The sequence below is a fragment of the Quercus suber genome, unplaced genomic scaffold (genome assembly GCF_002906115.3).
Source record: "Quercus suber isolate HL8 unplaced genomic scaffold, Cork oak 2.0 scaffold_140, whole genome shotgun sequence".
NCBI classification, from domain to species: domain Eukaryota; kingdom Viridiplantae; phylum Streptophyta; class Magnoliopsida; order Fagales; family Fagaceae; genus Quercus; species Quercus suber.
The window spans coordinates 248,761-311,177 of record NW_027069601.1 but is presented as its reverse complement, the minus strand read 5'-3'; the positions used below and the strand labels follow the sequence as shown (position 1 = coordinate 311,177).

Sequence of the window (62,417 nt, the reverse complement as noted above, 5' to 3'; positions counted from 1 at the left end):
AGTGTCCAAGTACAGAGTCACACAACACATCCTCACAATTGGCATCCCATGTTGTCAACTCCGCAGCCATCTTAAAGAACAACACACATCTCATACACAACCATATCACAAGTACAATAAAGATATCCCAGTATATTTAGAGGAACAAAGATTGAGCACATGGTAGCGTGTATGATACGTTTACAAATTTTTTTAAACTAAAAATGCATAGGCATCGAACTAAGGAGAATTCTAATGAAGTATTATGATCATTGATCAGTGGACATAGGTTCTAGTTTCTGAATTAAATGTGGCAAATTGTCTTATGTCAAATTATGCTGATTACAAGAATGTAATAAAAATGTTTCCTTTCTATTTTTTTTTTCCTAAATTAGGACATAGGTTTTTATTTTTATTTGTAATAGATAAAGGTTAGGATTTGAATCTAGGACATAGGTTTTACGAATTCAACAACAATCTCTAATTAACCATCAATAAATCCCCACTTGGCTTACAGGTTGGGCCGTATAGAAAAGAAAAACTTCTTTAGGGCCAAAAATTGTGTGGTTAACGTGAAGACTAGAATCACCACCTTTTAATCTATGGATGGGATCAGCAATAGCTGTCTACAACTATTTTATACGGACATATAAGTCTTCGTCTTGTCCCTTATATGTTTCTTGAGGTGGCTAAAGCAAATCTCTATGACGCACTTAATGAGGAAGGATCACCGATTACTTCAAAAGCAGAACAAACATCTCAATTTGAACAAATTTGACTTTATTGATCACCAGTTCAACTTTTAAAAGATAAATTTGGAGATAAAATCATGGGCCCACTCCAGCACAATGGTTGTGACAAGTCACAAGTGACATATGTCTCTATGTGGTTTGGCATGTCCACTTGGGCAGGGGCATAGGTATGCAGCCAAGCGACTTATGTTTTTTAATATCCTAAAATTTTCTTCTTTTTTTTCAAACTAATAAGTGTAATTACTTGGCCAAAAAAAACTGAAAGTATAATAATAAGAATTGGTTTTTAGTTGAACGGTTAAATATTGATTACACAAAATAGTTAATTAGATATGCAGTTATGAATATGTTACAAGATAGTTAAGTATTAGCTCTAACAAGAATTTTCTCTTTACCATGAGTTGCTACCTCCTGTGAAACTCAATTCATTCATACGATTTTTAAACACTGCTATTAACTATAATTTGTGAAAGTACATGCTATCATTAGTAATTATAAAGGGTTATGTTATGTTGAAAAAACATTATCCAATAACAAAATGGTCAACAATTTTGAAACATCCAGAAAAGGAAATGTGAATCTATATATATCTAAAAGCTGAAGCGTAGCATTTATTGTTGCTACGCTCCAATTGAGCCACATCATCGCCATATCACAAAGGTTTTATTTTCCTTTTTTTTTTTTTTTTGGGTTTCCACTTCATATATTCTCTTTAATCAATCCCATTCTCTCTCTCAACTCATCATCTTCCCATCAAACAAACGGCTAATGTTTATACTATTAGTGAATTTCTTATTGAATCCAAATTCCCTTAAATTCAGCAATCAGTCATTCTCTCTCTTTGACTTATCATCTCCTTATCAAAAAAACGGCTTCTTTCCCCCCATCAAAACATTCAATTGCCTCCCTTTGGATTTAAAACCCACTGATTTAATTTTCTTATATATAGGTTTTGAATTGCTTACTTTCCCTTCCATCAATCACCGAATTACAACTAGAATTAGAAGGTCTATTTGAGGTCAGTTTTTCTTTCTCTTCCCTTGAACTTCTTTCTTTTTTGCGGCAATTTTTTTATGATTTGTGTTGGATTTTCTTTTCTAGGGTTGTAAATACCATGTTTCTTTTTTCTTTTTTCCAATTTTCAATTGATAGTCTATCTCTTTGGATTCATGTTTACAATTTTTCCTTAGATTATTATGTTTTACCCATTAAAATTGTTAGTGTCCAAAAGAATTGGAATGCTTTTTATTGATTTGGTACATGATTATTTGCCTCCCATTTGTTTATTTTATTTTTTGAATAGCTTTGTAATTTTTAAATTAAATACTACATAAATTCTTGCTACTTTTCTTTTAATCTCATCTAAATCTATGCTAATTTTTAACGTCTTAGGATAACTTGGAATAGGAAACAAAATATTATGATTGATAGGTATGGACCAAATGTTGTTCCTCTTTTTCTTTGTATTTGGGATTATAACTTAGTTTAATATGGTTATTTTCATTAATTTTTTGACATATTACAATGTAAAGGTTTGCATTGGATTTTCTTTTCCAGGGTTGTAAATACCATTTTTTTTTTCAATTGATATTCTATTTCTTTGTATTCATATTTACAATTTTTTTTACATAATTTTGTTTTACCCATTAAAATTGTTTGTGTTTAAAGAATTAGAATGCGTTTTATTGATTTAGTACATGATCATTTGCCTCTCATTTATTTATTTTATTTTCTGAAGAGCTTTGTAATTTTTTAAATTAAATACCACATAAATCCTTGCTAATTTTCTTTTAATCTCATCTAAATTGATGCTAATTTATAACTTCTTAGGACACCTTGGAAGAGGAAACAAAATTTTATGATCGATAGGTATTGACCGTACAGTGTTCCTCTTTTTCTTTGTATTTGGGTACCATTTATCTTCAAAAAAAAAAAATTCTTACAATTTATAACTATTGCATCCATTTTATAATTGTGGACATGCATGCAATATTGCTTTATGTTTCCATGGTAATACTAATGTCCATTACTTTAAAATTAAAAAAATTCTCTCAATTGAAGCATATACCTCGACGTGATCTCATTCTTATGAAATCCTGCAACTTAATTCAAATCATGCTAACCAATATATATATAAATAGAATGATTTTGTATAGTCCAACATGAATTAAATCATATTACCTTAGTAATTAGCTTAATTAAGCTTATCTAATTCTTAAAAAAAAAAACCTTAAACTTATATCTTATATCTTATTGTTCGATTTGGCTATGATATGTTGCACTTTAATTCATCATACTCCTTAAATATTCAAAAATATAATAGAAATAATATAAGAAATAAAATAGATAAATACAACAGGAAATCAACTAGGCATTTCTTTTGTACTACAAATTTCACTATTATAATTCTTAAATAATATGTACTTAAATATTCACTATTAGATCTTTTAGAAATACAATCAATTTTTTTTTGCCTTCCTATATATTTCTTTGATCTAATTGAAAAAAAAAAAAATCCATAAAATTCTCATTTATGAAGGAAATAATTTTCTCTGATAAAAATTTTTGGGAAAAAAATAATGAATATAGAAAGTTTTAAATTTTTCATAAACCTATATGGTTTCCCAAAAGTCCTCTATTCAGACTTACTATTATGTTACTACATTGGATTTGATGAGTTCTTTTAAAAAGAAAATATTATACATATATATATATATATAACATTAACTATGCAACTTACCAGTTATAAATACATTTTCAATTACCAAAACATACAAAGTCTCTTCCTCTTTCCCAACCTTTCCCCTCCCTCAACACTTATGTATCGTATATACATTTTTCCCTTCCACTACACACATGCGGGCACACACACACACCCACATTTTATATTTATATTTGTTCTCTTTTAATCTCTCTTAAAACCAATAAGTATAGTATTTGTGATGGAATTTTTTTTTAATTATCACTACATATTTGTGATATCTTTTAATCTCTCTTTTATTATCACTAAAAATTAGAAATTGTGTTTGGCTTCATTTTGCTAGGTCCTTTTTCATGATCATTGGTTTATATGTTGTGAGTTGGGTTAAAGTTGCAGAACTGGGAGAGATCAAACAAGATACAGTTGCACCATGAATATTTTAGAAAGCAAGAGTATTATTATACAAAAACAAATATGGACATCTATAAACAATTATACCGTGATTACGTTTGCTTTCCCCTACCCCTTTTATGCTATTTATTGATTGATTAAGATCAACTACACATTTTTATTTTTTGCAGAAACGATCAACTACACATTTAGCTTCCTTAGTTGTTCACATTTTTTAAATTGTATGGAAAGGAATAATAGAAATCAATATATGTTTTGGGGAGAAATTTTTTTGTAATAGTTGATTCTCATACATGAGTTTAGTGATTATCAAAATAGAAACTATTATAATTTTGTTTAATAGTTCTTATGTGATAAAATGGAAACAAAGTTTGGATAAATTGCTCAGTAATTTCTCCAAAAATGAAAAATAATGTTAGCTTTCATATGAAACCAACAAGATTCATTTTCATGTTCTAATAAAAATTATACATTCTCCAGTTTTTAATTGTGTTGTGTTTTGATACATATCTCACACTATTCTAACGTATTACAAAATATTTTGTTATAAATAATAATTGAAAGTAAAATGCAACATGTTTCTTTGCTAAAAAAAACAATACACACACACACATATCTCACACTATTCTAACGTATTACAAAATATTTTGTTATATATAATAATTGAAAGTAAAATGCAACATGTTTTTCACACACACACACACACACTCACAATCAAGATAAAGACTTCTTTACTTACATAAAATTTATTATATATATTACAATGTAATCACATTATTGTGAGATGAGTTTGGGACTATTACTTATAAATCTCAACTATTATTCTCATTCTTTACTTAACAAAAAATAATATGACATCAAAATTATCCCGCACATTGCGCGGGTCTGCGACTAGTATATATAAATTTGGTGTACGAGAAGTTTCGCAAAAGAGTGATAAATGAGGGGTTGACTAGACATAATTGAGTTTGTGTTTTGGAACACGCCATTTTCTCAGTATCAAAAACAGAGGATGAAAGAAAGACACATGTAATCAAAATGTGTTCAAAAAATACACAAAGATTCTAGAGGAATTTCAATTAGTAGTTCTTATAATGTAAATGGAGCTTTTATAAGTTTTCAGAAAACATAAGAACAAGATACATCACAACACTCAAGGTTTTCCATTTTTATTCTTTTTCTCCAGTTCCCTATAAACAGGAAAGATTGCTTAAGACAGTTTCAAGAAAAAAGATGAGCAAAATATGTTCCAAACCCAGAGTCAGAATAAATGTCATTCATCAGTAAATTCAAATAAAAGCAAATCTCTTTCTCTTTATTTCATAGGACACACGGCAACAGGAAACAACAAACTCAAAACTAAAATGTGACTCAAAATTGACAATTAGATATCATTTAAAAATATTTTAGGAGCAACACAGTGGTAGTTTTTCTATTCATTTTGCTACTATGGTCCCTCAGGTATACAACCACCGAGTCATGTATTTAGAAGCTGCTTGTAATGTTTTATCTTTGGTCTGGTGACACACGGCCATACATGTACCTGATTATAGTTTCTTACATCAAATAAAGTTCTATCTATTACCTCAAAAAAAAAAAAAAAAAAAAGGTAATTACCTAAAAAAATAATATTATCTCCGACAAAAAAAAAGACCACCTTATGTCTTTGACTAAATTATCCATTTATGACTTCTATAAGTTATCATACTTGTTTTATAATTTTTCTCATCCTGTTTTCCTAGGTTCTAACTTTTACCAAGGACTATTAATTTTAACAAACCCCATAAACAAATGCGTTAACTACTGTAAACAAAGAGAGACTCATAGCTAAGTGATGTGTAATTAACTTAGTAGTACAATTTGTTCTCTTTTATTAAGAGAATTATTTTTCAAATTCACTCTTCATTATTATTACAATTGTATTATTTAAAAAAAAAAACATTGTCCTTACAATAAATTTCGCATGTGTTAACTTGAGTAGTTAATTACTTTTTTTTTTTTTTTTTTTATAAAAATATATAGTGAAGGTGGGGAAGGTGGGGTTAAGTATCTAATTTCTTCAATAATAATAACTTGCCACACCTATGATACACATTCATTCACAATAGAACCTATCATGTGTGGCAATAATTTCTCTTATAGGACAGACTCTAAGTCGGAGTCCTATTTCTCTTCTTATCATATAAAGACTAAAAGAAAGTGAAGACACGAAGCAACAGAAATGCGACTTATAAACTGGTCCAGGCCTCAATCTACAATATTTCTAAACACAAATAAACTGGTCCAGGCCTCAAGTTCTGTATCTCTACTCTCTACTACCAGAAACTTAAATGGAGGGAACTTTGATAACAAATTCCAGAAAAATCGCACCATTTATCACACATTTCTTAGTTCCATAAATTATTCAAAACAAAAAAAAAACACCCCATAACCACGGGTTTCAATTTTCCCAAATCAGATGCTTACCTAAACATCAAACAAAGAAAAAAAAGAAAAAACAAAAATAGACAAGCACAAGACAAGTTCACCACGGGTTGAAAACCCATACCCACAGGTTTCAATAGATCACATCAGATGCCCAAACATCAAAAAAAGAACAAAAATCAGAGAACCAAACAACACCACGGGTTGAAAACCCAGGATTCCACAGGATGATACAAGTTAAATCAGATGCAAAAACCTAAATGTCAAACAAAGAAAAAAAAGGAAAAAAATCAACAGAGAAGCAAACTCCTTGAATCGATGTAAGAGATGCGAAATCCCTTGCTATTACCAACAAATCAGATGTATAAATAGCTTAATTGTAAAGAATACCTTCGGATTTCACTGGAAAAAGCTGAGAAAGAGCTCGGTGGTTGGCTCGTCAAGCACTGCGTTACCGTGACACGGCGGCGCGGGTTGGCTGAGCTCGGATCCATGAAATGGTGTGTGAGGAGGTGAGGGCAGTGAGAGCTTCTCAATGGTGGTACTGGAATGGAGAGGAGAGAAATTTTAGATGAGAGACCAAAGTTGTTTTCTGAAGAGTGAAGAGAGAAGTGTGAGGTGAAAGGGCTGAAGAGAAAGCCGTTGAGGACAGTATCAAAAGGCACACCCCACGTGAATGCCTCAGATGGTGGGACCGGATATGTAATGTGAATTACAACTTTGCCATTGAAAAACAGAAAATCGAAAACTGAAAACTGAAAACAGCCTAAAGTTGTTTTCAGTTTTCACAACTCATAACTCAAAAAGTAGAGAATTGAGTATTGAAAACAAAGTTATGAAAACAAAAAAAATTGTGCAGGCAAACGAGTATTTTGTTATGGGTCCCACCATTTTTGAGAATTGAGTTATGAAAACAGAGAATTGAGTCATGAAAACTAGTGAACCAAACAGCCTCTAAACCTCTCGGCTACTGTGAATGATTCCTTAGCTTGGGCTTTTACTAATTATGGTAATTTTTCCTCAAAGATGGCATTTGATCAAATGCTTTGAAGTTTTAACCCTCTTACTTTCTCAGCTTATTGGGATATGTCATGTAATATTCATCAGCTTTGCACAGAAATGCTGAAAGATAAATATTGCATGACATAATATTACATGACATATCCCAATCCGACTAAATTTTTGAATAAACACTTTGATAAAAAATCTAGTTTATAACATAAATATTACACTACTTACAAAATCCCACCAGTTTTTTTAACCCTTAAACAAATGAAAAGGTTTAGATACACAAAATTTTACACAAGTTGACATGGCAAATTATTAGTTGTAGATAAAATTGTAATGTTAATGATGGGTTTAGATGAAAACCAATACAAGTTTACCAACTCAACTGGTGTAAATAATATATCTAGCATTACTCTAAACAAATACAATAACTAGGTACAACAGAGAAGTCAAAATAACCGAGTTTCTTTTAGCACTTTGAAACTACATTTATGTTTATGCACTTGGCTCCTTAGCTACTAAGTACTAATAATAGTGGAATCTTTTATTCGTGTTACATAAAAGGAACAACAAGATCACTAGGTCACAAATGGGCAAGTATTATGCTTACTGATAATGAAGACCGTTCAGACAATAACTTGTGGCTGTTAATATGAACTCGAACAAGTCTCAATCTCACGGCAAACACTAGCTTCCATTGGACTTTCTGAAAGGCGCTGGAAATAAAGAGGTATTTGAGGTATGCCCAATTGCATCAATCCTTCAAGAATTTTAACTACATTTCCCATGGTTGGTCTATCCCTTGGATCATCTTGAATGCACCAACAAGCAACTTTACAAGCTCTAGTTAGCTCTTCCATATTAGCATTGCCCTCTAACTTGAAATCTAGCAATGTTAGAAGGTCTTCCCCCTTGTTTATTGCCATTGCAACACGAGCTGGAAAGTAGTTACATATCTCTTCATCTAGCATGTTTATATTTCTCCTACCAGATATTATCTCGAAAAGCAACTTCCCATAACTGAAAACATCAACTTTTGGAGTGATAGCTTCACCTGAGATCCATTCTGGTGCCAAATAACCTCTGGTTCCCCTCATGGTGGTTAAAACCCGACTGAAGTTCCGACCTATTACCTTTGCAAGCCCAAAATCAGCCACTTTCGGGTCATACTCAGCATCCAACAATATGTTCTCAGGCTTGATGTCACAATGTATGATACAGTCTATACAATTCTCATGAAGGTATGCCAACCCTCTAGCAATCCCAATTGCAATATGATATCTTGTATTCCAATCCAAAATTTTAGAAACCTTCTGGAACAAATGAGATTCTAAAGAACCTTTTGGCATATAATCATAGACGAGAAATCTTTTTGAAGCTTCTACACAGAATCCACATAGGCGAAGAAGATTGACATGCTGGATTGCTCCAAGTGTTCTCACTTCTGCACGAAATTGTTTCTCTCCTTGCTCTACACTTCTTATTTTCTTCACTGCTATGGTTGTTGAATTCGGCAAAGTCCCTTTAAAAACAGTACCAAAACCGCCCTCCCCAAGTTTTTGGGAGAAGTTCATTGTTGCTTTTTTTAAATCTCGATACTTGAACAACATCAAAGAAAATTCTGACTCCTCGAGTGCACCATCAGCGGAAGGTTTCCACAATATAATTGCCAAAACAATGCTAAGGAGAAGAATGAGCATTGCAGAAACTCCAAGAATCCAAGCAACCTTTTTCGACATCTTGGTTCTACTTCCAACCAACTCAATTCGCTCAGATGCTGAAATGCGAACATACAAATCTTCACCAGTCTCAGTAGCGGATGAAATTTGTAAATTCATCAGTTGTTTCTTGTACAGAAAACATTCATCATAACAGGAGTAAGCAATGCAGTCACAATCCCTTAAGCATGCTAATTTACATGCCTCAATGTCTTGGACCGTTCCATTAATCTTTGTTGCAACCCCAAAGAGATTTCCGAGGTGCATGTTGGGCACTGTAAGGAACTTATCGATTCCTCCATTTGAGCATCCTAAAGGAGTTCTCCTAATACACCCTCCTGAGTAGTCTCCTATGCTCCAATTTCCTGGCCACCTTGGTTCAAATCCTTTTGGGCAATCACAAGGAGGTACCTTAAGCTGAGTACAGATGCCATAATTGCCACAAAAACCATGAATCTCACAATGTCGTGAAGCTTCTGTCCAAACCAAATTCCATATCTGCGAATAACTGCTCCATATATAGAGATTGAGATCCCCGGTAACGTCCAAAACAAATCTAGCGGATATAGGATAGTCAGAAGAATATGTAAAATAGCCTTCGGACTCATTGAAAACATAGGTGTAGTGTGTGCTTAGCCAGTATCGGTCGTTCCATATATTTATGAATGACACGTTGCTGATAAGCAGCTTAAGCCAAGGAGAATTGCTTATATAGTATAGTACTAATCCACTTTCTTCTAATTCAGCTGAGAAGTGGCCACTACCTGGATTTTCTGAACTTGTCCATGACCTTAGAATATTGCTTTTATTGGTAAGTCTATTGTACCCAATCTTGGCCCCTGGAAGCAACGTATTGGTTTGCTCCTCAAAACTCTGCCACAATACATTATCTAATTTATCCCTTAAGATAAAATTCCCATTATCGAGCAGCACTGCTACAGTATAATTAGGCATGCCAGAGTTTGTGCATTTGCAAAAAGGAATTCCTTTTTCTGTTATCAACAAATTGCCATCCTCAGAAATTTCTAGTGCTTTAGAGGACGGGTCAGAGACTGGGCAGTCTCTATTTGCCACCCAAACCACTGTTAACTCTGCTATAGTTTTATACCATATGCCTACATAATGCTTGTGAGACTTACCAGGTGTGAAGAAACCCAGTTCGAAAAATCCGCTTTTAGAAGTAAGGGTCTGTTTCCATGCCAGAGGCTGACCTCGGTACATGGTATCAGATGCAGTGGAGAGATGAGCTTTGAGTGACAAGATGAGAAGTAGAGCAAAATGAGACCATGCCTTCTTGCTTGTAGTATAGATTTCCTGCTTCTGGCTTCTTTGTGCCATACTACGATTGTTCATCTTACTAGCTAATTTATCAAGTGAGTCTTCCATTCTCTCTCTCTCTCTCTCTCTCTAACTAATTTTATTTGAGTTGCTGTTTTTCTGTTTGAAATGTTTCAATTGAACCGAAGTACTACTTGCAATTAAAGATCCAAAACAGTCTCAAAGCACGCCCCTTTTGACTCTATTTATTCAAAGATACGAAATTTCCATGTGCGTATGTATTGGCAGCTAAAACTTCTACAATTATGGTCTTGAACATGAATTTCTTTTTTTTCTTTTTCTTTTTTTTTTTCTTTTCAAATTTTGCTGACTGAAGGATATGATAGAAGAAAGCAAAGGGAAGAATTGAAATCTTTGGGCACCATCTTCCTCCAGAACCACCCAAATCGGTAGATGAGGTTGGACCCCAGGAAAACATGAAGACTTTAGACACCCTTACGGGTCAAAGAAGTAACACATGCACAAACGAAAAAATATCATTGATCACAAATAATAAACCCGAAGAAATTATCAATTAGACCAGAAACACAAGCTTTGCCACTCAAAAGTTTAATAGCTTTACCCATAAACCAGATGAATTTCAGATTATGTTAGTGTATCAATATCATATAGGACCCAAAATGAGGAAATTCACTTAAAAGATAGGATGATCCTTATAGATGAAAAAATGAGTAAAAATCGCTTGAGATCTTTGATCATGTTTAATGGAAAGTAATTAAGGCACCAATCAATCAATATTATTATATATATATATATATAGATATCAATATATATATAAAAGTAGAGACCTCGTGCAGAAATGCATGAGGTCCTGCCATGTGGCATTCTAAGCTTCCATTTAGTCTTTTTAACCTTTTTTACATTAAATTTTTTAACTGTAACCCAATCATTTATAATAACTTATTTTTACTGTTACATATATGACCTAAGGTTGACAATGACCAAACAATTGTAATCTTCTAAAAAAAAAATAACTACTTTGTCAAAGTAGATGAAAAGCCCAAGCCCATAAATATTGACCACGGCTGCCCAAAAGATTGTGTCAACCTCTAAAAAAAAAAAAAAAAAAAAAAAAAAAAAAACACTGTTAGCATTTACGTTGTGTAGTGTTACGTAGGACTCTATTCTCTGTCATCTCTTCAAAAGCTTAGCTGTTGTTTCCTCTTCTTCTACAAGATTTAGTCATTTCAAATTGCCAACCTCTCTGTCTTTCTCATAATTAACATGGCTGTTCTTACATTTATGTTTTCATCTATTATAAGTGAAATGAACCTAAGGGTCATTGCCATAATTTATTTAAATTCAATTACTATCTCTCTCTCTCACGTCTTCCCTCATAATTAACATGGTTGTTCTTACGTTTCTGTTTTCATCTATCATAAGTGAAACGAACCTAAGCGTCATTGCCATAATATATTTAAATTCAATTACTATCTCTCTCTTACGTCTTCTCTTCATCAACGTTAAACCCGTCAATGACACTATGCCCAAAAAAAGGAGAAAGAAAGATGATTGCTATACTCAGGAAGAAAGAGAGAAAGAACTTCAAGGCTAAATAAGACATTCACAGATACAAAAGGAGCAAACTTCAAAGGCCAGACCTAACTTACTTTTAATTGAAGGTTAATCATTCTTCTTCTTTTTAATACGAATATAGTGTCTCTATATTTATGCAATTTTTTTAATCCCTTCGTTTGTTTATTTTATTTGAAAGATCAACTTTATGAACATAAAAAGTTGTTGCATGTAATGTGTTTAATTAAATTTCTCTAAGAAAGGGTGATTTGTAATCCTTTGATTCAACTTCTTAGAGTGCTACAGTCTTCTATATATGTGGTAATTTGTAAAAAAAAATTTATTTAACCAAAATTGTAGTAAGTTTCATGTATAGGTTTTTAGATTTGCTATAACACTTACTTTATTCTAGACTGAGTAGTGATGACCCTTTCTACATTTGATGTTACAAAAGGAAAGACTGCGTCTTAATTTGTTGAGAGCCAGGATGTTTCTTTTTATGTTTGCAAGCACTAAAAGTATCTTCTCAAATCAATCTCATAGGGTCAGCTTTTTGGGGTTATGCCACTATAATCTTACATCTCATTTCACATTCGTTGTTAATTTCATGTTTCTCTTCAATAGTTTGTTTATTGATTTGTTGTTACCGTCGGCCTCCAACTACAAGGAAACTTTATTTCTTCTGCCGTCGCACCGCCAGAGCCATTATTGGGTAGGTTCATTTGTTAATGTTTCTTTATTTATTTCTAGGTTTGTAGGTGGAAAGGTGAAGCCTTTAAGGCAACCCAAAGTCGAAGAAGAATGGGTACAGTTAGGTCTATTTTTCCCTTTATTGAAATCTCTTTCAATTTGTGTTTCAAAGTTTGTAGTTTTAATGGATTGGTACTTTGGGTATCTATCTACTGATTACAATAACTTCATTTCTTTTGAATGTAAACTTTTTGCCTTTATTTAATATTTCAACTCTATCATGTTATGTATCAATTATTTACACTTTTACAGAATCCTCATACGTACGGTCAATATTTTAATTTTTATTTTCATTGTAGTTTTTATTTTTGCATCTATATTCTACCACAATTGGTTCTCTCTTTTATGTAGAAAGATGTGGCGGGTGAAGTTGAGGGCAAAGGCAAAGGAAATGAAGACCTAGACAATTCATTGCAAAATAGGTATGTTCCTAAATTCTTGGTAGTCAATAATTCATACTGTATTATAATGAAACTTGAGTTCTTTTAGTAAAAATAGTATCAACAGTTTGGTAATTGACTTAAAAATTGGCATTCATGATTTATGTTAGAAAAGCATTAGATTTAATAGATGACTTGGTCAATTAGGGATCACACCAAAGCTCTAAGTGTTGCTACTCACACTAGGTGAATATTGAACATTATTCAAATTCTTTATTTATCTTTGTGTGTGTGTTACATTGGTGTTTCAACATTTGATAGCAGTACTATATGCTTACAACAAAGTTATTTTTTGTGTTTGATTTACTTAGAAGATATGTAACTATAAACCTCTATTATCATTATTATTATTATTATTATTATTATTATTATTATTATTATTTTGATGAACTATAAACCTCTATCATAAAAGTTCAGTGGTTTGTCATGCACATTAGAATGTCTAATTATCAAGAATTTGGTAGAGTGGAAAGAGCTAATCACCATCCAGTTTGCATTGCTCTATCCTAGAAGGATTTCAATTTGGTTATATACATGTTGCTTTAGAGAATATAAGTTGCAATTAAATTTTTGATGAATGGTTGTGATCTGTATGATCACTTACTTTAATAATGATAGCTTGATTGTGGATGCAAGCTAATGATAAATTGGTATTGCATGCTTTCTTGACATTTGGTTTTAATCAATGCTAATTTCTATATTCATTAATTCTTGAGCATATTATTTACAACCTAATCTTTGAATGGTGTATCTTGAATACTTGGACTACTATGTTCTAGGTGTTTAGTGATCTTTATATGATTTAAGGTTCTAATGTTGCATATATTTTACTCTTTTTACAATGTCAGCATAGCTTTACCATGGTTGCTTTTTTTATTCAAATTACCATCTAACCTTTTTAGTATGTCTATATTTTTTTAAAAAATTGCTGAATCAGCGAGGGTTCTTCTTGGATTATTATTATTAATTGATGGGTCGATTATTCTCTTTCTTGGATGTTTTGTTTTAATTGCTGTGGCCCCATCCCTTCTCTGCAACAGTGACATCAAAAATAAAACTGAAACGCCACCCCCAAAGAAACAAAACCAATCATTCTACCATTTGGAGAGGAATGTAAAAACAAAAACGTCTCATGCAGGGGAAGACAAGTGACATCTCAGGCTAACACCACCAACAAACTGACTTCTGTCACCACTGTACTTCTAGAATTGTCACTAGGTGATTTTTTTTTTTTTTTTTTTTATAAAATTGCTTTCTTTGTATTTTGATTTTTTATAATTAAATAACAAAAACTTGCAATAGCTATTGTTTATGTTTACATATTTGTTTGGTTTTGATTGAGGCATTTGGGCTAAATATGAAAAACAAAATTTCGCAATAAAGCTCTTTATTACATCACAAAATAAATATCAATAATATGGAATGAATTACCATGCTTTTATCAACTTTTATAAAGCTCTTTATTACATCATAAAACAAATATCAATAATATGGAATGTTACTATGCTTTTATCAACTTTTATTATACAATATTACTCTAAAGTTGATTCTTTTTTGCTGATTACTTCATCAAAATAATTATAATGAATATGTGTTTGCAATTTATAATTATTTCTTTTTATGATAAACTCAGTACTAACAAAGTTATATAACAAATTTGTTATAATATATGTACAATATTCTTCATAAAAAATTGCATTAACTATTACAACATTATCCGTGCATCGCACGGGCAACTTACTAGTATATATAAAAACAAAGACCTCATGCGAGAGAGCATGAGATTTTGCCAAGTGGCACTTTCTTTGAAAAGATAATTGACTTTTTTTTTTTTTTGAAATAAAATACATCATTCTTAATTTATTACACTTATTAGATGCCACATCAGTTATTTACTAAACTCAATAGATTTTAATTAGTAATAAATAAGACTAATGGATAAGATAGAGGGATGTTAATCATCAAAAATTCATTGTTTTTTATGATAAAAGTTGTTACAAAATGTCTCTCTCAGAGACCTCATGCGAGAGTGCATGAGGTCCTGTCAAGTGGCACTCTAATTTTGCATTTACCCTTTTTTTATCTCTTTCATTAAGGTTTTTTTTTTTTTTATGGGTCATGCTAACAAGTGTCCTAAGGACACTCTTTAATAATCTATTTTAGGAAAATTTTGATACCACTTTTATGGGAAATGAAAAAAGCTGTCAAAATATTAATTACTTTTTTTTTCATTTCCCATAAAAACTTTCTTTAAATAGATTATTAATCAGTGCCCTAAGGGCACTCGTTAATATTTCCCTTTTTTTATTGTTACCCAAAAGTTCACATTATCTTATTTTACTGTTATCTCATTAATATCTCATTAATTGCCTAAGTTTACACCACACCTTTCACTATCCTTCATATCTTTTAGCATACCTACTGTTTTAGTTTTTTTTTTTTTTAAGTGAGGGCTAATAGTAACAACTGACGAGATAAGACTCTAAAGAGAGATAGAGAGACACAAAAATGTTATGAATTGTTAAATAAAATGCACTATTTCACTATATATTACCAAAATAAAAGACCTGAAACTAACAAAACATTTGAAAGAAAGAGAAAGAGGAATTTGAGGGGTCATGTAACACCCCGACCTAACTTTATGGTTAAACTATGAGTTTGAGTGGTTAAGTATTATTATTATTTTAAGCTACTTTCTTTCTATAATTAATAAAAGAGTATTTAATAAATATATTATTTTGGTTGACACATGTTATCCTCTTTAACCCAAAGACCAACCCTTGGCCGGCCATGCAACAAACAATCTTCATCTCAATTCTTCTTTGACTTTTCAAGACCACTAGAAAACCCAAGAAACTCTCTTGTTCTCTTTTCCCACGGGTCCACACATTGAAAGAAAGAAAAGACAAGACTCCATCTCATCCCTTCTTTGACTTTTCAATGCAACTAGAATTTCCAAGAAACTCTCTTCCTCTCTATTCCCACGGGTCCTAGAAAAATCTGAAATTCTCAACTCACTTTTCTCTCTTTTCTCGTAAGGAAAGAGCTAGGAAGCTCTCTTGAGTCTTCTCTCAAATCCACGGGTTCACACACCAAAAGAAAGTTAAAACTCCATCTCATTTCTTCTTCATATTCTCTCAAAGAAACAAGAATGAAAAGAAAGAGGGAAGCTTTTGTATAAAGTTTTAGTTGGTTCTTGTTTATACCGGGATTAGGCTTGATATTAACATGCTGGTCATGGTCACAAATCCGAGTATCGGATTTGGGGCTTGACAGGTCACCACCTCCGTTATACTAACCTCCCACCACCATCAAGACATCGAAACCGCTAAGGGTAATCTTTTTTTCTTTTTAAATTAGGGGCTTAAATATGATTTAGGTTAGGTAATTTGGTTAGCTAGTTTTTGTTTTTGGTATATAAGTAGAGAAAATATTTAACGCGCAATTTAAAGTCATATTCTACAATAGTTTAATTTTAAACCATCTATAAGACATGCATACATACTTGCCCACTCATGTCTTAATGTCGCATTATCGATGAGTTGAAGATAGTCAGAAAGTTGGGTATACTTTTATTTCATAGTATGAAATATGTGAACACAACACAAATTAATTTATTTCATGGTCACATTACTCTTTTGCATTTATTTTTGGTTTTATGATTTAAAAAATAATAATTTTATCTTAAGAAGGCTACAAATATGCAATAAAGCTACTAAACCAATTTTTAATATCTCAAAATGTATATGTTTCTTTACTCTAATTTAGTTTACTTTTTCTTTATAATTTATGTACAATATTATTCAAAACTATTTTACATAAAATATCATAAAATTATCTGTGCGAGCAACTTACTAGTTTTTTTTTTTTTTTTAAGTGAGTTTATTCAAGTAAAATAAGAGAAATACCAAAAATAACATTAATACACGTAGTAAAAAGTGAAATGTCAATTAAGGAACTAACTGCAGGTGTGACTTTTGATAGAATAAAAGGATGGAATCGATTATATATAGATTACAAAATCATTTTCAACTAATTAGCAAAAGAAGACTTGTTACAGAATTCACTATATAGTGCCAACTGTAAAATTGGGGGCATGGACAGCCACAAATCAGCAATAGATATTCCCAATCAACCATAACAAATGCAAGTAGTGTAGTCTTAGGAACAAGTTTCAGACATGAGCCTAATATTTTCGTTGAAAACGTCAAAGATCAACCACACCTATAATTTTTATAAGGAGATCTTTGTCATGGTTATATATGGGTAAAAACATAAAAATCGACCAAGGGAAGAACGAGATCATAAGAAGAGTTGCTAAAAGAAAACATTTTTAGCACAGGGTATACATACATACATGCTCATACCCTTCATCTTACTAAAATCCCCTGCAATTGGGGTCACAATAAATACACATGATATAAGTCATATAGTGTCTTTGAATTAAAATTTAAAAGCACCATCAGCAAGCAAATTCAAAGCCTCAGGTTTCCTCTACTGTCCTAGGAACTCCGTTTGTAGTACTCTCTCACAGGAGGCAAGATGACTAATAATAAGGGTGAGGGATTTTTGGACAGATGCTGATCATGACCAAATTAACCTGGGTGGAATGGCAACCAGAAGTAAGAAAGATTTGGTACGGTTGCTAAGAGTGCAAATCCATAAACAAGTTCTGCTTCCGAGCATGTTCTGGAATAAGTTTATTGATGATATCAGGTGGTATGCCTGAGAGCTCTGCCAATCTATATATATCTAAAAGCTGAAGCATAGCATTTATTGTTGCTATGCTCCAATTGAGCCACATCATCGCCATATCACAAAGTTTTTATTTTCCTTTTTTTTTTTTTTTTTGGGTTTCCACTTCATATATTCTCTTTAATCAATCCCATCCTCTCTCTCAACTCATCATCTTCCCATCAAACAAACGGCTAATGTTTATACTATTAGTGAATTTCTTATTGAATCCAAATTCCCTTAAATTCAGCAATCAGTCATTCTCTCTCTTTGACTTATCATCTCCTTATCAAAAAAACGGCTTCTTTCCCCCCATCAAAACATTCAATTGCCTCCCTTTGGATTTAAAACCCACTGATTTAATTTTTTTATATATAGGTTTTGAATTGCTTACTTTCCCTTCCATCAATCACCGAATTACAACTAGAATTAGAAGGTCTATTTGAGGTCAGTTTTTCTTTCTCTTCCCTTGAACTTCTTTCTTTTTTGCGGCAATTTTTTTATGATTTGTGTTGGATTTTCTTTTCTAGGGTTGTAAATACCATGTTTCTTTTTTCTTTTTTCCAATTTTCAATTGATAGTCTATCTCTTTGGATTCATGTTTACAATTTTTCCTTAGATTATTATGTTTTACCCATTAAAATTGTTTGTGTTTAAAGAATTGGAATGCGTTTTATTGATTTAGTAGATGATCATTTGCCTCTCATTTGTTTATTTTATTTTCTGAAGAGCTTTGTAATTTTTAAATTAAAAAACACATAAATCCTTGCTAATTTTCTTTTAATCTCATCTAAATCGATGCTAATTTATAACTTCTTAGGACACTTTGGAAGAGGAAACAAAATTTTATGATTGATAGGTATTGACCGTATGGTGTTCCTCTTTTTCTTTGTATTTGGGTACCATTTATCTTCTCAAAAACAAATTCTTACAATTTATAACTATTGCATCCATTTTATAATTGTGGACATGCATGCAATTTGCTTTATGTTTCCATGGTAATACTAATGTCCATTACTTTAAAATTAAAAAATTCTCTCAATTGAAGCATATACCTCAACGTGATCTCATTCTTATGAAATCTTGCAACTTAATTCAAATCATGCTAACCAATATATATATATATATATATAAATAGAATGATAATGTATGTCCAACATGAATTAAATCATATTACCTTAGTAATTAGCTTAATTAAGCTTATCTAATTCTTAGGAAAAAAAACCTTAAACTTATATCTTATATCTTATTGTTCGATTTGGCTATGATATGTTGCACTTTAATTCATCATACTCCTTAAATATTCAAAAATATAATAGAAATAATATAATAAATAAAATAGATAAATACAACAGGAAATCAACTAGGCATTTCTTTTGTACTACAAATTTCACTATTATAGTTCTTAAATAATATGTACTTAAATATTCACTATTAGATCTTTAGAAATACAATCAATTTTTTTTGCCTTCCTATATATTTCTTTGATCTAATTGAAAAAAAAAATCCATAAAATTCTCATTTATGAAGGAAATAATTTTCTCTGATAAAATTTTTGGGAAAAAAATAATGAATATAGAAAGTTTTAAATTTTTCATAAACCTATATGGTTGCCCAAAAGTCCTCTATTCAGACTTACTATTATGTTACTACATTGGATTTGATGAGTTCTTTTAAAAAGAAAATATTATATATATATATATATATAAATTAACTATGCAACTTACCAGTTATAAATACATTTTCAATTACCAAAACATACAAAGTCTCTTCCTCTTTCCCAACCTTTCCCCTCCCTCAACATTATGTATTGTATATACATTTTTCCCTTCCACTACACACATGCGGGCACACACACACACACACCCACATTTTATATTTATATTTGTTCTCTTTTAATCTCTCTTAAAACCAATAAGTATAGTATTTGTGATGGAATTTTTTTTTAATTATCACTACATATTTGTGATATCTTTTAATCTCTCTTTTATTATCACTAAAAATTAGAAATTGTGTTTGGCTTCATTTTGCTAGGTCCTTTTTCATGATCATTGGTTTATATGTTGTGAGTTGGGTTAAAGTTGCAGAACTGAGAGAGATCAAACAAGATACAGTTGCACCATGAATATTTTAGAAAGCAAGAGTATTATCATACAAAAACAAATATGGACATCTATAAACAATTATACCGTGATTACGTTTGCTTTCCCTACCCCTTTTATGCTATTTATTGATTGATTAAGATCAACTACACATTTTTATTTTTTGCAGAAACGATCAACAACACATTTAGCTTCCTTAGTTGTTCACATTTTTTAAATTGTATGGAAAGGAATAATAGAAATCAATATATGTTTTGGGGAGAAATTTTTTTGTAATAGTTGATTCTCATACATGAGTTTAGTGATTATCAAAATAGAAACTATTATAATTTTGTTTAATAGTTCTTATGTGATAAAATGGAAACAAAGTTTGGATAAATTGCTCAGTAATTTCTCCAAAAATGCAAAATAATGTTAGCTTTCATATGAAACCAACAAGATTCATTTTCATGTTCTAATAAAAATTATACATTCTCCAGTTTTTAATTGTGTTGTGTTTTGATACATATCTCACACTATTCTAACGTATTACAAAATATTTTGTTATATATAATAATTGAAAGTAAAATGCAACATGTTTCTTTGCTAAAAAAAACAATACACACACACATATCTCACACTATTCTAACGTATTACAAAATATTTTGTTATATATAATAATTGAAAGTAAAATGCAACATGTTTTTCACACACACACACACACTCACAATCAAGATAAAGACTTCTTTACTTACATAAAATTTATTATATATATTACAATGTAATCACATTATTGTGAGATGAGTTTGGGACTATTACTTATAAATCTCAACTATTATTCTCATTCTTTACTTAACAAAAAATAATATGACATCAAAATTATCCCGCACATTGCGCGGATCTGCGACTAGTAAGAATAAAAGAAAACATTAGTAAGCATTAGAAGCCGGGGCAAAACCAAACCAAAATAATTTCAACAGGTTCAAGAATGCACAAATGAGTACATTGTCTGTAACCAATGACAATTTCTCAATTCATTTTCTTTTGTCTAATCAGGTACAATATTTCATACCATTAAGTAGGAGAAGTAGAAAAATAAATCTCAATATTTTTTTTTTCTTCTTAATCTTCATTTTCTTTGGGATAAGTTGCAGGCTAGTTAATACCGTACCGTACCGTTCGGTACGGCCGGTATTTCTCTTACCGAACACTCAACCGGTACAGAAACATGCTTGTATCGTACCGTTTTAAATACCGGGCAGTACCGGACTATACCGGCTGTACCGGTGAAAATCAAACATTCCGGCCGAAAATTGAAATTCGGACGGTACAAAAAAAATCTATACTAATCACCTGCATTGTCATCCTCCGGTCACTAACCCGGCGCCGATCACCCACTGCCAGTTGCTGCTGCCACCGCTTCTTCTTCACCTTTGTCCCAGCATAAAAGCCGCTTCTTCTTCACCTTGTCCCAGCATAAATGTTCTCTCTTCTCTGTATACTTTTCTTGTTTTGTCCGCCTCTGATAGTCTAATAAATGTGAACGAATGACGTTTAAATGGGATAAAAGTAAAAACCGAAGTTAACTTTTCAAATTTTGTCTTTTTGACATCACACGGCTTGGTACTTTTATTATTATTATATTATCATTTTATTAAAAAGATAAAAACATTAATGAGATGTAGCAAACTGGTCAGTAGTAGTAATTAGATCTTCATACATTTTAAAAAATTATTAAGTTTTGTTAATAAATTATATAAAATTTGACTAATAAATATATAAATAATATATATAGCGGTAAATAATAAAAACATTAATGAGATGTAGCAAACTGGTCAGTAGTAGTAATTAGATCTTCATACATTTTAAAAAATTATTAAGTTTTGTTAATAAATTATATAAAATTTGACTAATAAATATATAAATAATATATATAGCGGTAAATTCGAAACGGTACACCGGTATTGACTGGTATCCGAAATATATCATACTGCTAACCAAACCGGTACAGCCTCCGGTACGGTATTGACTTCCTTGATAAGTAGTGTAGCTAGCTTCACTTTTATATTCTTTTTGGATAAGTAAAGATGAAATTCAGCTTCACTTTTATATTTATGTAACTGTTTTCAACATAGATAACATAAATGACATTTGATGAAGAAAAAAAGTTATAAATTGTAAGAGACCCCCTTTCGAAAATAAGAAGCTCACGCTATTAACATGATTGAGAAACATGCTTGGTATGAAAATAATGATGATGTTGATGAAAGATATCACCAAAAAAAAGAGTATATATGCTTCTAAATTCTAATTGTATAACCTATCAAACTTCCATGACTAGGTTTTTATCCCGGCTACAAGGGCAGACATATTACAACATCAAAAATTCTAAACTTTTACTACAATATAAATAAATCTGCGAAGGGAAAAGGATTAGTAAATGCAAGATCAGAAAGCACAATACTCATAAGATATGTTCATGCTGCTTCAAGGTTACTGAATTGCCCCACCTAAAGCTTTTCTCATCTAGGTTTGACAATACTACAACACAATCAAGCCACTACTTTCTTTTTCATTCTTTCTTCTTCTACTTCTTTTTTTATTATTATTTTAAAAAATATTCATAATAACAACAATGAACTTCAAAGAATTAACAACATGAAGGACAAAGTAAAATTTTCAAAGAAAAAGTAGGAACACCATGATGGTATGATACGCTTATTTTATTCACTATTTACCTGGGGCTTTAAAATTAAAGAGAGGAGGAAGAGGGCGGCCATTAGGAAGGTGAGTGTTTGGGTCCCTCAGCTCATCAAAGAAAGGATGAATTGGGAGAGTATACAGTGGAAATTAACTTACAGCAGTGCATCGCAAATTGGGAGAGTACTGAAAAAACCTACAAACGAGGTCCACTGCTTCTGGGGTAAACGTTTTTGGAAGACCTGTTTAATGAAAATACTATCAGAGAACAAATTTAAATGAAGAAGATCAAAAAAAAGGGCCGGGGGAGGGGGGGGGCGTGGGGCGGGGGGCGCGCGCAAATAATTTGCATGGGCTAATATGAGCATGCAAAGACACTACTAAAGTGATCATAAATTCTTCTGGGGAATAACATGAAAGATTCCTAGGCTGCTAGAATAGCTAGCACAAGCCTTGCCCTAAGCAGAAGTTATTCATGGTTTAAAGTTATTTCATGACCCATAACATATACCAACTGCTTCTCTCCCCATGCCAATGGCCAAGCCCCATTGTAACACCTCTCAAGACTTCTTGACAGTCTCAAACCATTGGTCTATATTCGCGTTTCCTTTCATTTTTTTTCTAAAATTACTCAGTGAACCTAAAAACCAGCAAAGCATGCACATCAACAACTCAGGAGAGTCAAAACCGCTACCTCTTTGGTTCCTGAGCCAGAGTCTTGCTCAAAAGTTCTACCTTTATATTTTTTTCCTTCACAGTTACTATATAAATAGGATCTTGGTCATGTTAGATGTCCTCAACTTGCCAAACAATGTCCAGTCCGAGGGATGTCTGATGTTAACACTGTCACTAAAGCATCCTCCAAAAACTGTGAAACTTAGACAGCCCACACGAAAAGGCACTGAAGAACAAAGACAATTGAAGACAATATAAAATGATACAAGCAAGGAAAAGGACACACCTTGCATGTGCCATGGATGAGGCTTTATCTGTGGGAACTTAAATTCAGTATAATTTGGATTCATGCACTTTATCTCCTCCCTGGTTGGAGTTCCCAAAACCTGGAAAAAGTTTTAAATATATGAAACACTTACTTAGACTTATGTTAACCACTAAAGTATATTTTTTAGTTTTACAATGACGAAAGATCTTGTACTCGTTTCCTATTTCACTTCTAAAAACACAAGGTGTTAGAAACTGAAAGAATATGGACAGACACCAAATATGAGCATGTCCCTCTATTTGCCTCAAATTGTAACATCTAGGAGTTATGGAGTAATGGTGTTAGATCATTACACTACCCCACTAAGTCTACTATCCCACTCAATATTAATGGAGTGGTGTGTATATAAACACCAAGAATGGTACCCATTGAATAGTGAACGACTTCTGTATTTCTCACAGTGTTTACAGTGTGTTGTGAGACTCTTAGGTTGTGGGTTATGTTTGCATCACTCTAATAGTGTGCAATATCGTCAGAGAAACATTTTTGGTTCGTGGATTACACAAATTGGAATTCAAAACGTGTTTAGATAGTTGGTCTGCGTGGAGGCTGGCTCTAGACAGCGTAGAACAATTTCAAAGCTCCTGTGTGATCATCGGTTTAGGCCAAGAAAGGTATGCCGAAAAACCGATTACTTATATTCTGCTGCTAGTTTTTATTTCTTACACAAGGTGAAAAGTTTTTAGCTAAGAGCATCCGCATCAGATGTGGCAAAAATTATGCCATTTTGCCACACTAAAACCCTACTTTATTATTTTACCACATTATTTTACAATATTCCATTTATCAGATGTTTTATATTACAATTCTATACATTAAAATAATATTTCCTACACATTAAAATAATATAAACAACACAATAAAATAATATATCTAACCCAATAAATAACAACCACAACACTGCTGCCGCCGCCGTCGCCACCACCACCATGGCAGCCACAATCCATCGGAACAAATCAGAACAACAACAACAAACCAGAAACCCATCAGAACTCCCTGATCAACCAAATAGAACAACAATTACATCGGAACAAACAACAAATCAGAAATCAACAAACAAACTCAAGCCGCCGACCCAACCAACCCATCAACAAACAAACAAACAAACTCAAGCAACCAACCTCGACCCACAATGCCGCCAACCTAAAATCTTGACCCACAACCCATAGCCAACCAAAACCAAATCGGACGCCCCACCACCTCAACCACAAACCCCGACAAACCCACCGCCTCCACACCCTCACCCACACCCACTTCCAAACCCAAAACCTTCATAATCCAAGTCAACCCAGACTCCAAACCCACCATCTTCATCGTCGTCATCGTCATAGCCTAGCCCATCCGAACCCACCCACCTCCGTCGGAACCAAACCCATCAAAACACAACCAAAAAAAAAAAAAAAACAGAAAAGCCATTGCTAGAAAGAAATCGGCGTCGGCGTCGGCGTTGGCATTGGCATTGGCATTGGCGTGGGCGTGGAAGAGCAGTGATGAGGATTGGGGTGAGAGAGAGAGGAGAGGATTGAGGTGAGAGAGGTGAGAATGACAGAGAGATGAGAGAGAGAGGAATAAAAAAAGAAAAAAAAAATTTGCCACACGCGTTCCGTACCGTGACAAATTTGTCACGGTACTATTCAATGTTGCAAAAAATATGGGATATGGCACATCTGATAAATGGGGTTAGAGCATCTGCATCAGATGTGGCAAAAATTATGCCATTTTGTCACACTAAAACCCTACTTTATTATTTTACCACATTATTTTACAACATTCCATTTATCAGATGTTTTATACTACAATTCTATACATTAAAATAATATTTCCTAGACATTAAAATAATATAAACAACACAATAAAATAATATATTTAACCCAATAAATAACAACCACAACAACCACAACACTGCTGCCGCCGCCGCCGTGGCAGCCACAATCCTTCAGTACAAATCAGAACAACAACAACAAACCAGAAACTCATTGGAACTCCCTGATCAACCAAATAGAACAACAACTGCATCGGAACAAACAACAAATCGGAAATCAACAAACAAACTCAAGCCGCCGACCCAACCAACCCATCAACCACAAACCCATCAACCCAAATCGGAAGCCCCACCACCACCACCACCTCAACCACAAACCCCGACAAACCCACCGCCTCCACACCCTCACCCACACCCACTTCCAAACCCAAACCTTCATAATCCAAGTCAACCCAGACTCCAAACCCACCATTTTCATCGCCTTCATCGTCATAGCCTAGCCCATCCGAACCCACCCACCTCCGTCGGAATCGAACCCATCAAAACACAGCCAAAAAAAATAAATAAATAAAGAAAAACCATTGCTAGAGAGAAATCGGCGTCAGCGTCAGCGCGGAAGTGATCGTCGGCGTTGGCGTTGGCGTGGGCGTGGAAGAGCAGTGATGAGGATTGGGGTGAGAGAGAGAGGAGAGGATTGAGGTGAGACAGGTGAGGATGACGGAGAGATGAGAGAGAGAGAGGAATAAAAAAAGAAAAAAAAATTTGCCACACGCGTTCCGTACCGTGGCAAATTTGTCACGGTACTGTTCAATGTTGCAAAAAATATAGGATATGGCACATCTAATAAATGGGGTTAAATGGTGCTTGGTGTGCCAAATGTGCCAAATATTTAACATTTGGCACATATGACACAGCTGATAAAGATGCTCTTAAATGGTGCTTGGTGTGCCAAATGTGCCAAATATTTAACATTTGGCACATAGCACAGCTGATAAAGATGCTCTAATACAATTGAGTTGATGTCAGTGGCCAAAATCCGAACCCCAATATATGAATAGTAAAAAGGATATTCACAAAGACAAATGAAAAATAATAAAGTAACCTCACCTTAATGATCTCAACTAGTTGGTCAACCCCACTTTCACCAGGAAACAAAGGCTGAAAGATAAGTTGGATTATAAGTGTTAATGGCAGTACACAGGACGGTAAAAACAGGGATAAGTCTGTATAATTTCAAGTATTGACCCACTTGTCCAAGAAGTAACTCAGCCATCACACAACCTGTAGACCATATATCTATCGCAGTTGTGTACTCGGTGGCACCAAATATGAGCTCTGGAGCACGATAATATCTTGAACAGATGTAAGAAACATTGGGTTCTCCTTTCACCTGATAAAATGCAAAAGGGATAAACTCAAAGCAAATAATAAAACACAACCATCAATAACCAAGGGGAGAGGCATGAAACTTACCAACACTTTTGCACTCCCAAAATCACAAAGTTTTAGTTGATGTGTATGGGGATTGACCTGGACAATGAACACTTAGCACTTTAGTGTGAAAATTATGATGGAAATAAGCATGTGTGCAGCGGAAAATTAACGGATCTATTTCATTCTCAATCTATAACATGTACTATGTAAATTTCAGAATTCGAGTATAAGAAAGCGTACCTTGAAGCGGTGAATTTCAAAACAAAGATCGAAGCACTTGAGAATATTTTTAATCTTCACTCCAATTCCACTAACGCCCAAGAAGTGTGGACTCTCAATCAGTTACAAAAGGAGAATTAAAAGAGTGACTTACACTCTCATACACACTACTTTTCAATGATGTTTTTCACCCTCTAATAATTTTATACGTTTTTCCTTCTGTATCCAACCAATTATCTAATTGGGCTGGCCTTTTGGGCCTTTCCAATTGGGCTTAAGTATGTGGCTTGGAGTGAGACCAAAAAGGACCAATAAGACACTAGTTCCAATGGGCCTTGGGCTTTTCTGTCAACTCTTGACAAGTCTAAAGTTACCATTAACTATATTTAATACCACTATATAAATATAGCTGCACTCTAGGTCTTATCTATAAATTATATCCCAAGACTTTATTGTACATGCAAACCCCTTCATAAAATATTTGTAGTAATACAAAGTCATAAATGTGGACTGTCACTTTGTAGATTACTACATTTTAATCTTTGAGTGTCCGGTTTAATCTTATTAAGTTATTCATCATATATTTATGAAATCCAATTTCATAAATATATACTTTAGTAATTTCTTATCAAAGTGATTAGGCCTAACTCTCTGAATAACAAACTCATTAAACTTATCTCAAGGGAATATTTTATATCTCTATTAAGAGACTATGAATTCCATCTTGAGAATATATGTTCCATCAACACTAAATGTGACTGCCCAACATGTTGGGGTTTTGACCGTTGCTTTAGATCTCACTCCTGATATATCAAGGTAACCTACACTTCATGATCAAGTCCATTATTCTCTCAGGATTAAGAGTTCATGCAAATATAAGTCATGAGATTTATTATTCATTTGACAGTCCTTAAAAGAATAATAAATCTCACAGCAATCCAGTTCAACATGTCTTAACTCTTAAAACATATCAACACATCAACTAGAAGTCTCCACTTCTATGCCCAATTTCATTACCGACTACGAACTATAGTTCTGAGTTTACAAAGAACTTGTGACTTATATCTTCTGTGACTAAATCACATAAATCACATACTATGCATCTCATAGACTATGTGATAATGTTCGAATATTCATGTTACAGTTATTTCAGATAATAATAACAAAACAACTTTATTTAACACAATATTAAGTCATACATAATGTCATACACAATGTCACACTTAATATCATACATAGCATCATACAATAGGATTTAACGGCACTAATCCTAACAAATTATTGAAAAGGAAATATCCTGAAATGTGAAATTAGAAAGTCACCAAGAAATTCAACAGATTCTATACACATCAAAGAATCACAAAATACAACTAAGTCTTCATTATCAATAGATAAACTGAACTCAAGGAATGATAGCAAACAACCAACATTTTTCCAAAGTCATCCACATCCTAGAACTAAGTTACGAAAGCAACAATTATAATGTGTGCATGGGTTTCCACTTTATAAGAAATCCAATATAAGCATAATACTATCAAACATTTTGAAAGAACACAACTTTCTAATAATAACATGGGTTCTAAAGGAAACTGACAACTTACATAGGTTAGAAAATTGTATGCTGAGATATGAAAGAAACTAACAGCTAATGATGAATTTGCAGTAAAAAAATATGAATTAATAAAATAGAAAAACAGGGATCATGAAGCCATCCATCCCATTTCAAATAAAAGAAATTCAAGAAAAAGGTGCAGATGAATGTGCAATAACTAAATCAACTATATAGTATATCTGAAACCTGTGAAGCATGGATATTTCAAACTAATAGCTGTATCCATATTGGATATATTTCTAATACAGATACTTTCTAATATGATTGGATACTTCTCGGCTTTATATCTGAAACCTGTGTCAGGACCATACAACTCTTTGTCCTTAAAATGGCGATGTAACTTATCACTCGTTTCCACAGACAACGCCAACTGATGATGTGTTGAAATCGTCAGTGAGTTGTAGGCTCCAAATCTCGCCAATAGGTACCTGTAGAACAAGAACAAAAGAACCAAACAGAAGGCGTATGGTACCGGCCAAAAACCCTTTGAAGGTCAAGTTAGTGAAGGAAAAATCTTTAGGAATTCTATAATGAGTGAGCTAGGGATTTTCTATGTACTTGAGAAAAGAGGAGGTCTGGTACTTATATAGTGGTGAGTAGTGAATTGAGATCCCTTTAGAATAGAGATTTTGTTGGGAGAGTCGTATTTAGGGTTTCCAAGATTTTAGGGTGTTTTTCCATATGAGGGAGATATGGGTGAGTAATGGGGTTTTTGTGCGTCTTACGCAAGATGTTTCCATGTATAGGTATTCGTGAGGACCAAGCTAGGCCACGTTGGACCCATTGGCCTTTTCACCCCATCGTTCCTTTCATCTTGTCGGCCCATAGCCTTCCTTCGCCTGAGGATCTCCCATCGGCTTAGAAAGCATCCGTCAGGTTTTATTTTCATCGTTCTAGCTTAGAAAGTGTCCATCGGGTTTTATTGTGGCATTGTCGCTTTTATTGTCATCATTTTGGCTTAGAAAGCGTCCGTAGAGTATTAATTTTTGTCAAAAATACCCCTATCACTAGTGATTAATTAAGAGTGTTTAAATTACAGTTCTATTGACTACGGTGAATGATTCCTTAGCCTAGGCTTTTTACTAATGCTTTGAGGTTTGAACACTCTTGCTTTCTCAACTTATTGGGTTATGTTATGTAATATATATCAGCTTTGCACAGAAGCTGAAAGATAAATATTACGTGACATATCCCAATCTAACTAAATTTTTGAATAAACAATGATAAAAATCTAGTTTATAGCATAAATATTACACTACTTTCAAAAGCCCACCAGTTCTTTAACCCTTAAACAAATGAAAAAGTTTAGATACACAAAATTTGACACAAGTTGACATGGCAAATTATTAGCAGTAGAAAAATATGTAATGTTAATGGTGGGTTTGGATAGAACCTATACAAGTTTACCAACTCAATTGGTGTAAATAATATATGTAGCGTTGCTCTAAACAAATACAATAACTAGGTACAATAGAGAAGTCAAAATAATCAAGTCTCTTTTGGCACTTTGAAACTAGGTTTATGTTTATGCACTTGGCTCCTTAGTTACTAAGTACTAACAACAGTGGAATCTTTTATTCGTGTTACATAAAAGGAACAGTAAGATCACTAGGTCATAGGTGGGCAAGTATTATGCTCACTGATAATGAAGACAGTTGAGACAATAACTTGTGGCCGTTAATATGAACTCGAACAAGTCTCAATCTCGTGGCAAACACTAGCTTCCATTGGATTTTCTGAAAGGCATGAGAAATAAAGAGGTATTTGAGGTATGCCCAATTGCATCAATCCTTCAAGAATTTTAACTACATGTCCCATGGTTGGTCTATCCCTTGGATCTTCTTGAATGCACCAACAAGCAACTTTACAAGCTCTAGTTAGCTCTTCCATGTTAGCATTGCCCTCTAACTTGAAATCTAGAAATGTCAGAAGGTCTTCCCCCTTGTTAATTGCCATTGCAACACGAGTTGGAAAGTATTTACATATCTCTTCATCTAGCATGTTTATATTTCTCCTACCAGTTATTATCTCAAAAAGCAGCTTCCCATAATTGAAAACATCAACTTTTGGAGTGACAGCTTCACCTGAGATCCATTCTGGTTCCAAATAACCTCTGGTTCCCCTCATGGTGGTTAAAACCTGACTGAAGTTCCGACCTATTGCCTTTGCAAGCCCAAAATCAGCCACTTTCGGGTCATACTCAGCATCCAACAATATATTCTCAGGCTTGATGTCACAATGTATGATACAGTCTATACAATTCTCATAAAGGTATGCTAACCCTTTAGCAATCCCAATTGCAATATGATATCTTGTATACCAATCCAAAATTTTAGAAACCTTCTAGAACAAATGAGATTCTAAAGAACCTTTCGGCATATAATCATTGACGAGAAATCTTTTTGAAGCTTCTACATAGAATCCACGTAGGCGAAGAAGATTGACATGCTGGATTGCTCCAAGTGTTCTCACTTCTGCATGAAATTGTCTCTCTCCTTTCTCTACATTTCTTATTTTCTTCACTGCTATGGCTGTTGAATTTGGCAAAGTCCCTTTGAAAACAGTACCAAAACTGCCCTCCCCAAGTTTTGGGAGAAGTTCTTTGTTGCTTTTCGTAAATCCCGATACTCGTATGACATCAAAGAAAATTCTGATTCCTTGAGTGCACCATCAGCGGAAGTTTTCCACAATATAATTGCCAAAACAATGCTAAGGAGAAGAATGAGCATTGCGAAAACTCCGAGAGTCCAAGCAACCTTTTTCGACATCTTGGTTCTACTTCCAACCAACTCAATTCGCTCAAATGCTGAAATGCGAACATACAAATCTTCACCAGTCTCAGTATTAGATGAAATTTGTAAATTCATCAGTTGTTTCATGTACAGAAAACATTCATCATAACAGGAGTAAGCAATGCAGTCACAATCCCTTAAGCATGCTAATTTACATGCCTTAATATCTGCGGCCGCTGCATTAATCTTTGTTGCCACCCCAGAGAGCTTTCCAAAGAGCATGTTGGGCATTGTAAGGAACTCATCGATTCCTCCATTTGGGCATCCTAAAGGAGTTCACCTTATACACCCTCCTGAGTAGTCTTGTATGCTCCAATTTCCTGGCCACCTTGGTTCAAATCCTTTTGGGCAATCACAAGAAGGTACCTTATGCTGAGTACAGATGCCATAATTGCCACAAAAACCATCATTCTCACAATGTCGTGAAGCTTCTGTCTAAACCAAATTCCATATCAACAAATAACTGCTCCATATATAGAGATAGATGATAGGTCACAAACTGAATAACCCCTTGTAATTAAACCAATTAATTTATTAGCCAAGTTATTAATTAATAAATCATCAAAAACTAAATATGCAGTGAAAATTAAAAGACACGGTGATTTGTTTACGAATGAGGAAAACTCTTGCAGCAAAAACCCCACCGGGTGATTTTCAGGTCACCACTCTCGAAACTCCACTATTATCAAATCAAGCGGTTACAAGTAAAGGAATCTCAAGTACCTTACCAACCTATAGTTGAACCCTTACCCTAATACCCAATTGGACTTGATCTGTAGTGATAGTTCCCCCTTTTGATGCACGGCTCCCAAGTACGTGACTAACCAATGCCCAGATCCCAGTACGCGACTTCAAACACCAACTTAGAAGAAGAGGTTAGTTGCAAAGTTCTTCAGTTCATCCTACATGATGAAGATCAGGAAGATGCTTGGTCACAACCCTTTGGTGCAAATACACAATAACTTCTTCAGAGAAGATGACCTAGGTCAAGAATTTCGTCTTTGATCACAAATTGCTTGAACAGAGTTTGCTCAATGCTTTTTCAACTTGTGTATAGTTTAACGGCTCTTAAAACATTCCTTTTATTTGTTTAGGGTTAGGAGAAAAGAAGGCTCAAAAACATATTCACGGATCCCAAGAAATCAGATCAGAAAATCTGATTTTATAAATCTCGACAGTTAGCAGGTGTCGAGGTGCTATCGAGCAGGTGTCGAGCTTTAATGATTTTGCACTTCAACTTGTTTTTCTTGGACAGACTTGATGACTTCAACAATTGATCTTAAAATCTTGTTTCTTGAAGTATTAAGAACACCTAGAACTACCAAATTACAAGTAGAGTGCGTTTTGTCAAAGGATTAGCCAATTTACATAAATAAGTGACATATGTTCTTAACAAGTGAAAACACATATGTCCTAACAATCTCCCCCTTTGGCAATCCGTGAAAAAACCATAACAAACAAATGAACATATGAGAGAAGTCATAAATCACTCAACTCATACTCACTTGTTGAATACAATAAAATTTATCCTAACACAAACTCTTGAAAAACTTTGCAAGAAGAGAGTTTATGGCAAGTAGACTTTGACAACCTATATTTCTGAAACACTTTAAACAAAACTCATCAAGGCATCTTGTGTGAGACAGAAATAATAGATTGCATACAAGTATAATGATCGTGCGTATAAAGATAGAAAATAAACAACACATGAAGAGAGATGTGAAAGAAACATACATCCACATATAGAGAGAAAATATGTACGATGTATGTAAAACTGGTCACAAGACCTCATATACAAGATCAATGTATCTATAAAGAATAGAAAAGAAAAGATACATCAAAACCTCACTACATCCCTCAAATATCAACACTCCCCCTATCAGTCAACACTCCCTCTATCAAAAATGTCCTATACTAACTCTCCCCTTAAGATGACTACTCTCATAGCCCAAAACTACTTCCCCTTTTTGTCACGAGTGACAAAGGGTAGAGTGTTATGTAGACATCTCATCAGTAGAGCTAGCATCTTCATCATCATCATCCAAAGCGTCATCATCATCACCATCATCATCATCATCCTCAGAATCAGAAGCCGTTGGAGGAGGTGGTGAAGGAGTAACCTCAGGAGCAAAACCACCCGTGGTCACCTGCCGTCGTGCAATACGACCAACACGAACATTCACCTGATACAACTCAGTGGAGAGTGTATCGAGGCAAGCATCCATGCACTGCAGCTGTGCCATGATGTCTCCGAGAGAAACATCGCCCATAGAGGATGAAGGAGCAAATGTAGATGGAGCAAATGTAGATGGAGCTAAACGAGAGGGAGGAGTGGAATCCATCTGTCTCGACCTAAACTGAGCCTCGCTATGTTTTACGATAGCAGCATCTATGGCACAGATGTGTGTGAAGTGGTCGGACACAGGAAAAGAGATAGAAAAATGGTGTAAGATCCTCGTGATAGCGGAAGGAAAGGTGAGCTTATCATGGGACGCCGAATCTAAATGAATATCTATGATAGAAAGGATGAAATGAGAAGAAAAATCTATAGTAAGATGCTCAAAAAGAGATAACAAAAATTGAGCACGAGGCTCTGTGTTAGGTCACAATCTGAATGACCCCTTGTGATTAACCTTAATTAATTAATTTAGCCAAGTAATTAATTAATCAATTAATCATGCAATTTTATGGAAGCACAAACAAATCACCAACAACTAAATATGCAGCGGAAAATAAATAACATGGTGATTTGTTTACGAATGGGAAAACCCTAACGGCAAAAACCCCACCGGGTAATTTTCAGGTCACCACTCCCGAAACTCCACTATTATCAAATCAAGCGGTTACAAGTAAAGGAATCCCAAGTACCTTACCAACCTACAGTTGAACCCTTACCCCAATACCCAATTAGACTTGATCTGTAGTGACAGTCTCCACCTTTGATGCACGGCTCCTAAGTACGTGACTAACCAATGCGCGGATCCAAGTACGCGACTTCAGAACACCAACTGAGGAAGAATGGTTGGCTGCAAAGTTCTTCAGTTCATCCTTATGATGAATAGCAGGAAGATGCTTGGTTACAAAACCCTATGGTGCAAATACACAGCAACTTCTTGATGGAAGATGAACTAGGTCAAGAACTTCGTCTTTTGATCACAATTTGCTTGAACAGAGATTGCTCAATGATAATGCAACTTGTGTCACCCTTGACGGCTCTTAAAATAATCCTTTTATATGTTTAGGGTTAGAGGAAAAGAAAGCCCAAAAACATATTCACGGATCCCAAGAAAATCAGATTGGAAATCTGAATTTTTTAAATCTCGACAGATAGCAGGTGTCGAGGTAGCTATCGAGCAGGTGTCGAGCTTTAAAAACCTTGCACTTCAACTTGCTTTCTCTTGGACAAAGGATTAGCCAATTTACATAACTAAGTGACATATGTTCTTAATCAAGTTAAAACATATATGTCCTAACACTCTGTGATGGAGTTGTAGTGAGAGAGTGGATAGAGTACAAAAGTCATCACCATGTTTAAGAATCTAGGACCTTTAGCAAAATGTCTACATGATGTATATTGATGCTCACCCCAATCAGCAGGGCGCTGACAAAAAGCAGAAATAAGCTCATCTTTGGACACAGTCCTCAGACGCTCACAAGAAGGATAGTCAGGAAACTCTATCCTAGGAACCCGAAGCACATCCGCAACTAGCTGCAATGTGACAGGGATGCGCATACCTCGAACACGAGTGAAAAAGAGAGGTACTGAACGATCGATCCCGTGCATGTTGGAGTAAAACTCCTGAATAAGCATTAGAGGACATGTGAACCAGACGTCACACAGTGACTCCCATCCCCTACTGTGAATGACAAAGGGAAGGTCAGTGTCTGCGAAGTCCGCCAAAATGACTTGGCGTTCCGAATGAACACCTCGTCTAGAAAATTTCTCTGAAAATGCCTTGTGAGCATCACCATCACAGAACCGAAGATTTAGAGGAGCAGAATCAGAAAATGAAGAAGCTCCAAAACGCAGAGGGTTCCGAGCCGAAGTGGATTTACGCTTAGGTGTCATAGACACTACTAACATAAACAAAATGAGAAAGAGATAGAGAAGGAGACAATCAAAAAAGTCCCAAAACAGTTCACATATATCAAATATATTGAACAATGAGTACGTATGCATGGGGAATGCATGAACATGTGACATACAAATTAAAAAGCATCATGGGCTCAGCCCAATCCAATCCTACCAGCACACAAGTAGAAAACACATCTAAATGCATGAAAATACCATTCTAATGCACATAAGATGCAGTGTATGACATTTTGAACACATTTAACTGAAAAACCCAACCCAAAATTTCAAGAAAAACTCATTAATTTTGAAAAACCCCAAAAATTTTCAAAAACCCCAAAACCTAAGATTCAAAACATGAAATGCATGAAAAAGGAAGGAAAAAGAGATCTTACCAAGTGATTTGAAGCAAGGAATGGCCGAAAATCATGTGGGTTGGAGATTTTGAGTGAGAAAAAGAGGTTGGGGAGATGAATAGCCGCGGATAGGTCGAGAGAGATCGAGAAAATGAATTGCAGATCGCGACAGAAACTTATATAGGAGCTTCAGTAAATCTCGATAGCTAAGGTGTCGAGAGGTGTCGAGACAGCTGTCAAGGTAGGTGTCGAGAAAATGAACGTTGACAGCTACAGGTGTCGAGAAGGTATCGAGGAATAAACACCAAAACCAAGAACAGAAGCTCGATCGATGACAAGGTATCGAGGAGACAGGAACTTTCTCGATCGATACATCAGGTGTCGAAGAGGTGTCAAGATTGCGATAAGAAAAAGGCTTGAGAAGCTTGATAGATAACAAGGTATCGAGGAGGTGTCGAGGAGGTGTCGAGCCAGCTTTTAAAAACAGTTTTTCAAGAAGAGAAAAACACAGATATGAATGCAAATCCAACATGTACCTCAACCATTGATCCAATCAACATATTAAGCTCTTAAAATCATCTCTCAACAAAAATTTTAAGCACATGGATCCTCAAAAACACACACACACTAAACAAATCGAACCAATTTTATTTTTCAAAAATAAGTCAAGACATTTTAATGAGCATACATTAGCACATGTAAAACCTTTGTAATGGCCAAATCACATTGTACCTGCACATGTATCAAAAGTAGCAAAGAATATTGCGTGTTGTGTGTGAAAAACATTGCAAGATTGCATATGTGTATGCATGTTATGATGATCTAAGATATGAGAAAATAACTTTAACTCACACACAATCATAACTGTTTAATGGGAACTATCACCTTCGAGGTACATCCTATAACTCCCACATCTCCTAAAATACATGCTTGCAACCATATTTAAAGCATTTTTAATCTTTTTGCTTTTTATTTTTCTTTGCATATTTTCTTTTATTTAAGCATATCATGCATGGGCATAAAAAGAGAGAAAAGAAATACCCAAGATGTTAAACATTTGACATCGCACTCTTACTATATCGAAGCAGACGAATGTCTTTGACACTGCACTTTTGCTATGCTGAAGCATACAGGTGTCATATTATGATTGGCAAGCAACAGTAGTGAGAAGGTTATTTATGCCTTTCTCTTAGGATTTTCTAGTTCTACCCATCAAAAAGAGTGATATGAGTGTTAAGTTCAAGAGATAACTTAATCTTACTCATCACAAACAAGAGCCACAAAGCTCACTTGCTTAGTTGTGCATAGAGATGCTCATCTAAGCTACAAGAGATACAAAGTTTAGAAAACTCTATTTCATTGGCCATCCAAGGTACACAAGTACCAAAGTATACAAAACACACACTGTTTTTGTATTTTTCTGATTTTTTTTTCAATTTTTTTTTATTTTTTATATCAAAAACAAAATAAACAAAACTAAAAGTAAACACACAAAAACATGTTAAACAAAGCAAAGCATAAAACTAGACTGATTCAACAAAAATGCAAAACACACAAGCAATACAACAAACAAGAAAAACAAGAAGAGAGAAGAAAGTGATGAAATCACTTAGAGTCTTTTTTCTTCCACACCTTGGAAGAACCTTTCCTTTGATTAAACCCTTGAACCGGCGGTGAAGGGGAAGAATTGAAACCATTCAAGTTCGAAAGGAACATGAGGGCTTTAAGAAGATCACCAAGAGGAGTAAGAGAGGATTGAAACTGATTCTAGCTTCCAAACGCGATCCTGTCGTTGCTCTATTGAGTGGCTAGCCACTTATAGCAATTTGGTCGAGTATGACCGGCAGCTCCACAATAATGATATAGATGCTGCTTCTTTTGTTTAGACTTTTGGGAGTTAGCCTTCTTAGCCCTAGGGTTTTTAACATCTTTCTTATCCTGTTTAGGAAGTGCTCCTAAGATAGATTTACCATTGTCTAAGTTCTCACTAGTTAATTCATTTTTATCATCAGTGTTCTCAATATCAGTGTTATTAGCAGGAGAAACAAAAACAGCAGCACTTGTAGAAGCAATGTGAGAGGAAGAAAGACCATACCCTAAACCTGTTCGATCTGAAGCAAATTTCTGGATGCTGAGCATCTCATCAAGCTTTGGACTTGAAGTCCTCTCCAATTGAGTTCTGACTTGAAACAGCTCCACTTCAAACTTCTTGGTCTTCTCAACCAAGAAATTGTTCTCAAACCTCAGTGCTCCAATAATTTGATTCGCCTCATCAAACTTTGTGGACAACTCTTCACGATCAAGTTTCACATCACTGAGCTTCTTGATGACCAGCCTATACAATTTCTCATGCTTCTTAGGGAGCTTGTAAAGCTTCTCATAGGCTGAATGGATATCATCTTGATCATCCATCTTCTCGAATTTGGACTCCACCAGTTCTTCTTTTTGGATTGAGAGGTTTTAAACTTGAATCTGTTATCATAGCTGGGTAAATTAATCAAAGGTTTCTTAGTTTTAACAGAAATAGATTTTTCAACAGAAGCAGGCTTTTCAACAGAAACAGGCTTTTCAACAGAAACAGTTTTTTCAACAATTTTTTCTTCAATACAATCAAGCTGTTGACCAATAACATGCAAAGATTCATTAGTAAAATTGTTTTGTTCAATAAGACTAACAATAGGAGTTTGATCATCAGCAATTTTGAAAGGAGAAGCTTTAACATCAATTTTGCCAGTATTTATCAAAATAGTCTCAAGAGGTGGATGACTAGATTTAACAATGGTCTTGTCACTTTTAACAAAATTTGATTTCTTTATTACATTCAAATGATTTTTTGAAACTTCATCTTTTGAAACATAATAATTTTCAAGGAAATCAAAAAACAAAATATGTCTTTTCAATTGATTCATTTTTTCTAACCATTTTCTTTTAACACGATTTTTCTCAGACTGAGCAAAATTGTTTTCAAAATATTTTCTTTTACTTCTATTTTTAACAAGCATAAATTCATCATATAGGGGAACTAAATCAACTTCAAAATTGTCATTCAAAACAGTTAAAACTCTTAATTGGTTTACATGATGTTCAATAGGAGGAAAATCAGAATTTGATGGACAAATAGATTTAGCGTCATCTTCTTCGTCATTAGCAATTCTGCTATATGGAGAAGAAGGTTCGGCTTTAGCAGAATAGAAACCAGCACTGATTTGAGATTTATCACTTGAAACACCTTTTAATTTGAAATCAATGGGTTTTTCAAAATTCTTTTTCAAAAAAATCATTGAGATCTTGATCTCTTTTTGAAATACTTTCAGATCCAGCAAAGGAATGTCTTTCTTCATTGATCCTCAAGGGTGATTGAATATTTTGAAAACTTATTTTAACAGTACCATCAAGATATTGTTGAATATTTGTGAGATCTAGCTCATCAAAAACAGGTTTAGAAATAGGGGATTCTTGTTCCAACAACCATTCAGTGGGAAGCTTGACATCTTGCCATTGAATCATTTTTGGAACTTGAACTTTAGCATCAGGAGTTGAACATTGAATTAACTTAGTTTTACCAGAAGGTTCTCTATGATTTAAACAACCAGGATTTAACTGAGTACCCAACAATCTGTAATAGATGCGGTAAATCAAAGCAAAAGGTTTGCTACCTTCGTCCATGATATAACCAGATGAAGCAATATTCAAGGTTAAAGCTTTAACAATATTAGGATCATCCAAAGCAAGAGTAAGATCAGGATAAGAATTGAAATAAACAGGACCATCATACAAGGAAGCAGTAATCATACCAAGAATGCTATCTTTAAAGTGCTTAAATCTAGCATCTCGTAAACACATGAGAACAGAAGCATTGATACCCTTTCGGGTGAATGGTTTAATAGCAACTTGAACCATACCAATATGCAAATAACTTTGTTTTTTAGCAATGAAATCATTAATATTTCTTTTGGAAAACAAGCAACATTTTTCATGAATTTTCGAAATAGAAAATATTTGTTCAACAGTTCTCACTTTGTAAATGGGATGAAAGGTGGTTTCAGCCCAACTAGTTTTGTAAACGGTTTTAGTATCAACTTTGGGAATGTTCCATTTTCGAAAATCTGGAAGCTCATTATCTTCAACAGTGTGATCTTCTTCATTTACAATATCAGGAGGACAACCAGTCCTAGAGCTGATAGAGGAGTTGGATATCCACAACTTATCCATACTATCCTAGTTTTAACACTCAGTTATCATGTTTTTCTCACAACCGTTGCATTTCGTAACACATACCCTAAGCAACCCTATACCACACATATGCCCTACACGCCCTCTCTTGGCTCAAACAGGCTTTACAGTCAGGTTTTGGGAATTCACTTTACACCTAGGGTGGCGCCAACGACGGTAAGAAGGAGACACAACAACGAAGCACCAAAGGTTCGGACAAGCACAGACAAGATACAAAGACACAACAACACTACCACCGGCCAGAAAAGAGTGGCTCTGATACCATAAAGGGGGAAGGGGACGCACAGCTGAAGGGAAGAGACGAAGACGGAAGCTAAATAATATATTTGTTGAAAGTAATGTAACCAAAATAGATGAAAGCAATAATAAGGCGGTAGAACCAGCCAAGCAGTATATAACAAAATAGTTCAAAGTAAATGAAAGCAATTTAGAACCGTCCGGTATGGCGGTAATCCGTCCAAGGTGGCGGTAGCAACAAGTAGTATAATGAACATAAAGTTAACTGAAAATACTTCTTTATTGAAAGTAGAGTTAAACACTTACAGTAGTAGTAGTGAATACAAGATCTCAGAACAGATTAACAGTTACAAAGCTTGAACTAGTCCTAGTTACAAGGTTTGTAGGAACAAGGTAAACAAGGTAGATAACAAGGAATTCTCTCAAAGAAGGCTTCTAGGAAAGAAAACTCTCTCTAGAGAAAATTCTAACAAAAAACTTCTGATTCTAACTTAAGGGACAGCCCCCTTAAATAGGCAAAATTCGGAGTGAACAGTGTCATAAACAGTAAAAGTGAACAGTAATCCATGAACAGTAATCCGTGAACAGTAATTTTTCCCACTTTTTTGTCTTGAAATCTTCAGCAAATTTGGCATAGTTGATAGAAGTGCTTCTGACTTAGAGGTGATAAAAAGCAAAAAGAATCAATAGTGGTGCATGTAGGAGCATGGGCTTGAAAGTAAGGAATATGGTACGCATGATGTCCTTTTGTCTAGCCAAAGTGGGATTCATAAAGAACACCAATCACCAATTTCGTCAGACGCATGGCCATGTACAGAAATATCATAGTAGGAGCATGGGCTTATCAGGCATTTTTTGGAAACTGCATTATTTCTAGCCATTGTGGAGGCTAGACAAATAGAAAACCAATCATTAATAAACTACAAGGGGTCAGTAGGATCTTGACTAAAACATTTCCTGATAGTGGGAGTATCAAGAAAATAACTTTATCAGTGAGAGCAAGAATGTCACAAATTTAATCAGTAGAAGGAGCATCGGATGGGTATCCATCAAATGGATCAAAAGGGCCTTGTGGAGAATTGCATGGATGGTTATGGTAAATAGCATATCTATTGCAGAATCCGCAATATAATATTGGTTCAAACACTGGTCTTTTTCCCGGGATGAGTAGACTCCTTGGATTACAGTGATTAGTTATTCGCAACCGAGCAATAGCATCAACATATGGCCTGGGACCAAAAATAGGAATTCTATCAGTACTTCCTATGAAATGATAATTCTTCCATAGACTCTGAGCCACCTCAATAATCTGGTTATTGAAATAATCACTCCAACATTCGGCTAGAGCATAAGGATCATTAAAGGACAAATGAGAATTTCCTTCAAACCATTGTCCTTGGTGAGTATGTCCATTTATGAGAATAAGATGCTTTGAAGGCTGGAAATTCATCCAATTATTTCTTTCCTATTTTGGCAAAGTACTCCAGCATCTAATAGAAACAAAAGGGCTGGAAAATTTTTTAATAGCATCCTGGATTATTTGTGGAAACTGGCTGGCTTGATGATGGCTTGTTAATTTTGAGAACCTGATAAAGCCATATTCAAACATATGAGAAAGCCAGTTAGGATCAGGATCAGTATTATCATCTTTTTCGGGAGCATCAACAAATGGACCATCAATAATAAATGGACTATCATCATAATTAATTAAAAGACCAGGAAATGGGTGTTTCTTTTCATACACCCTAAGAGTACTTCCAAAGTCTTCTTCCCATTCCAACTGGATGAACACATTATCACTTTCATCCAATTCATCAGGATCAGGAATAGTAGCTGTAACAAGTTTCTTGAAACATGTGAACCATAGATCAAAAGATCCAAACATAGCCTTGCTTTCTAGAATACGAGATTGTATGTCTATAAGCAAGTTGGCAACAGCACTTCTTAGCTGAGATTGGGTCTTAAGACTTAGTCTAGCAAAATCAGTGCCTATTAAAGTCATTTTATCCTTTGAATGGATATCCTCTTTGCCAGTATCTATACTACTATTTAAGGGGCTTCTCTTGTTTGGATTCTTCATTTTTTTTAGTTTAAAAATGCCCTATACCCCTATATTTAAGTAAAGGCAAAACTAAAAGACAATTCGGTAAAAATGTAACTTTAACTCCCGCTAAAATATTGTCTAAAAAATAGTACCACTCTTTTTGTTAATTTTCAAGTTGATTTATTTACTTATAAATTAGATTCTCAAAATAAAAATTATATATATAACAAAAACATAGGTTTTTTTTTGCTAAAAAAAAAAAAAAAAAAAAACCTCATCGCATGCACGAAGTGCGTGTAATGAGGCTAGTACTACTATTTAAGGAGTTTTTCCTATTTGGGATCCTCATTTTTTTTTATTTAAAAATGCCCCTACACCATTATCTTTAAGTAGATACAAAACTAAATTAAGGACAATCTAGTAAGATTATAATTCTAAATCTAGTAAGAGTATAATTCTAACTCCCACTAAAACATTGCCTAAAAATATGGTCATTCTTTTGTTGAATTTCAAATATATAAGAGAGAGAGTTAGAAATAGAAACAGTTAAGTATACTGTAGATTATAGAGCTAACCAGGAATTAAGGAGTTAGTTATTACTGTGCGTATAGAATTCAATTATTTTCCTTTTCTTAATTTGGTCATGCTATGTTACTCGTATATAAGAAAGAGTATCTAAATTGTAATTCATTCATTCACTTTCATTCATTTCAATAAGATTGCTCTCCATTTCAATTTAGTGATTGATTAGTAATTATTCTAAGTGAGAGAGAGTGAAATTTAATAAAGATGTTGATGAATGTTGAGATAATCTCGAAGGAGATTATTAAGCCATCATCTCCAACCCCCCATCACCTTAGGAACTTCAAGCTTTCCTTTTTAGACCAAATTGCACCTTCCACTTATATCCCTATCGTTTTATTTTATCAGTGTAAGCAATATGTGGATGTTGATCACGACGAAAGAACTGGTTCGCTAAAAGAGTCTTTAGCTGAAACCCTTACTCGCTTCTATCCATTGGCCGGAACACTTAATAATGAAGATTTCTCTATCAACTGTAACGATGAGGGTGTAGGCTATGTTCAGGCCCGTGTCCCATGCATGCTATCACAACTGGTAGAGAAACATAATGAGCAAGCTTTGACCCAATTACTACCATTTGAGCCCGATCGTAGTCGTAGCAATCAATTTGGAAAAGAAGTTCTCCTGGCTGTCCAATATAATATTTTTGACTGTGGTGGAGTAGCGATTTCCTTTTGTTTCTCACATAAGGTTGTTGATGGAGCATCAGCAATCAACTTCATTACTGCATGGGCTGGTATGTCTCGAGGAGCTAGTGAAATTATAAGCCCCAGTTTTGATGCAGCCATCCATTTTCCTCCAAGAGATATATCTGGGTTCACCCTGAGTACTACAGTGGCAAAAGAAAAGATTGTGACCAAAAGATTTGTGTTCGACAAATCAAGCATAGCCGCCCTAAGAAAAGAAGCCTCTCTTGCATTTGGACCAGAAGACAAGGGCCCGTCACGTGTGGAGGCCATTTCAGCATTCATTTGCAGGCGTTTCATTGCAATAGCTCAATCAAAATCTGGAAACAAAGCAAAGCTATTCGCAGGACTTCATGCTGTGAACCTACGCGAGAGAATGGCTCCACACCTTCCAGTGAACTCATTTGGGAATCTTGTCACGGTTGCGATATCACAGGTTAAGATTGAGAAAGACGATTGTTTATGGGAGAACCAACTTAGGAATGCAATTAGGGAAATCAATGTTGACTACGTGAAGAAACTACAAGATGGAGTGGACTACTTGAATTTTATGAACAAATTTAAGAATCAACTCGCAAAAGGTGAGACGGTCTTTTGTAACTTTACTAGCTGGTGTAGCTTCCCTGTCTATGAAATTGATTTTGGAATGGGAAAGCCCACTTGGGTGGGTAGTCCCAACAGGCCTTATAAGAACGTGGTGGTCATGATGAGTTCCAAAGATGGTTATGGAATTGAAACGTGGGTAAACATGAATGAAGAAGACATGGCCGTGTTTGAACATGATCCGGAGCTCCTCTCATTTGTTTCTTCAACAGATTGAGAATGAAAGATTGCTTGCCTTGAATAAACACTAGCTTAAGCTTTTCATTTTGGATCTATGTGCCTTTGTTTTCAATCTTCTTTTATGGTGTACTGTCTTCTGTTGTATTTTGGTTGTGTTGGCATTTGCTTAAAAAATTAGTTTTTTTTTTTTTTTAATTTAACTTATTTTTGCTACTATTCAGCTTATTTATGTTATTATTCATTGCACTTTTTATTACTATTCATGTGTCTCACTGTACTATTTAACTACTTTTTAGCTTTATCTATAATATTTTTAGAAAAAAAATTTTCAATTTCAACTAAATAAGCTATTTCCAAATGGACTCTTGGCAAGTCAAATAAAATTTGTTAGGTTCTAAATGTTTAAAACAATTGGCAAATCGTGAACACAAACTTGTCTAGATATAGATCTGAAAGTTCAATATGGGTATGAGACACCCTTGAACGTTTAGACCCCAAATTATAAAATTACCAATTCAAGCTTTATATCAAACAATTAATGTGCGAAACATGATAACAAACTTATAACAGAATTTATAAACAATCTAAGCCAAATATAAACACATCCACAGCAGTAAATATAAGGCAAAGATAAAGGAAAGAAAGATGCAAACACACGGACAACACACGATGTGTTATCGAAGAGGAAACCGAAGTTCTCGGCGTAAAACCTCTCCGCCGCCCTCCAAGCGGTGATAAAATCCACTAAAGAATATAGTTGGGATACATGAACAGCAAAAGACCCTCCAAGCCTAATCTACCCAAGTACCTAAGCCCTCCAAGCTTCTTGCTCCAACGAGGTTACGCCGAACCTATTTCTTCTTTAGCTTGCCGGATTCCGCTACTTGACCATAGCATCAACCAATGTATATTGGTTCCTTTCCAAATTACTTCCCTAAGCACCAAATAAACTTTCTCACAAACGTGAGTGTGGTGAGATAAGGGTTTGGTAAATGACCTCTCAAGGGTATGACAATGGAGAGGAAGAGAGTAGAGGAATTTGTAGAGTCTCTTTAGATGAAGATTGGGGATGAGGCAATCTTGTTTTTCTCTAGGGTTTTCTCTCACAAAATTCTCTCTGGAAGCTCTCACAATATGATGGGTATAATGGTGTATGTATAGTAGGGTGAGAAGGGAATGCAAAACGTCAGTTTTTGCCAAACAGGGCAAGTTGGCGACTTGATCTCGCGGCTTGACCAAGTCGCGAATTCAAGTCGCGACGTAACGGCCTGGCCAGACTGGAACTTTTGTCCTGTAGCATGACAGCTGGCGCAACCCTTCAGCTTCCCAGTGTGCCTCTCACGTGCCTGCCTTTCGCGGCTTGCCAGTCGCGATCCACCCGCGAGCCCTAGCCGCGAGACTCTGTTTTTCTTGCACACTCTTGAGTTTTTCTTCACATCTTCTCACATACTACCCTTACAATTTTCCCACCTAAATATAAGGTTGCTAAGTGCTAAATTACAAGCAAATTGGTCACGGAATAAAGCCAATTAAATGGTTAATTAAATTCAACCTTACAATCTCCCCCTTTGGCTATTCCGTGACAAAACCCTACAACAGACTCTAGACTTAAATGTGAGTTGGGAACAGTTGGAAAACTCACTCACACCTAACTCTAGATTCTATAAAGCTCTTGAACATATGAATAAGTAACTCCTGAAACACAATAACATAGCAATATCATTGTATGCAGAAAAACTTAATATGCATATGGAGCAAAATAAGCATGATCAAGCAAAAATGAACATAGGCATAAAAGCAATAATTCATGGCAAGATCAACACTAATAGTCACTTAAGCAAAAGTGATTACAATGTTCATTCACACAAGGAATGAACATCCGGACATGCAAAAATGATAAACTCAATTTAAGAGAATCATTTGCAAGTCCAACACTCAACCAATGCATACAACCAAATATGCATCTAGGAACAATCCTACAAGGGCACAAGAGTGTTGTACTTAAGGTAATGCAAAGCATTAACAAGTACCAAAACACAAAGCACAAAGGCTGCATATGCAAAGTTTTTACAAATACATGGCACAAACCATACAAGCCTACAAACCAGTACATAAGAACAAGTAACAACCCTCAAAGCTTACAAAAGCATCAATGGGTACAAACCAAAAACATAAACCTTAAAAACCTACAAAGGTAGCAGGTACAAACTATGAAGTACTTCCCTTATTATATCACTCCCCCTGTCATGAATCATAGGAGTTGTAATGAACTTGGAACATATATACTTGTAACCTGAAACACTTGCACAAAATACATTAGACCCTCAAGGTAAAGCAAGTAATAAACGGACAAGTATAATGTAACAAGTAAATTACGATCAAGTAAACATGACGAGAAACATGTGAGCAACTTGACCAAACAAAGTCTTCTCCCCCTTGGTATATGCATCTTCCCTATGGAATATCTCTCCCCCTACGAATGTGCACGAGAAATGGAATTTCTCTCCCTAAGAATGTGCACAAAAGTCATATAGAAATGACAACACTCTCCGGTATATTACTAGTCATATAGAAATGACAACACTCTCCAGTATACTACTCTAGAGTATACTCTCCCCCCTTTTGACACGAATAGACAAAGGGGTCAAGGAGAAAAGAGGGCAAGAGATGAAAGTATGAACAATGATAATAATGCATGAGGGTGTAATGATGCATGAGGGGTGCGAGATGAATGAGAAAATGAAGCTCAATCCTAAGACATGACATGCTAGGATGAAGAAACAATGTATAAACCAATACATGACAAAGGTAGCAAGGTGTGTGCAAGAGGTAGCAAGTGCAATGCATGACCAATGCATGGAAAATGCACATTTGGGGCAAGGTGTGTTAAATACATAACCAATGAACCAAACATGTTCCTAATGAGAAAACATGAGAAACCCCAAAATTTGATACTCATCGGAGTCCAAACAAGTGAGAAAATGACTAAGAGACATTTTATCAAACACCTAGCATGCACACTATGAACAAAAATATGAAACAATGCAAGAACATCATGAAATCTATCCTTAATACATGCTCTTTTTGCCACAAGGGGCCAACATTCAAAGAAAATCATCAAAAGAAACCAATCCCATACAAAAATCTTGAGAAAAAAATAAAGTTTTTCCAACCCGTATGATGAAAATCCCAACCAAAAGCACAAAACTCACTAAAACATAATCCAAGGATCCAAATCAATGAAAAGAGTTTAAAATTACCTTAGAGATGTTAAAGGAATGAAAAACCATTCAAATTGGTTGAGTTTTGATGTAAAAATATTGAAAGAGGGGTTTAAAAGAGGATGGGAGAGGTTAAAAACAAGTTTCAGACGAAAAGCCCTTTAAAAAGCTGTTTCTGGGCATTTCGCGACTGGGCGAGTCGCGAAGCGAGTCGCGAGTGAGTCGCCAAAGCTTCTGGATGAACTCGCGACTGGGCAAGTCGCCAAAACGAGTCGCCAAAACTCGCGACTGTAACTCACAACTGGTCAAGTCGCCAAAATGAGTCGCCAAAACTCGCGACTGTAACTCGCGACTGGTCAAGTCGCCAAAACGAGTCGCCAAAAATTCTGACACTTGTTTTTCAACACAAAACATGTTTAAACACTGTAAAACAATGTAAGCATTAAACAAGAACACAAATAGTGATAAAAATCACTTCCAAAAACATATAAAATGATCAAAAATCTTTTTGGATTGATCCATATAAAGTTGAGCTCACACACATCACATTTAAACAAGTACAATCAAACAAATGAATAAGGCATTCATTGAACATTAGGCATGTGTGTTGTGTGTGTGTATCAAGCGTGGAATAGTCCTTAGTCTAGAATGAAGCTTCAATAATCAATTCAATCAAGTCATACACAACTAGTACTAAGACAAGTGGTCTATCTCAATTATAGAAACATACATATATGACCTCCCACAAGAACTTGATAACAATTCTTTGAAGCTTTTCATTTGGCTCCATATTCAACATATCATTTGCCATTTTTGAGCAAAGAAAATCTCATTGTGAGATAGATGCCTGAAATTTTTGATATTTCAATTTGATGAACAAGCCTTTGGCTTTTTGAGCATCATACAATTTCATAAAAATCGCTTTCCCTTTTTCCTAATTAAATACTAGTATATGCGACGGCTTTTGCAGCTCATTATCTCTTTTCATTTTAAGATTTACATTTGTTGAGCTCTTTAAGCAAAAAATAAAAGAGTGGGAAGATATATAGGCACAAGTCTATGCATGTGTCAAAACCAACATGACTATTGACAAATCATTCATGACAAGCTTGAAGATCGATTTACAACAATCACACAAAAATGTCAAGATTTTTCCCACAAAGATATGAGTACATAAAGAACAAGCTAAGCTCGTAAATGCATAAGGCCATTTGTACGAAGGTACAAGGCAAAACTCACATGTGATATGTGCTCAAACATATACGATCAAACTTTTTGAATTTTTCACTTTTTATGTGGTTTTGGATTTTTACTCACACAAAACAAAGACATAAAAGTAAAATCAAAACAAAAACAATGCATATGAATAAATACAAGATGCACAAAATGCATGAAGATATAACATGCAATGCATGATGGGGTCCCATAAAGATCGAAAGAATTAGATCAAGGACCAAAAGAGCAAAAACTCAACCATAAGAACCCTTCTTCATCCAAACAAAATGATTGTTTGGAATGAGTGTCTCAAGAGAAGTGAGACGAGGGTTGGAAGAATGAGAACCGGAGATGCACATAGTCAAGGAGTTAAGAGCATTAAACATTTTCTTAATCAACATGCTATTTTCACTCAAAACCGATTTACCCTTTTTAGCATAACTTCCAAGAAGCTCAAGTTTCTCTTTTCTTTTGAGGGCATGAAACTTAGAGCAATGAGATCTTAGATGACCAAAGGCACCACAATGGTGACAAACACTGTGTTTAGGTCCACTAGGCTTTTTAGGAAGGGATCTAGCAACATGGTTTTGTTCTCTCTTCAACTTATAACATTGAAGTCTTATATGACCAATCACACCACAATGGTTGCAAGTTGGAACAAACTTAAATCCATCCAAAGTCTTAGATTGAGACCTAAATGGAGGCTTTGACTTAACAGCCTTTCTCTCCACCTTTTGATTTCTTTTATGTGGAGGAATGTACACCGATTTGTCCTTTGGGGTAGAACACACAATAGGCACAAAATCGGGTACCACAACATGATTGCAACAAATAATTTCATCCCTTTTAACAATAGGTTCAGCAATCAAACACTTGGCATGCATCTTAAGAGATTCATTTTCACATTTTAGCTCATCAACAAGTTTGTTAGACAAAACAAGTTTAGCATCCAAGTCCATATTCAAACATTCAAACTCTTTCAGCTTTTCAACAGAATTTTCAGCAAGTTTCTTATATTTTTCAACAATTTGTTGGATTCATTGAGCTTAGCAATCAAATCATCCTTTTCACAAAATAACTTGTTCAAATCCTTATTAAACTTCTTAGCCTTTTTCTTCAAGAGTTTGATGTTAGGAATATCAACAACATCCAAAGATTCATGTAACATAGCATCACAATTATGAGGATTATCACTCATGGAGGCATTTTCACAAACACGTGACATGCTACATTTAGCATCAACCAAATCATACAAAGAGGCATACAATGCAACATCCATGGTAAATAACACAAGGGGTCAAGGATCACACTTAGGTATTTAAACCACAACAAGTGTACCCGCTCTGATACCAATTGAAAGTTCAATATGGGTATGAAACACCCTTGAACGTTTAGACCCCTAAAAACAAAAAAAAAAAAAAAAAACAAAAAAAAAAAACCAAAAAAACAAAAAAACCAATACAAGCTATATAACAAACAACGTATGTGCGAAAAATGATAAATAGCTTATATTAGAATAGAGACACAATCTAAACCATAAATAATCACACACACAGCAGTAATTAAATGGTAAAGATAAAGGGAAGAGAAATGCAAACACAAGGACAACACTCGATATGTTATCGAAGAGGAAACCGAAGCCCTCGACGTAAAACCTCTCCGCCACCCTCCATGCGGTCAATAATCCACTAGAAAATGTAGTTGGGATACATGAACAGCAATAGACCCTCCAAGCCTAATCTACCTAGGTACCTAAGCCCTCCAAGCTTCCTGCTCCAACGAGATTGTGCCGAACCTTTTTCTTTTCTAGCTTACCGGATTCCGCTATAGCCCATAGCATCAACCAATCACCATTGGTTTCATCCCAAACTGCTTCCCTAAGCACCAAATGGACCTTCTCACAGATGTGGGTGTGGTGAGATAAGGGTTTGGTAAATAACCTCTCAAGGGTATGACAATGGAGAGGAAGAGAGTAGAGGAATTTGTAGAGTCTCTTTAGATGAAGATTGGGGACGAGGCAATCTTGTTTTTCTCTAGGGTTTTCTCTCACAAAATTCTCTCTGGAAGCTCTCTCAAAATGATGGGTATAAGGGTGTATATATAGTAAGGTGAGAAGGGAATGCAAAACGTCAGTTTTTGCCAAACAGGACAAGTTGGCGACTTAGTCTCGCGGCTTGTCCAAGTCGCGAGTTCAAGTCGCGACGTAACGGCCTGGCTAGTCTGGAACTTTTGTCCTGTAGCGTGATAGCTGGTGCGACCCTTCAGCTTCCCAATGTGCCTCTCACGTGCCAGCTTTTGGCGGCTTGCCAGTTGCGATCCACCCGCAAGCCCTAGCCGCAAACCTCTGTTTTTCTTGCACACTCTTGAGCTTTTCTTCACAACTTCTCACACACTACCTTTACAATTTTTCCACCTAAATACAGGGTTGCTAAGTGCTAAATTACAAGCAAATTGGTCACAGAATAAAGCCAATTAAATGGTTGATTAAATTCAACCTTACAAATCTCTACTAGGATGATCCTTTTCCAAAAAGGATGGCTTGTAGTGCTTCCCACTCCTAGTGATATTTGCTATATTGTCCTCCAAAAACCTCTTCTTCAATTCCATCACTCTTTTGGGAAGTGTTCCCCATATTGCTATCACTTCCTTTAAGACTTCATCTTCTTCATCCCATATTCCTTAACTCCCAGAACATTGATATTGACATTTGTAGTTTCTATCAACTTTGAACAATCCCACTCAATCTCATCTACTTGCACCCAATTTTGATATGGAGGAGGAGACTATGGTAATCGGGCAAATGGTTCTTTCTAATATTGGGTTGGTGATGATGTTGGGATTTGGAAGGGTTCCATTGTCTATAAGGTCTTGTATCTCGTGTTTGAGGCAGAAGCAATTGTCAATTTTCTGATGCGAAAAAGTTCGAATCTCCAGTCCCATCAAACTTTTCTGCATCAGAAATCTTAAACTTAGGAGGCAATGCAATAGGAGCCTTTGAACTCATTCCTCCCATGTTATAGAGGTAATCATCCATCCCTTGCGCCTTGCGGAAGGCGAGTTGCATTTTCTCCATCTTTTCCTTCATAGCCATGGTTTCTGCGGTAAGCTTATCAAATTGCTTACTCCTTTCATATTCCATTTTGTCCTTTTCGTCCCATTCCTCATCTTCCTTCTCATCATCATGGATTTCCACATGTGGAGGCTTCCTGAGCTTAAAATCTTCCAACCTAGTGAGACACCCTCCTATTCTCTAAAGGGCCTCTCCATGTTCATCCAAAGCCTTAAGGATCTTTTGTGCCGATGGGTCTTCAATGGAGGTAGTCATTGTTTCTTGGGGGGTCTCTTCTTCTTGGTGTGTGTCCTCAATCTTAATTAAGCACCTTCATTTCTCTCAAATCTAAATAGGAGTGGGGATGTGTTTTCTTGACTTTGATGGTGCAATGATGCCTGAAAAGAAACCCCATTTTCATTAAGTTCATGTCCCAATTAAAGGTTCCTTTTAAACTTTATATGTTCTTAGAAAATTCTTAAATTCATTTTAGTAAAGGCCCAATTACAATGTCACTCCCTTCCCTCTCATGGATTTTTGCCCCTTGTTTCATTGGGCTTTGGCCCATTTACAATAAAGGTCTCATCTTACTCTCATGGGCTTTCATTAGAATGCACTTAGAATTTTTTAATTCTTTGTCTCAAACATGGGCTTACAATGTATTCATCCCCTTTGATCTTACTACCAGAGTATGGGTTCGAAGTTTAGATACGCTCTTAGAAAGGTGTTAGGCACCTAAAATCGCCCAACCCTAACGTCGACCTCCCATCATTATGTCTTAATCTTAACCCTATTAAAAACTAATTCAATATGATAGGTTAAAATGAATTGACCCCTTGCAATTAATTAATTAATTACCCAAGTTAATTAATTAGGTTCAATTACATGCAATAACGTGGTAGCACAAACAAATCACCAATTATACTAAATGTAGCAAAAAATAAAATTGACACAGGTGATTTGTTTATGAATGGGGAAAACCACTGAGGCAAAACCCCATCTCGTGATTTTAAGGTCACCACTCCCAAGAATCCACTACTATCAATCACAAGTAGTTACAAGTATAAGGAATCTTACCAAACCCTTTGGCCTATCCCAAAATACCAAGCTATAGTTGATCCCTTACCCCAATACCCAATTGGACTTGTATTGTAGCAGCAATTTTTCCATTCAATGCACGAATCCCAAGACATGACTAACCAATGATGCACGGATCCCAATACGTGACTAACTCCAACAACTTGAAGAAGTTGTTAGCTACAAAGTTATTCAGTTCATCAACAATGAAGATCAGGAAGCTTTTTGGTCATAAAACCCTTGGCGTAAAGACACAGTAGCTTCTTCAAAGAAAATAATGAACTAGGGCACTTTCTGCATATATTCTACTTGTATGACAACCTTTAAAATAAGCCTTATATATGTCTAGGGTTGTGAGAAAGAAACCCTATACAAATATACAAGCATAGGCCGAAAATCAGATCTAGAATTTCTGATTTCGTAAGTCTCGACAAAAACAACTTGTGTCGAGCTTCTGTCAAGTTTCAACATTAAATCTCAATAGAATTCTTTTTGTAGAGACTGCTGTCGAGCTTTAATGAATAGCTCTTCTTGACTTGTTTCTTGGTCAGATCTTCATGGCTTTAACACTTGACTTGAACAACGTGTTTCTTAAAGTTTGAAACCCATCCTAGATCTATCCAATTACAAGTAAAATGCATTTTGTCAAAGGATTAGCCAATTACATAAAATATGTCCCTAACACTACTTGTATTATAGACTCACACACACACTAACATGCATCTAACATACAACATGGCATCTTTCATCCCAAAACACATATCCATCCATAAAGCAATAAAGAGCCAAAACCACACACAACCCTAACGTTCATCTAATCATGGCATCAAGGCATTCATCACATCACAAAACCCAAATACATCTAAGCATGCTCCATCATATCATACCAAGGCAGCAAAATAAGCATAGTGGGCAGACATAGATTCATCACATGTTTCCCAATATATTTAGGCATGAAATCACACATTAAACAAGCATATTTATCATATAAATGCATGAACATTTCTAATGCATGACTTACCTTTCACACCTTGTAGCAACTCAGCTCCTATGGCATTATGCATGAGCATGTGAATGCATGTTCATGGCATCAAATATAAAAACCCTAATCTAGGCATGTTGAAAGACAAACAAGCATGTGAGGTAGAGGCACAAATACGTATGATCATATGAAAAGGCTTTAAAAAAAAGGGCAAAGCATGTGAAACAAACCAAACAATGATTAGAAACTTTAAACTCAAAGCATTAGGGCCGGAAAAGGTCTCAATCAAATGAAATGACTTAAGGGTGTTTTGTGAAAAACTCCCTTTGGATTCACTATTTTCTAGTGAATCTTAGGTTTTTCCCATAGGATTTTTGTGTGTTTTGAAAAGGTACCATGTAAGGCTTTTTATAGTTGAAAAATAGGGGTTTGGAATAGCTCCCAGACAATGTGGGGTTCATTCCAAACCTCAACCATTATTGCAAAAAATTTGCATTTTCCATGCTTCTGAAACCTTAGCTACATACACAGGAATGTGCCTGCTTACACATGCTTTGGCCGACGTATGCAGGCTGCTGCCTACGTACATGGGCCGAGGGCCACTTTGGTAATTTATTTTCAAAATTAGATTTTTGTGCATTTAAAAAGTGATATTTTCCATTTTAACACTCTTCAAATCAATTTGATATCTGATTGGGCTATAAACTAGCCTTGGGCCTTAAAGTTCGAGCATCATTGAGGAACGAGGGCTCGAGTCATAAAGGGTACAAAATGTGGTGTCCACAAGCCCTCGATCAAGAGACTCAAAGGGTGTGGTTTGGTGGTGGGGGGGAAAAGGGGTCTATTTTGGGATTCCTACCAAGGCCTTTTTTGGGGAAAATGCCTTACTAGGATGGCATTTTGCCCAAAAGAGGCAAGCAAAAGGCTTGGACCACCTAATGCATGCCATAAAGGTAGGTAGAGAGAGAGAGCCCCCAATCCTTATCCATTCGGGTAAGTCAGAAAGGGTGAGAGGGAGAAACAAAACAATGGAGTTTTGTTCTAGGATGGGGAGTGGCACAACAAGCACACTCTAGGTAGAGGTAATGGCCGGGCAACCAACGAGTTAGTGGGTGATCCTGAAGGGATGCCCACAAGAAGCCAAAAACGGTTGATGAAACCTTAGGGACAAAAGGGAGAAATCCCATTGAATCAAGCAATATAAAAATGGTAGAGGTAGCCATAAAAAAATATTTAAAAAAAAAAAAAAGAGGAACCCACGAAGAGGGTAGCAAGAAACTAAGAGCAATAGGACCTAAGAAAGAAAGAATGTGGTAAAAAAAGAAAGAGAGAAAACACGGCAGAAATAGGGGCATGCATCAATAGACCATCTTTTCTCTCCTTTGGACACACCCACTTTCTGGGATTCTATAAATCATAATCCAAAACCATCTAGGTCCTTTCTCTAGCACGAGTAACTTCAATGGCAGAAACCTATAATGAGGTTATCCATGTTGGAGTTTGTTCCCTTTTTGGACTTGTTTCTACTGAAAGACTCGACCTAGGACTGGGAGAGTGAACTAACTTTATTACACTTGTCTAGAGTTGTTGCCATTGTCCTACCGTGGCTTCTTTTAACTTGTTTGACATTTACGCTACCATTTGTTTTGCCGCAGTGATTCATGCTACCAATTGTTCTACTTTAGAACCTTTTTTTTTATTATGTTTGCTATATCAGTTGTTCTACTATAGTATCTTTTTTTTTATTATTATATTTGTTGTAGCAGTTGTTCTATTCTGCTGCAGGATTGATTATTATTTTGATGTACCAATCACCCCGTGGTGACATCATTTGATATACTTGCTATATCGTTTGTTCTACTGTGGTATTTTTCTATTATGTCTGTTGTATCAGTTATTTTGTTGTGACGTCATCTGTTGCGTTCACAAGGACGCACAGCTTGCTACAGCATTCTCCACCCTGTCTAAGCATTGGGCATGTCTGGCTTGTGCACAAGCTAGCCTGTAGTATAATCCCACCAGGCTAGTCTCAATTCCCCTACCCATTAGTTCACAAGCCTTGGTGTAGCAAAACAAGTTTTGGCCCATTGACGCAAAAAGGCCCCCACCATAGTTAACGTTGTTCATTGATATATTAAATTAAAACAAACATTATATATCTTCTCTACTTTCTAGTACAATAAAATATAATTAATTTTTGTGAAAGTCGTGCATTTACGTGGCCTCTGCTTTTTGATGTTTCAAGTAGAGAAGGAGCTGTTTGTGAAGTTTTGTTAAGACAACAATGTGTGATCTTTGTCAACTTAACAGGTCGAAGATGCAAAGAAAGAGTGACTCAGCTTCAATTTGATTCATATTTCTGCAAATCCTTATCTGGGAATGTTTGAAATTTGATAATGAAACTTTCAATTTTGTTTAATATTAGTAATTTAGTTTTAAAGTCAGCTGCATTTTCTTTGCTCTTGTATTTGCATTTTATTTGGCGTTTTCTTTGATGTTTCAAGCAGAGAAGGAGCAGCTTGTAATATAATCAACCATCTTCTTTTGACATTTTACTTTTAGTATGCCGTACACAGTACTCGAGCTTTGCAAACTCGAGTATGAACACAAATTTGCAAAGAAATTTTTAATTTGTTTCACTTGGCATTTTTTAATTAAAAAAAAACCCACTTCAGCAAGTGCCACGGTGGCTTTTTTATGGAACTCAAGTTTCAAAAAAGTGGTACTTCCCTAAATATTTACACAACAAACTCGAGTTTCACAAAATCGAGTTCCAAAAGAGTGGTTCTTCCCTAAATATTTCTAAAACAGTGGTAAATTGCTAAAAGTTTTGACCAACACTGGTATTTGGCCATTTTGACCAAAAAAAAAAAAAAACAGTTACCAAACATACCCTTTTAAAAAACTAACAATAGAAAATAAGAAAGAAACTAATGATGGACAACTAAGGCCTGGGCAGTTTTTATGGGACCCATTTTGGAATTTTTTTTTTTTTTTTTTTTTTGCATTTAGCATTATTCTTATAATATTTTAGTTAGTTGTCTAGCTTATAAAACCATTCAGCAAACTAAGATCTCAAGTGTTTAAAACTCAAGTTTCAAAATAGAATTCGAGTTTCTAAGTCTCAAGTTGCAAGTGGTGGCATCTAATGTGAAAAAAAAAAAAAAAAAAAAAAATCCATGTAGAGATCAAGTTTTTAAGACTCGAGTTCCATCATTTTATTTCCCACCATATATTCTTCTTCTCTTCTTCCTCTTCTCCGCCTAGTGTTCTTCTTCTTCTTCCTCTTCTCCACCCAGCGTTTGTTCTTCTCCAACTAGATCGTCTTCCTCTGTTCTTCTTCGAAGCTCCAAATCATCTTCCTCTCCCTCTATTCTTCTTCAGATCTGCAAATCGTCGTCTTCCTCTGTTCTTCTTTGTATCTGGTTCTTTTGCTTCTGGTTTTATGGAATTGAAGTCTAAGAGACTCGAGTTCCACGTGGATAAATTGCTCCACCTCACAGTCCGAACTCGTGTATTTGGGGCTTGAGTTTGTCACCAAACTCGAGTTTCACGGACTCGAGATGCTAGTTTCCTAAATGGTTTCAAATCTGTGCTTACTAACAAAATAGTCTCTAAAAATTATGCTAGATGGCAAATATCTCCCCCCCCCCCAAAATTTGGGACTTGAAACTCAGCACTTGTAGTGTCACTCTCTCTCTCTCTCTCTCTCTCTCTCTCTCTCTCTCTCTCTCAAAATTGACACTATTGGTGCCATTTTTGTGAGCAATTCGGCACCTACAGCACCGAATTTTACATCTCTACTCTCATTTTGTTAAAAAAAAATGTCGCACAATACATATAGCAATTTCAATGATTTATCTAAATATTTATCTAAATAAAATGATTTTTGTTGTATTTAACATGAGATATTATTTAAGGACAATTTCAATTTATCTCTCTATGATTTGACAAATTGTTATATTTGAACCCCTACCAGTAACTATTTCATTTTAATCCAAACATTAAGGATCAAAATGCAACTATTGAAAAAACTTGTGGGACTAAATAATAATTTGGGTCAAACCACAATTGGATAATTTAACTGTCCAGAAAAGTGTAAATTTTGTTAATTTGAACAGAATACTAATAGCTTCATTTTAATCCAAAATGTAACGGATCAAACATGAGAATTAAAAGTTTGTGGATTAATTGTAATAGGATCAAATCACAAAGATAAAATTTTTTAATTTATTATTTATTTCCAAGTGGGCAAGATGCTTGTTGTCATATTTCCAACTAACCATGAGAAGCCTATACAACATTTGAATTCAAATTTACCAACTGCGTTTGGTTGAGTTTTTTCATTGATCATTTTTTTGGACAAAATCCTTAATGAGATTAAAAATAAAAATAAAAAGTATATTTATTCTCAACTTTGCCAAGTTGTCTTCTTTTTCATTCTTTTAAGTGAAATTCTTACAGGCTGAGTCCGTAGTTGTACCTGAGACGCAGATATCAAATAGGCATATAATCAGAATCACCATCATCGAATATTGATTCTAACAGCTAGTACTCCCACTCCCATCTCATTAGGATCCTGAATTTTTGGCTCAATTAAGCATATTCAACTTTATTATTTGTGTTCATATGCAAGTTGTGTTGGAAAAAGGAGAGGGAGAGAGGAGAGATTGGACCCACAAGAAGAAGAAGATGATAATAATAGGAGCCATTGGCATTCATTCAAAGATAGTTGGGTATATATGGACACCACATATTTTTTCCTTCTTGTCTCAATCAATCTTTTTCTTTGATGTTGGAAGGTGGTAAGGATTGATGCTGTTAACATGTAACATGTTGGCCCCAATCTTAGCTGTCTGGTGATGTTCCCACCACCGTCCACCATTATATATATATATATATGATCCAACATCGCTATCTCATGCCACTTTACTTGAGATTAAGCATTGGCTTCCTTCCCACGCAGAATATTGCTAGTGATAAATTAACTTTAAATCAAGTCTTAAATGGAACCGCGGCGGGTCGAAACATTTTTCTTAATAATTCATTTTTCCTAAAATGAAGATATGGGATGGGATGGGATGGGATGGGATGCTACATGCTGTAGCGTGATCTAGTCAAGATAAGCAACGAGACCTTCTTCCAGAGGCATTGATTTCATAATGTGTGTGTGTAATCTTATTTTGGAAGTAAAACAGTGAAGTTTAAAAACATGCTTATGTCGTTTCCTCATCTCTGCTTCAAATTTTCTTTCCTTCAGTTTCTTGGAGCTTAGGTTTCACTTATCGAGTGATGATCTTTTTCTTTGCAAGGGATTCGGCTATTGCGTTCACATCTTCTGTTTATGAAATTAATGTTAGAAATTTCCTTAGATTCCTAATTTGACTTGCTTTAGGTTTTCTTGACATGAAAGGAAATGTTTTTCCTTGGTACGGAAGATAGTAATTCTCCTTGATATGGGAGGAAATATCTTTTCTTGTTAAAGAACTAATTGGGTGTTATGTGTTCATCAAGAAATAGAATTGAAACATTTATAAACAGGTATTGTTGCTGTTAGAAATGCTAAATGATTGTATTGTATTTTTCAAGTAATAGAATATACATGAGTATCTTTATATAGGAGGTAGAGTGTGTAGTACAAGTAAGTGTGCTATACAAGTAAACAAGTTAGGCCTAAAGCCCACATACCCTATTCACGTTAACAACCCCCCCCCCCCCTTCAAACTGAAGGTGGATGTGAGACTAATTTGAGGTTGTCAACCAAAGTATGAAGGCGTCCCATAAGATGTGACTTGATGAAGATATCTGCAAGTTAATCTTTAGAGGAGACTGAGATCGGCTAGAGAGCATCATGGACAAGATGATAATGGATAAAATGACAATCGATCTCGATGTGTTTAGTTCATTCATGGAAGACATCATTGTGAGCAATATGAATGGCACTCTAGTTGTCACAATAAAGATGAGTAGCAAAGGATGTGGACACACCTAAGTCCTTAAGAAGCCATCGTAGCCAAAGGAACTCAGATGTGGTATCAGAAAGGGCATGATAACAAACCTCTTGAAGCCAATTGATGTACCTAAGAGGAAGATGCATGACCAAGTCGAGCATGCCAAAGTGCAAGGAAAGGAATAGAAGAAACTGTAGCAATAGAAACAAGAGCAACAAGTGGAAGACGAAAGTTGTCCACGAGAAACATACGCCCAAATCTGGGACCGGTCCTAAGCTCTTATCCTATCCTCAGATCCTGCACAATACACCCAAAATAATTAATGATAATACGATAACCCAACTTAGCTAATTGTCCCCTAAAAAATAAATTGTAAGAAAGTTAAGGAACATTAAAGATCCTAGGAACCGAGAGGTTAAAGGTTGAAATGGAACCTATATTATAACCAGACATTGTGGAACCATTTGCTGTGTGAATATTAAGAGGGTATGGTGTAGATTTAAGTTTAGAAAATAAGGACAAGTGACATTGAGATAAACTAGGCTGCCAACCAAGCGTCTATAAAGAGAGGGATTAGACAATGGTTTCCCCCTTGAGGGAGTCAAATGCGCATTAAGTTCAACTGGAGTATCAACAATCTTGCTATTAGTGAGTCCAACTCGAAACAAGAGTTCAAAGGCATACTTGGCTTGAGTAATATAAAGTCCATCTGTAGAATGAGTGATTTCAATACCCAAGAAGTACCTGAGATATCCAAGCTCGAATGTGACAAACTTTGTTTGATTCAATAAAGAGACCAGTTTGAGGTTGCATATAAACTTCTTCACTTAAATCCCCATTAAGGAATGCATTTTTGACATCCATATGAAAAATGTCCCATTTACTAGTAGCAGCAACAGCTAAGAGGACATGAACATATGAGATATGAGCAACCGGAGCAAAGGTCTCTTTATAATCAATCTCATACTCCTGTGCAAAAACTTTTGCAACAAGACGAGATTTGTAGCGCTTAATGGACCCATCAAAGTGAGTCTTAATCTTGTAGAGCCACTTACAACCAATCATAAATTTCTCAGGGGGGAGAGTCACCAAATCCCAAGTATGGTTTTTAGATAATGCATCAAGTTCCTCTTTCATTGCAATCTGCCATAAAGGGTTAGTGGAGGCCTCACGATAAGTGTGAGGCTCGTGAAGTGTAGTAAGGGCAGTGTAACAATGATAGTCAAGTAAATGTGCAGGAATGGATCTTACCCAAGTTGAGTGATGAGGTGCAATGTCTTGTGTAGGATCTTCAAGTGGAGCAAGAGTAGAGGACCCAAGCTCAGGGTTGGGTAGCTCGTCTTCGACCTACTCATATTCCACCTGTTCATTAAATGGTGAACTAGGAAAAGGACCAATGATATCTGGTGGTTAGATAGAGAAGTCTGTAGGAGAATCAAGAGCAACTATAGGAGGACCAGGAGCAACTATAGAAGGAATATGTGTCTCATCTGGAAAAAAAAAATCTAAGACAAAGGAGGAAGATAGTGAGAGAGCTCGACAAAGGAGCAATGTTCTCAAAAGACAACAATGCGGGAGATACAAAAACGATGAGAGACAGGATCATAACACCGATACCCCTTTTGAGTTTCGCCATAGCCAAGAAAACAACTAAGCCTTGACCAAAGCTCAAGTTTGTTATGCTCATGCAGCTAAAGAAGAACGAAACAGGCAGAACCAAAAGAGCGAAGGTGATGACAATCTGGAGGTGACCCAAAAAGGTGCTGATATGGAGTTTGATTTTGGATGACAAGACTGGGAATGCGATTAATAGTATGAACAGCATGAAATGCAGCTTTGCCCCAAAAAAGAGCAGGAACTTTGGCAAAGAGAAGGAAAGCACGAACAGTGACAAAAATATGACGAAGTTTTTGTTTGGCTCTACCATTTTTTTGAGAGGTACCTAGCCAAGTTAGTTGATGAATAATGCCATAGGAATACAAAATAGCTTGGAAAGCATATTGGGTGTATTCAAGAGCATTATCAAATTGAAAATTTTTTATGCATTTGGAAAACTGAGTTTCAACCATTTTTGCAAAATTACAATATACTTGCAATAATTCAGAACGATGTTTCATATGAAAAATATAGCTATAGCGAGAATAATCATTAACAAAGACAACAAAATATAAAGATCCACCAATACACTAGAGACAGAGGAAGGTGCCCAAACATCAGAATGAATAAGGTCAAAGATATCAGTGGATATTGATTCACTAGTATTGAAAAGTAAAGCTGATTGTTTTCCTAACTGACATGAAACACAATCAAAATTTTATGTAGATACTGAACCTAACAAACCTCTAGAAGCCAATTATTGTATCCGAGAGGAAGATGCGTGACCAAGTCGAGCATGCCAAAATGCAAGGGAAGGAATAGAAGAAACTGCAGCAATAGAAATAGGAGCAACAAATGGAAAACGAAGGTTGTCAGGCTCTTTATTTGTCATCTGAAGAGCTTCACTAAAAAAAAGTGGATTCATGATCTGTTACATTTACCCATCCCGTGATTTCCGAA

At 35.1% G+C, this 62,417-nt stretch overlaps 3 protein-coding genes and 1 pseudogene across 3 annotated transcripts; 1 reads left to right on the top strand and 3 right to left on the bottom strand.

Annotated features, from left to right (window-relative positions):
- Positions 1 to 7,538: 7,538 nt before the first annotated feature.
- LOC112018354 (G-type lectin S-receptor-like serine/threonine-protein kinase At2g19130) lies at positions 7,539 to 10,565 on the bottom strand. Its single transcript, XM_024050882.2, has one exon. The coding sequence runs from the start codon at positions 10,377 to 10,379 to the stop codon at positions 7,923 to 7,925; it is 2,457 nt and encodes an 818-aa protein (XP_023906650.2). The 5' UTR covers positions 10,380 to 10,565; the 3' UTR covers positions 7,539 to 7,922.
- A 7,079-nt stretch (positions 10,566 to 17,644) lies between these two features.
- Positions 17,645 to 26,840, bottom strand: LOC112018355 (shaggy-related protein kinase kappa). The gene is given in 6 exon segments (XM_065776685.1): positions 17,645 to 17,770; positions 22,590 to 22,793; positions 23,513 to 23,612; positions 26,424 to 26,474; positions 26,566 to 26,706; positions 26,790 to 26,840. Coding segments are annotated over 5 exon segments (468 nt in total). The 5' UTR covers positions 26,590 to 26,706; positions 26,790 to 26,840; the 3' UTR covers positions 17,645 to 17,681.
- Positions 26,841 to 30,258: 3,418 nt separating this feature from the next.
- On the bottom strand, positions 30,259 to 31,604 carry LOC136068890 (G-type lectin S-receptor-like serine/threonine-protein kinase At2g19130; annotated as a pseudogene).
- An 11,419-nt stretch (positions 31,605 to 43,023) lies between these two features.
- LOC111998891 (stemmadenine O-acetyltransferase) lies at positions 43,024 to 44,625 on the top strand. Its single transcript, XM_024031017.2, has one exon. It carries the CDS (start codon positions 43,105 to 43,107, stop codon positions 44,401 to 44,403), a length of 1,299 nt encoding a protein of 432 aa, XP_023886785.1. The 5' UTR covers positions 43,024 to 43,104; the 3' UTR covers positions 44,404 to 44,625.
- The last annotated feature ends 17,792 nt before the right edge of the window (positions 44,626 to 62,417 follow it).

Bases quoted from the DNA above. Each gene is read 5' to 3' on its own strand.
- LOC112018354 (XM_024050882.2), bottom strand. From the start codon at position 10,379: ATGGAAGACTCACTTGATAAATTAGCTAGTAAGATGAACAATCGTAGT.
- LOC111998891 (XM_024031017.2), top strand. From the start codon at position 43,105: ATGTTGATGAATGTTGAGATAATCTCGAAGGAGATTATTAAGCCATCA.